We start from the raw sequence: 72,089 nt of genomic DNA on the forward strand, positions 1-72,089 counted from the left end.
TGATTTTTGTATCAAGGTCATCCACAAGGTTTGCTTCTTTTCCTTTTCCCTTTAGGGATTCTTGATACCGATTAACAGTATGCTGATTTGTTCGGCAGTTTTTAGACCAGTGGCCAATTTTACCACATCGGTAACAAGAATTTTCAACATTCTTTGAAGAGCCTTCTTCAACATTGTGATTTATGGGATTGTATGGCGTTTGAATTTTATAATTTTGTGGATTATTATTTCATTATCCACGATCGCGACCACCACGACCACGACCACGACCATTACCATAAGGGTGATTTCGAACATAGTTATGATTTTTATTATTGTTATGGCAATTTCCATGATGATGGTTTTGGCCAATATGACCACGACCTTGTCCACGTCCTCGTCCATATGCATTTCTTCTTTTATTATTATTATTGTTAATAGCATTAGCTTCAGGAAATGCTAGCGCACCGGTAGGACGAGATTCTTGATTTTTCATCAGTAATTCTTTATTCACTTCTGCAACTAAGAGATAAGTTTGAAGTTTAGAAAAAGTTTTGTAATTCTGCAATCTTAAATTTTCTTGCACAGTTATGTTTGCATAATGCACCTTATTTTCTAAATTCAAACGTGACTACGTCAAAAGTAAGACGAATCTTAAATTCCTCATTTCACTCTTTTGTATAACTACACTCGTACGCTCCACTTAATCGAATCGTTTTATCTACATTATTCAATGATGATAAAACTCTAATTTTTAACTCATATTCGTCATGAAAACATTTTTAAGGTTAACCATGACCACCTCACTCAAATTTCGGGACGAAATTTCTTTAACGGGTAGGTACTGTCACAACTCAGAAATTTTCGACCAAATTTAAACTTAATCTTTATATGATCTCGACACGATAAGCAAAGTCTGTAATGTTGAGTCCTAAAATTTTTGAACTGTTTAGATGGATTCATTTAACCTTTGACTGATTTCGACAATTCACGAACATATGTTGTAAGAAATATGTATATATAAATATAAAAAAATAAGTACATATAATGATTTGGAATTATAGAATGCAGTTTAATCATCTAAATTAAATAACTAAAATAATATAATTAAGTTATTACTAAAATGAATCTAAATATAAATATATATGATTTCGGTACATAATTATTATATGTACAATATATATGCATTAAAATGTATAAGAAATTAATACTCAATATAAGTTATTACATAATGCATATTATATAGTATAATCAATAAAATTTAATACCAATATATTAAATTTAATTATAAAAATAAGTTGTTATAAATATTACTTTCAATACTAATACTAATACTAGTGTTATTAATATTATTATTTATAAATATATAATCTATAGATATAATTTTGATACATATAAATGTTATAGTATTATTATTACTCATATTATTATTATCATTAATAATATTAATTTAATTAGTATTATTATTATTATCATTAATAATATTATTAATATCAATTTTTATAGTTATTATTATCATTATTAACATAATTACTAAAAATTATCATTACTTTTATCATTTTTATTATTAGTGGTATTATTTTGTGATCAGTATTATTAACATTATTATGATTAATTCTATTATTATTATTATTAGTATTTTTCTTTTATATATTAATGTATTATTATTATTAATATTAATTATTAATGTTAATCAGTTTTGCATCGATCTAGTCCTATTTTTTTTCCTTATCAATATTCGTTTTCTGACTGATAAAATCCAAATGGTTGAATCACTTTATCATTCTCAAACAAAAGTGGTTAGAGGTCCTTATCTACTTTTTTTTATATATTCTATTCACTAATTAAAATTAATGGCGACTATATCTGTTACATGTCCATCTCATGAACATTATCAAACAAAAAGTCGATCATTATATAATGCCTGTGCAGCTGAACGAATTAAAACAGATAAAAAAAAAAGGTCGAAGGTCTGTTTTTGAACCATTATTCCAAAACCTCGATTTCATATAAAATTTCAAAATGTAAAAATGAAGTCTTGTTAGAAATCGTCTGTTAAAACTACCTGTAAAGTTTCAGAATCCAATTCAGTGAATTGGATTCAAATTTTCGAGTCAAAGTTCAAAACCAAAAAGTCAAACTTTCGGTTTATCATGAAATTCGAAACGATTTAGAGGTTTCAAGATAAATTGAGGCCTGAGAAAGTTTCTAAGATTGATTTAAAACCTATTTTATGTAGAAATTCTTGTCTAAAACTCTTTAAAAATCAAAATCAATAATGGAGTTCATGGGTGTTCTTCACGACAGCTTTTTTTTTTCTGTTCCGAAATCCAAAGGTCCATTATAGATTGTTTTGGTCTCAATTTGAGAAATTTAAATCAAAACTTGATTACTTGTTTTGGGTGTTAAAACTCTGGTCGATGTTTAAATGGAGAAGAAGAAGAAGAAGAAACAGTGGAGACGGAATACATATTTTTAGTTAGGAGTTAAATCAGTAAAAATGAAATGGTTCAATTTTTGGTTATTGTTATTATTCTTAGTATATTTATTATTAGTATTATTATTTTTACCAATAAAAGTAGTAGTTACCTTTTTAGTATTATTATCAAAATTATAATTACAAGTAGGATTATTATTATTATTATTATTATTATTATTATTATTATTATTATTATTATTATTATTATTATTACTACTAATATTATTATCATTATAAGTATTAATCTTAAGTAGTGTAATTATTAATATTATCATTATTAATAAGATTACAATTATTATTAGTATAAGTGTTATTATCGATATCATTAAGGATTATTATTATTATTATCATGAAAATAATATAAGTTATCACTAATTTCATTAATATTAGTATTAGTATCACTTTTGTAACTAGTATTATTATTATTATTATTATTATTATTATTATTATTATTAAACAAAAATATCATTACTAACAATATCATTATTTTTATTAATATTATCATTTTTTTATATATAAAGTTATTATTATTATTAGTAAATCATTATTATTAAAACTATCATTAACAATAAAAGTAATATATTTACATTTATTATCATTAATAACATTATTATTATTATCATTAATAGAATCATTAACATTACTATCTTATTAATAATATTAAGTATTATAATCATTTTACCACTATTAATATTACTTTGGTATTACTATAACTACTATTATTAGTATACAAATGATATATTTAATACATATAACATAACAAAAATTTAATATATTTTTATATACAAAATGAATATAAGAAATATATATATATATATATATATATATATATATATATATATATATATATATATATATATATATATATATTATCAATATAAAAAAGGATATAATTAATAAATTTATAATTGTTCGATTACAATTATGTATATTAATAGATATACAAATTATATAGGTTCGTGAATCCGAGGTCAACCCTACTATTGTTCAATGTCGTCATATATATTTTTACTACAAAATACAGTATGGTGAGTTTCATTTGCCTTTTTACCCTTTATATTTTTGGGCTGAGAATACATGCGCTATTTTTATAACTGTTTTACGAAATAGACACAAGTAATTGAAACTACATTATATGGTTGAATGACCGAAGCCGAATATGCCCCTTTTGCTTGGTAACCTAAGAATTAGTAAACCGATCTACTAATTGATGCGAATCCTAAAGATAGATCTATTGGGCCTAACGAACCCCATCCAAAGTACCGGATGCTTTAGTACTTCGATGTTGTTTTATCATGTCCGAAGGATTTCCCGGAATGATAGGGGATATTCTTATATGCATCTTGTTAATGTCGGTAACCAGGTGTTCAATCCATATGAATGATATTTTTGTCTCTATGCATGGGACGTATATTTATGAGAAATGAAAATCTTGTGGTCTATTAAAATGATGGAAATGATTATTTATGTTAAACTAATGAGCTCACCAACCGTTTGGTTGACACTTGAAAGCATGTTTATTCTCAGGTACGAAAGAAGTCTTCCGCTGTGCATTTGCTCATTTTAAAGATATTACTTGGAGTCATTCATGACATATTTCAAAAGACATTGCATTCGAGTCGTTGAGTTCATCAAGATTATTATTAAGTCGATTATAGTTGGATATATTATAAAATGGTATGCATGCCGTCAACTTTCGATGTAATGAAAATTTGTCTTTTAAAAACAAATGTAATGTTTGTAAAATGTATCATATAGAGGTCAAGTACATCGCGATATAACCAAATGTAATGTATTCGTTCTGATGGATTAGGACGGGTCGTTAGAGTTAGATATAAACGCAGGTCATGTCCTTTTTTTATCTTCATTCTATTTTTTTTCTTCTTCTTCTATTTTACTCGTGACCTTCTCCTGTCCATCCTAGTCTCGATCATATTTTTTTTTCTTCGACATCAATCAATCATCTTATCTATGAGATTTAAATTCAGTCTACTTCCAATATTTGTATCAATTATCCAATTTATCTATTTCTTGTTTAATATTTTTTTTAGCGAATACCTCTGTATGTTACATTTTTCGGCCAAATTCAAAAACGAATCAATTAACAAAATCCAAGAATGCAGTCGTGTTAGAATTCAATTCCTAAAACTATCTGCAGAATTTCAATCCTCAATTCTTAGTATCGATTGCGAATTTTAGAGTCAAAGTTAAGATTCAATAAGTCAACTGTTTTGTTCATGGAGAAATTTGAATTCGTTTTAATGTTTCAAGTTCAATTTACGATTCCAATAGTTTCTAGAAGTGATTTGGAAAATATTTCATGAAGAAATCGATGTCTAAAAACATCTAAAAATCGAGTTTGATGTTTTTTTTTTTTTTTTTTGCGAACAGCAGGAGCATGCTGATTTTTTTTTTATATACTTTTTTTAATCAATGACAACCTTTCTAGTTCTTGTGTGATTACAAGTCTTAAACATACACCATTTAAAAGTAAATTTTTTTTGTTGTGTGCAATCAGCGACAACAGGAAGCTTGCTTCCTTTTAATTTTATTTTTTTTTCTTCTTTTAATCCTTTTAATCACATATATTTGTTTCTATGGTTGATAACTAAGTCCTAAATCCGATTTAAACAATTATTAGTAAGAGTAAAAGGGTGTTAGTCAACTTGAATTGATGTGGAGAAGAAGAAGAATAGGAATCAGGTTAAATACAAGTTATAAATATTTCGATGGAGTATTAATCAGAAAGACAGTTATGGCGTGTTGGTTTGGGTGTTTGATGGGCGTTTGGAGCATTTGTTTTTAGGAGGGTATATATCTTGTTCCCATTTCTATTATTATTATTATTATTATTATTATTATTATTATTATTATTATTATTATTATTATTATTATTATTATTATTATTACACTTATCATTATTGTTATTATCATTAGAATTACTAGTGTTATTATTCAATGTTATTATTATCATTATTATTAACTTGGTTATTATTAAAAGAATAAGCATTTTTTTAGAAAATTTTTAGAATTTTTAGTATTATTAATAAAGGAACTTCCATGAACACTATGACTACGATTATTATTATTATCATTATGAAAATAATATAAACTATTTCATTAATATAAGTACTTGTATCATTTCATAAATTATTAGTATCATTAACATAGGTATTATTATTAGTATTATCATTATTATTATTAATATCACAAAGTATCATTAATAAACTTACCAGTTAAACATTAATATTAGTAATACTGTATGATTACTGAAAATTTCTATTAAAACTATTAAAAATTACCATTATTATTAAAAGTACTATTTTTACTAAACTATCATATTTATCGTTATTAGTATTAATATATATATACAAGTTAATTACATAAAGTTATAATTATCCGATTACGAGTATACGTTTTAATATATATACAAATGATATAGGTTCGTGAATCCGAGGCCAACCCTGCATTGTTCAGTTGTTCAATGCTGTCATATGTATTTTTACTACAAAATACAGTAGAGTGAGTTTCATTTGCCTTTTTACCCTTTATATTTTTGGGCTGAGAATACATGCGCAATTTTTATAAATGTTTTACGAAATAGACACAAGTATTGAAACTACATTATATGGGTGAATGATCGAAGCCGAATATGCCCCTTTTGCTTGGTAACCTAAGAATTAGTAAACCGATCTACTAATTGACGCGAATCCTAAAGATAGATCTATTGGGCCTAACGAACCCCATCCAAAGTACCAGATGCTTTAGTACTTCGATGTTGTTTTATCATGTCCGAAGGATTTCCCGGAATGATAGGGGATATTCTTATATGCATCTTATTAATGTCGGTTACCAGGTGTTCACCATATGAATGATATTTTTGTCTCTATGCATGAGACGTATATTTATGAGAACTGGAAATGAAAATCTTGTGGTCTATTAAAATGATGGAAATGATTATTTATGTTAAACTAATGAACTCACCAACCTTTTGGTTGACACTTTAAAGCATGTTTATTCTCAGGTACGAAAGAAATCTTCCGCTGTGCAATTGCTCATATTAGAAATATTACTTGGAGTCATTCATGCCATATTTCAAAAGATGTTGCATTCGAGTCGTCGAATTCATCAAGATTATTACTAAGTCAATTATAGTTGGATATATTATGAATTGGTATGCATGTCGTCAACTTTCGATGTAAAGCAAAATTTGTCTTTTAAAAACGAATGCAATGTTTGTAAAATGTATCATATAGAGGTCAAGTACCTCGCGATGTAATCAACTATTGTGAATCGTTTGTAATCGATATGGACTACGTCCAGATGGATTAGGACGGGTTATTAAATAAACTATTAATAAAATATGTGCGAGAGATTTATTGGCATTTGAAAGTTATTGTATCCGCGACGCGTTTAATCTTGCCATGAACAATAGAATTTTGAGGATAACAGAATTCCATTCTTCGGTTCGTAAACCGTAGACAATCCTAGAGGGATTGTGAGTAATGTGGGGTTTAAGGATCTTAGAATTTAACTCTCCGGTCCGGCTACCGTGAATAACCCAGATCAATATGATGATATCGATGGGGTGGTTAAATGTTAAGTCCACCATCGATAACGCTCGTTGATCAATGGCCCCGTGAAGGTTGTAGGTTACCGTCGTAAGAGACTGACATGTTAACCTTAACCACAAATGAATGAATGATGACGATGGTTTCCGTAACTCGACTATCGATTCGATAGAGTATAATCTACGTGACATTGCGTCCTCCGTCGAATGATTGTAATCATGTGACGAACCGGGAAAACCCATATAGTTAATCATACGGTTAAAACCCAAAAACCAATCATGAAGATGATTGTAGGCAAGGAAGTAGGCGAGAAGCCATGCGAAGAAGAGGTGTATCATGCATAAGCTAATGATGTGGGTGATCAAGTCCAACTAGCTATATACTACGTCTCTTTAACGTCGTCGCATGCCAAATGTGGTGAGGCCATGGTTTTATGCGGAGCCACCATGGTCTTAAGCCATATGCAGAATGCACAAATGAAGTGCCGCCATAGGCTTACACAGAGCCGACATGGCGAAAAGCAAAGTGTGCAACACATATGCAACGTGTTGCGTGTTGTACGTCGCATGAAAATCCTGCGGCCATGGGCTTACGCGGAGCTCCTATGGCACAATGCAAAATGCATAAAAGTGTTTTCGGCTTTGGGTCGTCGCCAAAGGAAACAACTCATCCCTATCAGTTAAAGCCATATATCCAGGGGCGGATCTATATTGTTCCGATCGGTAGCACGTGCCACCAGTGAAATACCCGATCTAGTGGAAAAATTGTTAGAGTTTTATCTAGTGACACCAGTGAAAAGAGCATGGATCTACCGTGGTGCAACCAGGTCAGATGCCCCAGTGATCCAACATTTCTTGTGATGAATTTATATGTGTTTATATATTAATTATTTTCTTAAATTTTCATAGTTTGTGTACTTTAAAAGTTGCAGATGAAGAAAGGTAAGAGAAACTATTGAGGAAGATGAGATCTGATAATTGTGTCCCCACATGGTACCTTTTTTCCTAAATGTTTCATATATAACCCTCATATATACTGAAATCAACCAAATGACCCCTCAAATTTATTTAACTTACTATTTTAACCTTCAATTTTTTATTAAATAAAGTACATACGGTGATACGGACCAATACCTTTAACACATAGATGGTTCAAAGTTTATTTAACAATAGGGACACGTATTCTAAATATTTATTGTTAAGATTGTGTTTATCGATATCTACTTAACAAACATAAATAAAAGTTTAATTATACTAGTATTTACAAATGGGAGATGATTCTCACACACACTTTTTTGATCCTCACACACCTATTTTAACCTTTTACTCTTCTAATAATACTCAATCGGTGTGTGAGGATCAAAAAAGTATGTGTGAGAATCATCCCCCTTTAAAAATATAGGTTATCGTTTGCTCTTATATTTATAAGATTTATATTAATATTTCATAATTTTATATCTTTGATAGCTCAAAAATTTATCTACAAATAATTAAAGAAAACAAGTTAAAGTTGGTATTTTTAAGCTATTATTTATGTTATGCTCTTTTTAGTTCAAATTTTTAACAATTATTTTCGCTACAGCCGAAAAAAATCTAGATTCGCCTTGGACATCAAAGTTTATGGGGCATCATATTATGAATTCATTTAACTTAAGTTTATAACTGAAAATAAAATAAAATAAAAAAGAATCGAAGGTGTTTGTGTTTGTGATGGTGAAAATTGATACAGAGTATTTGGAGAAGAAGTGACGTACATCACTTGCTAATATTTTTTTTTCTCTTTTTTATAACTTTTTACTGTTCCAATTATAAATAATCAAATTTTAATTATAAATGTATAAAAGATACCAATCTTTTTGCAAGACCAATAAACTAAGCCCCTCAACTCTAATTTCTAGTTACGTCTATGGAAATAAGTCATCTAGTAGAAATTTTTTGAGTATTATCCAGTGACACCAGTGACTACAATTTCTAGATCCGCCACTGCATATATCCTGGTAGCCCCCATTTCAATACTACTAATTATTTAGTGGTGTTGAAGTCTAACACTAAGTTGACACCACCTTTAACGGTGATACATAAACACGTATGGAAACTTGTGCAGATGGAATTCCAACAAGGAAGAAACGTGCACGGCATCGCGTATAGAACTTTGTTCAAATGAGCACGCTAAAGGGTAGCTGAAAAGCACTGTGAAAAAGACTGCACATATCACTGCACAAATAATCGTTTAAAGAACCCTGCAAGTTGTGCAACATGTAAACCGCAGCAATGGGCTTATGCGGAGCAGCCATGGTGCAATGTGCAAGAAGTATGGACATAACTGCGGCCATGGGCTTACGTGGAACTGCCATGGCGCAACACAAAGTGAGCGCAACACATATGCATTGTGTTGCACACCGCGCATAAATTGTAGCCATGGGCTTACGCAAAGCCGCCATGGACTTAGACAAAGTGCGCGCAATACATAGGCGATATGTTGCTCATCGCACGTAAAATGCAGCCATGGGCTTACGCAGAGCCGCCATGGATTTAGGCACAGTGCGCGAAGTACGAATAAACTGAAATGCACAAATGAGTTGCGAGAAGTGGGGATAGTACTACTCGGGATTAACGCCCATAATGGCGTCCGAAGCGCAAAGGAACTACGAAAAGATATCGTGTATTGCTGAAGTGCGCTACAGAATATTTTACATATCTATGCCTTCACCGTAAAACAAGTAATGAACTGCGTCGGCCTTTCTGACAAACTAGTATACAATCAATGACGACACCACAGAGCATGAACCGGGAGCGACCCGGGGCTGTCCAGAGGCATAATTTTGGGAGATATTCCGAGAACACATATTGTGCAAACGGGCCCACCAACTATAGGTTATATGGCTGCAAATGAAACTTGAACACGTCTTTCCAATTGATAACGTAGTACCATGCTAGCCCCCATTTCAATACTACGAAAGTATTCTGTGGTGTTGAAATCCAACATTAAGTTGACACCACCTTTAGGAGCGATAAACGTGTAATCGAAAAGGAATTCGAATGCCATGATTTATCATTGTAAGGTAAAGGAAATGCACAAAGGATCGTGCAAAAACCGTGCAAAGCACACAGACTGCAGCCATGGCCTTACGTGAAGCCGCCATGGTGCAAAGAAAAAGTGCACGCAAAACATGCAAAGTGTTGCGCGACGCACAAAGAATCTTGCAACCATGACCTTACGCGGAGCCGCCATAGTGCAAAGGAAAAGTGCGCGCAACACATGCAAAGTGTTGCGAACCGCACAAAAAATCTTGCAACCATGACCTTACGCGGAGCCGCCATGGTGCAAATAAAAAGTGCGCGCAACACATGCGAAGTGTTGCGAACCGCACAAAAAATCTTGCAACCATGGCCTTACGCGGAGCCGCCATGGTGCAAAGGAAAAGTGCACGCAACACATGCAAAGTGTTGCGAACCGCACAAAAAATCTTGCAACCATGACCTTACGCGGAGCCGCCATGGTGCAAAGAAAAAGTGCGCGCAACACATGCGAAGTGTTGCGAACCGCACAAAAAAATCTTGCAACCATGGCCTTACGCGGAGCCGCCATGGTGCAAAGAAAAAGTGCGCGCAACACATGCGAAGTGTTGCGAACCGCTCAAAAAATCTTGCAACCATGGCCTTACGCGGAGCCGCCATGGTGCAAAGAAAAAGTGCGCACAACACATGCGAAGTGTTGCGAACCGCACAAAAAATCTTGCAACCATGGCCTTACGCGGAGCCGCCATGGTGCAAAGAAAAAGTGCGCGCAACACATGCGAAGTGTTGCGAACCGCACAAAAAATCTTGCAACCATGGACTTACGCGGAGCCGCCATAGTGCAAAGGAAAAGTGCGCGCAACACATGCGAAGTGTTGCGAACCGCACAAAAAATCTTGCAATCATGGCCTTGCGCGGAGCCGCCATGGTGCAAAGAAAAAGTGCGCGCAACACATGCAAAGTGTTGCGAACCGCACAAAAAATCTTGCAACCATGGACTTACGTGGAGCCGCCATGGTGCAAAGGAAAAGTGCGCGCAACACATGTGAAGTGTTGCGAACCGCACAAAAAATCTTGCAACCATGGCCTTACGCGGAGCCGCCATGGTGCAAAGAAAAAGTGCGCGCAACACATGCGAAGTGTTGCGAACCGCACAAAAAATCTTGCAACCATGGACTTACGCGGAGCAGCCATGATGCAACGTGCGCGCAACACATGCAAAGTGTTGCGCAACGCACTAAAATTCTTGCAATCATGGACTTATGCGAAGCCGCTATGGTGCAACGTGCGCGCAACACATGCAAAGTGTTGCGCAACGCACTAAAAATAAGATTACCAACCAATCATAGTTAATGTGCAAAATAGGTTCGCAAAGAGGTGCACAAATGACTGGGCGAATTACTGCGTAAATCTCCGTGCAAGATATACACATAAACCCGTGAGAATACACGCAAAGAACCACGTAAATGTGGATGAACACATAATAAGTGGGACGTATATTGTCCCTTGCGTAATTACCTCTGACTATGTCATAAAGGATAAACATAGTATCCAACTTATAATTTAATTAGTGAATATATTGCTCATCAAAACTAGTCCTCGTATCAATACTAATTATAAATGATAGAAAGAAGGCATGAGATTTTGATATATATTCACTATCTGTAAATAAAAAAGGGGTAGGTAACATATTGTGAGCACAAAACGGAGTATAAAATATGTGCAGATTCTACCTCATTCCTCCTATTATCAATTTATCAATTATTATTAATTATATATGATAAAATTGATCTCAATCTTGGTAAATATGTCGACCCATTAATTGATTATAAAATCAACTTAATAATTACAATCAATTAGTAAATCTGGGTAGCTATGCAAATCGTTAACTAATATAACGTGATATCCCAATATCTTTTGGCAGTTGTACGTAACAAAAATTGGCAATCAAATGACGTGAAACCCACTTGGTTTTTTATTACCTTCAGCGGTTAAAAAAAAATTCCGTCATCCCAATATAAACGTGTTCAATCCATTTATACATTACCCCATGACCCGGACCGCAAGAATATTGTGACGACAATTTCCAGATTAACTCAGCCGTTTGATAGATTTGTAAGCGAAAAAGTTGTCGGCGATCATCGAGGACCGGCAGCAATCGAGCGCAATCGCGTCGATTTCACCGATGACGTTTGAATAAAAAACTTTCATGGTGGTTATGAGGTCATGAGATCTGAAAAGATTCCTTTTTATTTATTTGATACTTGTATGATTTAAAAAACCCACGGCAGAAGTATTATCATCCTCTTAACTCATGTATACAAGATCTAGAGGTATTGTGATTAACTGATATAAACTTTGAACCACAAATTAGACTACACGTTAATACGTGTTAATCTCTAGATTATCAACGTAACGAAACAAAAGTAAACTTACAGCCGTTGGATTGATGGAAGAATGCAAGATATGTTCCGACTCTCAATGAAAGCACCACTTGATCAAGCATATTTCCGCCTAGGATAGAAACACGCTTGAGTGCAACAGAGGAGGGTTTTATTGGTTCAGCGGCGTTAACCTCCGGTCCGGATACCGTGATAACCCTAGCCGAGATGATGATCTCGGGAGGGTGGCTAAAGGCTGACCGCCGGCCGATAGCGGCGCCGATTGGCGGCGAAGGGGAAAAACCCTACGAGTAGTCGTAGGTAAAAACCCTAGTGAGAATGTGTCCCGATTAGGTGCCCTAATTGATTGGTGACCCCTCTATTTATAAGAGGGAATTAGGGTTTAGGAGGAAGACTTGACCGCGGTCCATGGACCAAGCCCAATTACTCTGCCCGATGGGCTCCGCACATCATCAATGGAAAATCATGTGTACTTTTAACAAATCAGATTAACGCAGCGGATAGTTAAAATAATAATCTTTTATTATTTCATAAAACATTTACAAGATTAAATATTCATATATTTAATGAAACATGCACACGATTAATTTATCACAATTAGATCCAGTTACACCTTAATAATTGTCACGAATATTAAAACAAAAAAGGAGTTAACGATATACCTTTCTTGTAGAAATTGATGAGACGGAGAGAAACTTACGATCAAAAGTATGACCGTCTCTTTGGATAGTCCACACTACACTTCAAACGACCGTCAATGGATGCTAGTCAAAACCCAAAATAACAAATTAATATAATCAAATTATATTAATAAGCAATAGATAAATATTACTCCGTATTGATTTCGTTTCATAAACAAAATGACATGTAGCTTTCTTGATCTTTGAGATGTAAGAAAAGGTTTTAATTTTTGTTTTTATTTTGTTACTCTGTACCAAAAACAAGAACCAATATATATATATATTTGAGGAGTACATGTAAAAACAACTCGTGAACCTTTTTCAATTAACCCGTGAATTCAAATTAGACGAAATATATATCATAAAGTCGTATTTCTCAAATACTTTAGGGGTATATTATGTAACTTATAATTAATAATTTCTATCATGTCGCTTTCATGTGAATAGTAAATTAATTAATTTCGATTCATTTACTATTTATTTTGCTACTTGAGTAATATATATATATATATATATATATATATATATATATATATATATATATATATATATATATATATATATATATATATATATTGACGTCTCGGTGTATATGTGTGTGACCCCAAAGGCTCAAATGAGGTTGGCCATATAGTTATATGTTGTACCTTGCACATTAATCCTACACGTTTTACCATTCAACCATTCCACTTTGGTCAAAAAAAAAGCTGCCGAAGCATTAGAGAAATATTGAGCCCAGCAATGCGGGCTGGCCCAATACTAGTTTAATATATTGAGAAAATAAAATTATATTATACATAGATTCAAGAAAACAAAAGAAGACAAAAAAATGGCACTATTCATTTGAAACTTTTTTGCAATTTTGTTACCATTACCTCCCGTTTTTACCTTATGTTAAATTTCACACCTTTTGACTAACTTTTTTAATTTTGCCCAACCCTCTAATTTTAAAGGATATATATTAAACACTGTAAAATAATAACATAAAGACATAAGTGGTTAGGTGGCTTGGTGGTCTTTGTTGTTTTCAAATGGGTGCATGTTCGATTCTTGCAAGGGGCCTTTTTTTTTTTTTCCTTCTTCCAGGCTAACGATTTTAGGCCCAGCGAAACGGGCCGACCCGAATACTTGTTAAAGTTAAATGAGGAAAAAAACTTTTCATTAATATAAAAACTTAAAATTATATATAAGAAGCCAAAAATTATTAAATTGCTTTTTCAGCCCATCATACCACAAGCCTACGAAACCCTTACTTGTTTAAACCAATTTCATCCAATCCTAGTACTGTAAATAAGCCGAGCTACTCGAGCTCGACTCGTTAAAAACTCGACTCGAGCCGAGCCTAGCTTAAATTTATTTTAAAACTCGTTTGATAAACGAGCCTAAGCTCGAGTTTTATATCTCAAACTCTAACAAGCTCGCGAGCTTAAACGAGCTTCTCATTTATATACACTAAAATAATATTTTTTGTAATAATAATATAAAATAATATATAAGTATATAACTATTACTATTTACTATTATATAATAAATAATAATAGTTAAAATTATACTATACTATTAATTATTAATTATGATTATGATATGAGTGGATAAAAGTACTTAAAAATATATTTAATAGAATAAAATCAAATAATATTAAAAAAAAACATCAAACGAGCCAAGCTCGATCTTACGATATTAGACTCGAGATATTAGACTCGAATCAAGCTGAGCTCGAGCCGAGCTCCATGAAATTTAAACGAGCCGGACTCGAGCCTAGCCGAGCTGGACTCGGCTCGAGCTCGGCTCGTTACAGCCCTAGGTTCAACCATCATCCCTCCCAAAAAAACATGCACCACCTCCCTAAAAAAACCCACAAATTTTTAGGTATTCATTCCGATTAACAGAATCATGATAGACTGATGGTTACAAACTTACAATTGACACGATGACCCATTTCTACTTAAAGATTGGTTTCCACTTTCCAAGCATGCAGCTCTTGTTGTGTAAATCTTCAACATTTAAGTTTGTTAGGAATTGATTTTGTTCTCATCCATATAAACATTACATCTACAAAATACAAATCTACAACAATACATAATATCACAAACACGAACGTGAGTTTTGAGGAAATGAGATGTGTAAACAACATTATTTGTCCTAAACTAAAGAGTTATTATCAACCTCATACACAAAATGTTTGGTTAGGCCACAATCACATTATCGGTTCCTCAGCCTATTTCTTTTTAACGGTAACACACACACATTCTTTTTGTTCATGTTCATAACTCCTTGATACTGCTCGGTCAGAAGCTTTTTGGTTTTTCTCGGCCTATTGAAGTTTTTAAAAGGCCGATAAACTAACATTTTAACAGTTTACGAACTCATAAGCTCGAGTTGATACTTGATAACCTCATAACCTATAACAAATCACAAATGAAACCATCAACAAGCATGAAAATACTATATAAACTTCAAGGATTCACATACATTACAAGCACTAAACACGTATAAAACACAAAATTAACCGAATCAATTACCTCAATTCTCATATTATATACAACCAAACACAAATTTCAAACCTCATTTCGAAGAAGCAGCCTTAATCGCTCGCTGAAGTTCACTTTCCACATCGTTCGAACCACCACCATTCTTAACTTCTCTCGTCCCATTCGCCTCACCGCCGTTCTTTTTTTTCATTCTCCACTGCTCAAACCCTTCCGTATTCTCAACCACCCGAGGCCCCACCGGGAGCCCCACCGCCTTCATCACTCCGCCACCATTGTTCTCGTTTCGACTTCTTAACGATTTCCATGATTTTATTTCCTTAATTTCGTCCAACGTTCGTCTCATTTCACGATTTTCCTTCTGTAAATCACTCAATTCTCTACTCATCCATAAATGCATTCCTTTCAACATCTCAAATTCATTTGCATCAACTACGTTATCGTGCTTTAAATTCGCATTCTCTTCGATCATTTCATCCATTCGTTCGACTTTTATTTTGTTCACTCTCAAATACGGTAACTTTTTTTCGTAATCGGATGGAATACACACACCCCATCGTAAATTCACCTTCACACGTTTAGTCACCGGTAATTCGGTATCGGCCGCCATCAAAATCCCTGACAAAATCGAGTCTTTTGTCGCTGATTCTACCGTCAATTCTTTCCAATTAATCGGACGATCCAACGGCACGAATCCGAAAGAGTTTTCGCTCCCAATATCGCCATTCCCACCATTGAGCTTCACGTTAGGGTTAGAAGAAACAGTTGAATTAATCGATTTACGAAGCGAAAACGATCCTAACCTCGGTTTGAAATGGATTGAGAAATTAGGGTTAGGGTTAGGGTTCTGAGGTGAAAACGAGAAATTAGCCGAGATTATTAAAGGGGAATTGTTGGGGGAGCCAGATAGACTTACGCCGGACTTGAGCGTGAGTGTGAGAGGTGCGGTAGCAGTTGCCGCGGCAGCGGCGGCGGTGGTGGCGGCGGTGGGAGTGGTGGTTGGGGTGTTGTAAGAGAGTTTGAGTGATGGGCCGGAAAGAAAGTGGGTGCGGAGGGATAGGGAGAGACTGTCGGATGTGGCGGCGGCTGCGGTGGCGGAGTGGTGGTGGTGGGTGGCGGAGAAGGCGGATAGAAAAGGGAGACCGAAAACGGTGATGGGGATTTTGGCTTTGAAATGGATCGGGTTTTGTTTTTGTTGTTGATCTTCGAGTTTCAGGGATACTTTCATGATGAACTTTTTGATTGATGAGAAGAAGCAGTGGACCGAAGAAGCAGTGGACCGAAGAGGTAATAAATTTTAGAGAAAGATAAGGGTAAAATTGTATGGTTTATAAAGTTTGGGTGAAAAAGGGAAAAATGTAAACTTTTTTATGAAATCAACGCTGAGAAATCATATTTTCTGAAATTACCCTTGTGGATTTTTTATATTTGCGATATAACCCTTGTTAGTTCTTTTTTTCTGAGAAATTGACTTCTTGAATTCTCTATTTACGGAAAATGTCCTCATCTTTGAAAATGTTACAATTTCATGCAATTTAACTTAGGTAAATACTATGGTTGTAAATTAGCTGAACTACTCGCGAGTTACTCTAGCTCGACTCGTTTAAAAATTTGAGCCGAGCTTAAACGAGCTCGATCCCGAACTTGAACTTATTTTGATGATCGTTTAATAAACGAGATCAAACTCGATCTTTATATCTCGAGCTCGAACGGGCTCGCGTGTCTAAACGAGCTTTTCATTTATATACACTAAAATATTATATTTTGTGATAATAAAATATACAAGGATATATAAATTAGTATTATATAAATTATAGTTAAAATAATAATATTAAATATGATTATAAATGAATATAAATTACATTACATAAAAAAATATTAAATAGAGTAAAATTAAATAATATAAAAAATTAATTTTATGTCATTAACGATTTGAACTCGAGCCGAACTCGAGCTTATGATATTAGGCAGAAACCGAGCCGAGCTCAATTCAAGTTATATGAAATTTAAATGATTCGAGCTTGAGCACGGCCCGTTATAGCCCCAACTAACACCCCAATTTCATTACCTCTGACGCCTCGTTAACAGCGTCAGAGGACGTCAATTTTGGCCACCTTGTCTGACGAGATGCATCTCACGCCTTGTTAGAATTGGTTTTACTCGAATAAAGCGTCCACTTATTTTCTCAAGAAATCCATTCATTTTTCAAGATCCACGTAATTAACATCTGTTAATTGCATTCATTTTTTCAAACACGTCCTTTTAAATTTTAAAATTTTCTAATAGTTGTAACTAACAACACAGCACATTAGAGTCGTGGTACAACACATTAAAGCCTTTATACGATCTTATAACGAGCTGGGCTCTAGCTTTTTAAATGATTCGCGGGCCGAGCTCGAGCTAAATATCCAAGGCTCGAAAAGAGCTGAGCTCAAGCTTTTCAAAAATCAAAAGAGCAGAGCTCGAGCTCGGCCCAACTCGTTTATGTTGGGATTTAACAAGTTTCATAATACTTAAAACCATTTATTAGTAAGCTTGCGGAAGCGTGTTAATATGAGTATGTTTAGCCGTTTAAGAACTTGTTAATCATTCAACCATTTAAATGTAAATCCCATGGATCAAGTTGTGAAATAATACTTGCTAATTAACAAGAAAGGATAGTGTCTATACCTCCTCAAAACAAGTTTGAGGGTTCTTCAAAATGAGCAGAAAGTTTGAAGGTGATGATGATGAAATGAGCTCCTAACTTGAACCTTCAAGTGTATAGAACCCTAAGCTCTTGTACTCCAACACCACCCTTAATCTTGGCAATACTTTGGAACCTTTAAACCTTTGTTAACTAAGCTAGAAAACCAGTTTCTTTGCTCACTGATTTCTGGACAGCAGCAACCCAAAGAAATGATGATGAATGTAGTTTCAAAAGCATGAAACCTCAAGAGATAATACCCCAAACTTATCACCAACACCCTAGCCTTTTGTTAGGAATTGAATGACACTTGAATTAAGCTTGCAAGAACAAATTTAGGACTTGGTCTTGAGTCCCAAAACCCACGTTTTTTTGGACAGCTGCAGTAGCTGAATTTTCAGCTCTTTTTCCTTCTTCACTTGATGTGTTTATGCATGTGTATTTTTACTACAAGTCTCTAGACCATGCTTATGGAAAATGGGAATTGTAATTGACCAAGAAAAGAATCTAAGCATGTGTACTAGAGTCCCCATGCCACTACATACATTTAAATAAAATGGTTTTTATAAAATTTGATTTTATAAAATTGAATTTTATAAAATACATTTTTATAAACTTACATTTTATTTATTATGTTTACATCATTTATAAAACCTATTTTATAAAATGTAACATAATTGATTTATTATTTACCTATAAATAATTAAATCCATATCATATAAATTATTCCATAATTTATATATATATACATCAAGTAATAATTTTAGAAAGCCATTTTCTTTAAAATTCAAGTGTCGCGTATTTAATCAATGATCCAATCGTTAAGATCAAATACGAATAAGGTGTTGGCAAGCTTGTTATTGGGTATGACCCGACTTGGATCAAAACATATCAGCCACGTTAATTTAATATGTCTCTCGGGCATATGAAATACCTTCAATCTCCCACTTGCACGAGAAACATAAGAAATTAATGCAAGTGATGGATACCACCTAACGACCGTCCATCACCCCCAATATGTTATGACTTTGTGCCATTCAACAACATCATCCCTTTCGAGTTCCCATCTCGAATATGAATAGGTGAATCTTTCATTATATCCTTTCGTCCTAGATGTCATGCTAAATCCAAGAGATACAGAGTGATCACTCTCTTTTAGATTTAACTTTATCAGGCCTTAAACATCTGACTCTCAACGAATAAGAGGGACAAATTCCATCTTGACTACATATGTCCTAAATACATACCTTGCATTATACCTGAGCTCTTCCTTATGAACTACCATATTTCAGAATAGCGAAGGAAAGAATCAAGGCATAATACCTGGTAAATATCCGAACCCAATACGTATCTCAGGTCAGAGGATACAATGATATTCGCCTTTACTCAAGATTACATGTGATCAACCACAAAGGCTCCATTTAGTAAATCTTGAGAGCGGGTCTTCCAATATTTGTATCCTACAAATATCTATGAACCTTGGTTGCAACCTTGCCCCACATTCATCCCGTGAATGTATACCAATCCAAGTTCATAATAGTCTAAACCTCACATTTGCTCCCACAAATGTGATCGACTACGGAATTCAGAATAATTACTTATTCATGGATAAAATATGCAAAATAGGAACATAACTCAAAATAAATTAATACCATAATTATATTAATGAGTTTGAACAATTTCGTTCCGTTACAATACTTAAAACAGATCATGACCAATCACTAGAATATCGAAGCCCTAGTGCACAAACATGTTCTAAATGTTTTGATCCATGTAAGAGCTTCGTGAGTGGATCCGCTATGTTAAGATCTGTGTGAACTTTGCGAATACATATCTTTCTCTTTTCAACTTCATCCCTTATGTAGTTGAATCTCCGCTCAATGTGACGGGTCTTTTGGTGAGCACGAGGTTCTTTGATTTGAGCAATCGCACCCTCGTTGTCACAAAAGATCTCAAGAGGGTCCTGAATGGAAGGGACTACTCCTAAGTCGTCGATGAATTTCTTCATCCATGCAGCTTCCTGAGCTGCCAATGATGCGGCGATGTACTCCGACTCTGTAGTGGATAAAGCAACAACATCCTGTTTTGAACTCTTCCAAGAGACCGCACCTCCATTTAACGTGAATACATAACCGGATTGTGATCGAGAATCATCTCGATCAGTTTGGAAACTCGCATCCACGTAACCTTTTACAGCGCGTTCCTCCTCACCAGACCCATATATTAGAAACATATCCTTAGTCCTCCTAAGGTATTTCAATATACTTTTAACAGCAATCCAATGACTGTTTCCTGGGTTATTCTGGTATCTGCTTGTCAGGCTAAGAGCGCATGACACATCCGGTCTAGTACATATCATTGCATACATGATTGACCCAATGGCAGACGCATATGGGACTTTCTTCATTCTCTCTTGTTCATCTTTCGTGGTGGGGCACTGAGATGAACTAAGGAGTGTTCCTCTTTGAATAGGTACCAAACCTTTCTTAGAGTTCTCCATCTTGAACCTTTTCAAGATCTTTTCAATGTATGCACTTTGATTCAAACCTATCAGCTTCTTGGATCTATCCCTGTAGATCCCAATCCCCAAAACGTATTGTGCTTCTCCAAGATCCTTAATGGAGAAGCATTTACTTAACCAAGTTTTAACTCCTTGCATTGCCGGAACATCATTTCCAAATAGTAATATATCATCCACATATAATACAAGGAACATGATAGTGCTCCCACTAGCTTTCTTGTATACACAAGCTTCATCACCATTTTTAATGAAGCCAAATTTCTTGGCCTCCTCATTAAAACGATGATTCCACATTCTCGATGCTTGTTTCAATCCGTAGATTGACTTCTTTAACTTGCATACCTTCTTAGGATATTTCGGATCAGCAAAACCTTCAGGCTGAACCATGTAGACATCTTCCTCAAGATGTCCGTTTAGGAAAGCGATCTTGACATCCATTTGCCATATTTCATAATCATAATGAGCAGCAATGGCAAGTAATATCCTAATAGACTTTAGCATTGCCACAGGCGAAAAAGTTTCATCATAGTCAACCCCTTGAGTTTGAGTGAAACCTTTTGCTACAAGTCTAGCTTTATATGTATCCAAGTTTCCATGTATGTCGGTTTTCATCTTGAAAAGCCATTTACAATCAACTAGACTTGAGCCAGTAGGTTGTTCAACAAGTTCCCAAACTTGGTTGTCATACATGGATTGCATCTCAGCGTTCATGGCTTCCTGCCATTTATCCTTATCAATCCTTGATAAAGCATCTTGGTAGTTTATTGGTTCATCCAAATCAACCACATAGCAACCATCCATGAGAAACCCATATCTCTCAGGAGGATTACTAATCCTACCAGATCTGCGAACGTCTTGTGTATTTTGATCATCCATTTGATCACTCTCAACATTTTCATGTTGAGTGCTAGTGTCAACCAATTGTGTATCATCTACTTGATCTTGAACCTCTTCAAGATCTATCTTCCTTTCACTATTTCCTTCCATTAGGAACTTAGTTTCAAGGAATTCGGCCTTTCGAGCAACAAATACATTTTGCTCGGATGGATCATAGAAATAATATCCCATATCATCCTTGGGATATCCTATGAAGATACACTTCGTGGATCGAGCATTCAACTTATTAGGGACGTAACGCTTAGGATAAGCTTCACATCCCCATACCTTTAAGTATGATAGAGATGGAGGTTTTCCAAACCACATCTCATGAGGAGTTCGTTCCATTTTCTTGGTTGGGGCCATATTTAAAATACGAGCCGCGGAGCATAGACAATAACCCCAAAATGATAGAGGTAACGAGCTTCTAGCCATCATAGATCGAACCATATCCATTAGGGTTCGGTTCCTCCTTTCGGAAACACCATTAAGCTGTGGTGTCCCTGGTGGAGTAAGTTGTGAGATAATCCCACAACTCCTAAGATGATCTTGGAAAGCATCGCTTAGGTATTCACCTCCTCTATCGGTACGAAGTACCTTGATTGTCTTGTTGAGTTGATTTTGTACTTCGTTTTGATACTCTTTGAATGCTTCAAAAGTTTCGTCCTTATGTCTTAACAAGTAGACATATCCGAAACGACTGAAGTCATCAATGAAAGTAACGAAGTATCTTTCACCATTCCTAGCTATGGGCTTAAAGGGTCTACATACATCCGAATGTATTAATCCCAATAAGTCCTTAGCCCTTTCGTAGGTCCCTTCGAAAGGTGCTTTAGTCAATTTGCCTTGTAAACAAGATTCACATACATCAAACGAGTCTAGGACATTTGATTTCAAAAGTCCATTCTTTTGAAGTGTATGCATTCGGTTCTTGTTTATGTGACCAAGGCGGCAATGCCATAAGTAGGAATCACTCAAATCCCTTTTGAGTTTCTTGGTGCTAGTATGGTATATAGAGCTCGATGATGTGTCATCATGAACCAATTCATAAATTCCATTTGAAGGCGAAGCCTTGAAATAGAATACATTATCTTTAGAAACATGAATATCATCATCAATAAAATTAACAACGTAACCACATTGTTTTAAGCGAGAAATAGAAATAATGTTTCTACACAAATCCGGAGCATACAAAACATTTTCTAAAATAAGTTCCAATCCGCTTGGAAGCTTCAAAATAAAATCTCCTTGAGCTTTAACATGCACCTTTGCACCATTGCCCATATAGAGACTTGATGTTCCCGCCTTATGATCACTTCTTTTGAACCCCTGCAAAGAATTGCAAATATGAGTTCCACATCCCGTGTCTAATACCCATGTATTAGAAGAAGTAATACTAAGCTCTATATATACCATATACATATTACCTGAGGTTTGCCCTGCATCCCTCTTGTCCTTCAACTCCTTAAGATAGACCGGACAGTTTCGTTTCCAATGACCCATCTCACCGCAACCGAAACATGGGTCTTCTTTGGGGTTTGCCTTCTCGGCTACCTTTTGCTTCTTAGCCTTGTTGATGGTTGGGGTAACCATCTTCCCTTTCCCTTTGCCTTGATGGGCGGGTCCTTTTCTCTTGGCCACCTTTGGCTTAGAGGTGTTACCTTTTGACCCACCTTGATCGATTGCTAACACGGGTAAAGCCCTTTTACCCATGCTAGTTTCCGCCGTTCTAAGCATACCGTGAAGCTCACCTATGCTCTTATCCATCCCATTCATATTGTAATTAATTACAAATTGATCAAACCTTTTTGATAGGGAGTTAAGGATAAGATCGGTGGCTAACTCATTTGATATGTTTAGGTTAAGACGGTTAGCACGATCGATAAGGCTTTTCATCTTAAGTACATAAGATGAAACCGATTGGGTATCGTCCATACGACAAGCATGTAGCGCCCGAACCGTTTCGAAACGCTCGACACGCGCTTGTTGGAGGAACATCTCCTTTAATTGCGTTATCATGTCGTATGCACTATGATGCTCGAAATCCTTTTGGAGTTCGGGTATCATAGTCCCAAGCATTAAGCATGAGACTTGAAGGGAGTCGTGGCAATACTTATCATAAGAGGCCATTGCTTCCACATCATTCTCATCCGGTTGATCGGGAATGGGGTCCTCAAGTACATACGCTTTATCCTCTTGTTTGAGGACAATCCGAAGATTGCGGAACCAATCCATAAAGTTGGTATGGTTAAGTTTGTCTTTCTCGAGGAGAGACCGTAATGATAGGTTGTTCATGTTAAGTGGTGCGTTTTGCATGTTGTTGTTGTTATTAGCGGCCATCTACAAAATTCAACAAAGTTCATTTTAAGTATCGATTTTAGATTTAATAAACAATACCCTTTTAATTTGATTGATATTTATTAAATTTTAGAATCCAACGGTAAACCAAATTTCGGTTAGGTGACCTTTATCCCGTTATTTGATTTAGCTAGGTAGTCATTATATGACAATTGCAATCCTTTTGCAACTTCTAAGTTATGGGATCATGCAATCCTTTTGCATGGCATATTATCCCATCAACGCCTATTTGTTCATCATGCTTCGGTGACCCTAAGTTCATGATTCCCAAATCAAGTCGTCCTATTTGTATAGACTTGTAAATTTAACATACAAGTGGTTAGGTGACCTTTATCCCACAAGCATGCGAAATTTACCTTAATCATATTAGTTTGCTCATAACGGTTAGGTGACCTTTATCCCATCATGAGTTCCCTAATACTTTTAAGTGTCACACAATAGGATGGCGTTAAACTTGTTTACCTTGTTTGTAAAAGGGATTTTAAGTTTTCGTTAATTCTAGTTTGAGAAAAACTTTTATGCCATACACCAACATGCATTTAGTGTATGGTACTTATGAAAAACCAATTTCATGTCTTGTAATTGAGCCAATTACTTGATATAAACCATTTTATATACGTTATCCTTTTCTTGTTCTTAATAACCATTTATTAAGGTTTTTGGTTGCAATTTTAATTCAACCATTTAAATAACCATTTTGCATGTACTTAGTACGTCTAATTTAACCAATTAAATTGTCGTTTTGTTTGTTGTTATCTTGTGATTTATTGTATCAACCAAACATACAAAACAATAATCATACAAACAACCACACATGCAAAATAAGTGTGTTCACAATCTAGCCATTTTGGTGGACATTTGTTTAGCCGAAAACAAATGTCACCGGGTAAGGGTTAATCATACAAAGTAGGAGATTTCAAATCTCCCACTTAATCTTGCATCCATATGCACCTTGTGTTCTTCAAGTCTTCATCATCTTGTATCTTCATTTTTACAAAATATGTATCCTAATACATTTTATCTAGAAAATGAAATTACAACCTATTCTATTTTACATACCAAATATAAAATGAATTACATAACCAAATGAAATAATTATTACAAACCAATTGAACAATTATTACATGCCATTGAATAATTATTATTACAAACCAAATGAATATAACAAATCAACCAAATATAGCATGCAATCAACACAAGGTCAAGGCATAGATTGTGAACTTCAACATGCAACCAAATATGAACCAAATGGAAGAGCCCAAACCCACTTTTGGACCCTAACCAATTCGGCATTAAACATAAACCCACCCAAATCCAACAATTTTTGCATTCTTCTTTCATGCATGTACTTAGAATGCAAAGTTGATGGGTTTTAAAACAACAATTCGAAGCATATTTCAACAACTTCGGCTCTAGATACCATTGTTGGGATTTAACAAGTTTCATAATACTTAAAACCATTTATTAGTAAGCTTGCGGAAGCGTGTTAATATGAGTATGTTTAGCCGTTTAAGAACTTGTTAATCATTCAACCATTTAAATGTAAATCCCATGGATCAAGTTGTGAAATAATACTTGCTAATTAACAAGAAAGGATAGTGTTTATACCTCCTCAAAACAAGTTTGAGGGTTCTTCAAAATGAGCAGAAAGTTTGAAGGAGATGATGATGAAATGAGCTCCTAACTTGAACCTTCAAGTGTATAGAACCCTAAGCTCTTGTACTCCAACACCACCCTTAATCTTGGCAATACTTTGGAACCTTTAAACCTTTGTTAACTAAGCTAGAAAACCAGTTTCTTTGCTCACTGATTTCTGGACAGCAGCAACCCAAAGAAATGATGATGAATGTAGTTTCAAAAGCATGAAACCTCAAGAGATAATACCCCAAACTTATCACCAACACCCTAGCCTTTTGTTAGGAATTGAATGACACTTGAATTAAGCTTGCAAGAACAAATTTAGGACTTGGTCTTGAGTCCCAAAACCCACGTTTTTTTGGACAGCTGCAGTAGCTGAATTTTCAGCTCTTTTTCCTTCTTCACTTGATGTGTTTATGCATGTGTATTTTTACTACAAGTCTCTAGACCATGCTTATGGAAAATGGGAATTGTAATTGACCAAGAAAAGAATCTAAGCATGTGTACTAGAGTCCCCATGCCACTACATACATTTAAATAAAATGGTTTTTATAAAATTTGATTTTATAAAATTGAATTTTATAAAATACATTTTTATAAACTTACATTTTATTTATTATGTTTACATCATTTATAAAACCTATTTTATAAAATGTAACATAATTGATTTATTATTTACCTATAAATAATTAAATCCATATCATATAAATTATTCCATAATTTATATATATATACATCAAGTAATAATTTTAGAAAGCCATTTTCTTTAAAATTCAAGTGTCGCGTATTTAATCAATGATCCAATCGTTAAGATCAAATACGAATAAGGTGTTGGCAAGCTTGTTATTGGGTATGACCCGACTTGGATCAAAACATATCAGCCACGTTAATTTAATATGTCTCTCGGGCATATGAAATACCTTCAGTTTACAGCCCTAGTAAAGAAGTGTAAAAAGACTATCTAATCCAAAGTGAATAGTATCATATTAGGAATATACATCCACAATTTAACATAGTTGCTAAACTGAGATAAGATAAAGTATAATTAAGATTAATGATAGGATTAGAAATCAGTTTTAATTCGTGTTCTAGATGAATCTGTGATATATCAAAAGTATGTATCTATCGTATATGTATATATGTATGAACTGTAATATGATAAAGCTGATTAAGATGATAGAACACATATTATACACACAACATAGTGCCAAGATTCATTAGGTGAAGATGATTACAAGGATTTGGGGATTGGGAGAGAATTAGTGAGGTGTGTGAGAGAGTTGTTTACAAGTGAGGAAAGAGCTTAGAGTTTAAGCTATGTTAGGGGTATTTATACTAGGTCATTACAACAACAAATCATATCTATCATATTGAACCTAACAATTAAATATAGAATATATTAGATGCAGCTAACGGTAACCAACTTTACATGTTATATGTCTTAAAGTGAGAAATGTTTGAGTAAATTTTCTATAATCAAAAACTCTATACAGTCCACTAAAATGTGATTCACTTAAATGTAAACTGATATTTAGTTCCTCTTATTAGCTACCTTTTACTTTTTCCATACAAATATCATAAATGGATTATCAAATATCATATTCCACAGCTGTCATATAAAAAAAAATAGTTTGACAAAAATAAAAAAGGACCCAAGAATCTTGTCACTAATGTTGACGACGAATACGATCAAAAATCAATTTGACTAAAATAAATAAAGGCCACAAGAATCTTGTCAATAATGTTGACGACGAATATGATAACTTCATTGTTTGTCACACCCGATATTGAAGTTCTTGGACTCATATTTGTAACTCATTATCATGCACAGAGGGTCATATTGGTTTTAGTCACTTTGTTTTAGCTTGTGTTATATATTATGTACAATGTTGTAAACGACATTCGTTGCGACGCCCGTTGTGACGTTTTGGTGACTGGGCCGTCTCGACCCCGTCCCGTTGTCTAACAAGTCGGTCAACGTTCAAAAGTCGGGTCAAATGCGGGAAAAAAACGCTAGTCAAAAGTAAAAAATTCGATTAAAATCGGTCAAAAGTCGGTCAAATCGATAAAAATTGATGCAGTTTAGTGTTATTTTACTGTATTATATTAACGATAATAGCTATTATATGTACAAAATGGGCAACGAAAGTTATTTGGCTTTGAAATATGTGTGTGTGTGTGTGTATATATATATATATATATATATATATATATATATATATATATATATATATATATATATATATATATATATATAGTGGTAAGATCAAGAGGGAAGTAACCATTCGGGGGGAAGCGGGGGGAAGCAATTTTTTTTTTTTTCGTTTTTTGAAAAAACTTTGTTCACGAACATTATAGATGAGATGAAAATATGAACATTTAGTAGAGACACTTTGTGATAAATGTTTTTATTTTGGCGGGAAAACGCTCGAAGAAATAATATATAACAATTATCGTGTTTTTCGAGCGTATTTTGAGGTTTTAGCTATTGGAGTTTAGATATTAGGGTTTAGATATTAGGGTTTATAGGGTTTAGATATTAGGGTTTAGAAATTTAGGGTTTAGGGTTTAGATTTAGGATTTAGATTGAGTTTTTAACACGAACGGTTTAGAGTTTAGGGTTTAGGGTTTAGGGTTTGGTGTTTTGGGTTTATGGAATAAACCCAAAACACCAAACCCTAAACCCTAAACCCTAATCCATAAACCCAAAACACCAAACTCTAAACTCTAAATCGGGCTAAATTTTATTTCACAAAACATGAAGAAAAAAAACGTTCATATTCTTCACGAACAATATTATCTTGAATGTTATTTTTGTCGATCGTTTTCCCGCCTAAATAATAACATTCATCACGAAGTGTCTCTTCTAAATGTTCATATTTTCATGTGATCTTGATGTCGAAAAAAAAAAATTCAAAAAAAACGAAAATTTTTTTTTTGCTTCCCCCGATTGGTTACTTCCCCATTGATCCTGCCCCTATATATATATATATATATATATATATATATATATATATATATATATATATATATATATATATATATAAAGTCAACGTCAGTCAACGTCCGTCTCGACCCCGTCTCAACCCCATTTTGACGTTTTAAAGTCTCGACCGTCTCAACCCCGTTTCGCTTGGTTTTCAACCTTGATTATATATATAAAGTGCTATACTCCGTATTAGTTTAGCAAAAACACAATATCATCTAAGGAAATAGAGCTTACAATATGCATTATAAATTTGTTACAAAATACAAAAACCAACTCACAAATTGACAAAAACACATGTTAAACCAGTGTCCTGTTTTACAACATAATGAACCATTCAAATTAAGATCATGAACTCATGAACCTAAAACTTAAACCAACTAATTAAACTCGGTTCCTTAAACGACAGATCAGTCTCCCTTAGCTCCTAATCCTGATCAATTTCGACATCACAAATTAGGTGTAACCGAATATGTAACCGATCCCCAGGTGCATAGTCATTTCTGCCTTAACTTTCAATCTTTTCGACATCATAAAAAGCATGTACAGTTTCGCCATCAGCAACCCTATCCCGTTTCTTATTTATTTATATTTGGGATCCTAACGACCGTTTAAACTTCACCATTTTGTTACTCATTTACACTTCACTTTCGTCAGTATCGTTATCTTCATCATTCTTCCCCTCAAGTTTAATACTTTTGTACCATTTCGCGAACACAATATAAACCAACAGATCAACTGCAGTTAATCCAGCTAGCAAGAAGAAAAATCTGTCTAAATGTCCTCGGTTTAAATTTCCCGGAATCCAACCTGGCATTTTGTCTTCTGTTGAAATCTTCATAACGATCGTAACAATGAAACTACTAACGTAGTTTCCAAGCGAAATCGACGTCATACAAAGTGCACTTCCGAAGCTTTTTAATGCATCAGGTGCTTGTGCATTGAAAAACTCAAGTTGACCCACATACATAAAAACTTCTGAAGCACCAACGAACGCGTACTGAGGTACTTGCCAAAATATGCTTAACGAGCTCGAGGGGTCACAATTAACGCAATCTTGATTAGCGTATCTTAGTCTATAACATTCGACGATACCAGCTGAAACCATAGATAGTATTGCAATTATGAGCCCGATTCCCATTCTTTGAAGCTCGGTTAACCCTTTTGAGTCTTTTTTCTTGAACAATAGTACAAGTGGGCCAAGAACTCTTCGGTAAAGGAAAATGAATAGTGCGACACTTAAAATGTCGAAACTTGACATGCTTGATGCGGGGATTTGGAACCCGGAAATAGTACTTTTCATGGCTGCACCTTGTTCGACGAAAAGAGACGCCATTTGGGTGAATACGACTGAGTAGATTATGGTGCAGAGCCAAATGGGAAGCAATCTTAGAATGCATTTCACCTCTTCAACCTGTGAAACAGGGCATAAACTCCACGGGTTGTGGGTCCCCTGTTTCGGGTCGTTGAAATCTCTTGAAGTAATGAATGCTGCTTTGTCCAGAAACCTGCAAACACATACATAAATATCAGCAAAAAGTAGGGGTGCAACTAGAAGAGACATATACGACCAATTTACTTATGATTGAATCGATTTTAGTCGTTTTGTATGTCAAACGGCCACGTGATAACCCAGTTAGGCCGCATACATCTGAGTAAACATACTCCTCTTCCACGGGTAGTTGAATCAGGAAAACCTTACCTTTTACCCATTTATATTTAACACATTAAGCATTTGTACTTTTAAAAAAAAAAAAATGACAGAACATTGTTTAATAGTCAGCCCAAACCCGCCCGTTTTGATATGTATGCAGTTTCATCTGAACTTGTATTGACGTATCACCCATCCTGCCCAACCCATCCATCTTGCCACCTTTAAGTGACAGTCTAAGCTACTAAACTATATATATTTGAACCAACATGCTTCTGGGCTAGCAATATCAAAGGAGCTCATTAACCTTGAAGTTAAGTTCTAGTCCCATCGTGGACAAAAAAGATATGTGAGTTTGTTGTTTAAAAAAGATCCATATATATATATATATATATATATATATATATATATATATATATATATATATATATATATATATATATATATATATAACCAAACATTCTTCATAGATTCAGACATAGACAGTCATAATTAAATAAAATAAAAAACCATCATATTAGAATAATAGTTGTTTAGTATCATCATGCTTACTTGAATTCATGTGTATGGAGTATCTTTCTCCCAGTATTAAGAGAACTGTCTTTATCTTCTATAAACAAAGCCTCTTCACCTTGTGGCAACTTAACTCTCCACTTTTTCGATGCAGCCACAAACACTTGACAAAATCTGTTTACAGGGTTCCCACTTGGCTTAAAATGCCTGTACCTGATGGTCCCACAAAGAAACAGGGCTAGTCCCGCAAATGCGGACCCAGTCGACAACCAAAAGCCGAGGGTCCACATCCCTTCATCCTCAAAGTAACTCAAGATCGTGTTGGAAAATAGTGATCCAAGGTTTAGAGCAAGATAAAAGTAGCTAAAAAAGGCTACTTTCGAGTGTGCCTCATTATTATCTTCCTCGTCGAATTGATCAGCTCCGAACGTTGCGATATTCGGTTGGTACCCACCGTATCCTAACGCAATCATGTATATCGAGATGTAAAACAACCCTATTTCCCAGTTTTTGTGGGTCGAACATGTTGTGGTGCGATCACCACAACCTTTTGGCGTGATTAAGAACATGCTCGAAGCCACTGATAATCCTCCTAAACCCTGCAGTCATAATTATATTACAATCTAGTGTCAGATAAATATCGGTTTTACAAGTTGATTTTCGGATCTGTTCAAGAAAAATAAATAAATATCATTAAGTTATAGTCTCCTGTTAATATTAGACTAGAATGTTAAAACTAGCACAATCCAATTGTATAGATATGCTCGATCCACTATGATTTAGTATTAAGGTTTCTTTGTATTTGTAATATACAATAATACAATGCACCCTAATAATGCAAATTAAGGTTTTCTATTGAATTGAATAATTAACTATATTAGAATAAAACGTTATGACTGACTCATCTATACAATTAGGTTAGACCGATCCTAATATTCTATTATAATTTATAATAGTTAAATAGTTAATTATTTAATAAATGGAACTAAAAAGTGGATGACAAAATGTTTGAGATGATGAACTTACCAAGACAAAGATGGCTTGAAAGATGGCACAAGTTTTGAATCTACCCCAATACGAGTCGCTTAGCAAAGCACCGACAAGTGAAAAAATATAGACAGTTCCGGTCCATTTGCTAACGTTGTTTGCAGCCTCAGCGTTACCTTGTTGTAGAACCCTTGTTAGATACAGAACTAGGTTGACTCCAACTCCAAAAAAGGCCAAAGTAACTAGTCCTTGATTCACTGTACATTAAAACAAAACAAGACATGTAAAGAGTTAAATACATCATACTACGTATATCTTTAAATATACATAAATCTTAAATAACGATTTGATCCCATTAATAATGACTATAACCACTCAAATTTAGCTAAATGCACAGATGGCTAATTTTGTTACTAAATTTTCTTGCTTACTTCATTGATTTTTTCAGTACATTATGCTACAACACATTAATTACTTTGCAATATTTTTTATTATATTTCACTACAACTAAGTTTATAGTTTTTGACATCTATTCAATGAGTTTTCACGTTTAAAAGTGTGAATTTAAGTTGGAGGCGTGAAAAAATATGACGTCAAAAATTCTGATGAGTGAAAAAATGTGACGTCAACATTTTAAGTGTTGGATTATTAACTTTTTGACACTTAATTTTAAATGTCATTGAGTTTTCTTTTTTTACGGTCTAAGTGTCAAAAGTTTTGTGACATATGTTAAAATCAAGTCAAAGTTATTTATATTTGTGTCAAAAGTAATGAATGCGAAAAAAAAAAACTGAAATTATCTTGTAATTTTTTTTTAGGTCCATTGATTAAGTTTTTTTTTGCCAGTACGTACACAGCCAACAATACATCTCCAAACCACGAATTCTTATCAACTAAAAGGACAATTATTATTAGTTCTTTCGCGTTGAAAATGAAATATAACAATACGTGATCATTTTTAGTTTGTTATAGAAATCACTATCCAGTTCTTGTTCTATGGCCTATATTGCATTCTTACAACCTGTTAGGTTAGCCACATAAACTATAGTCATTAATCAATATCTTAAACTATAGTCATTAATCAATATCTAATCTATTTTAGTGTTTAGAAACATACGTACGCACATACATTTTCATTCTTGACGCGACATCTTGTTGCATTGATACATTCTTTTATATAAATACAATATACAATGCAATGTTATTCATGTATCGTTATCAACGTAAGTGCTAGAATAACATATTACCGATCGAATTGGAACACGTCCTAATCGGTAATCAATCGTTATATGTGGCTATAACCATTTTGAAGAACACGACACACACAAGGGTTATTTTCGGCATTGTTATTTGGTACAAGCAAACTTCCAATTAAGTGTTTGATCGTTAGGTGTTTATGGTACGAATGTAGATAAATATGTGTTTGAAACACATTTATGATATTTGTGTGTGGTCTATACTTATCCAAAAATCTAGGGGATTGATATAAACCAACTCTATGTAATACGAGTATCATTTATAGAATTATTGGTGCAATGTAACATCGTTGAGATATCAATTCATTTACAATTAGGTATCATTCTACATTTTATTATTGATTGCAATTGCAATTTGCAATTTGCAATTATTCTATCTTTATGGTTAATCTTTAAAGCGTGATTTAGTTTGATATGAATTTATTATTATTATTATTATTATTATTATTATTATTATTATTATTATTATTATTATTATTATTATTATTATTATTATTTTTTTTTTTTTTTTTTTTTTTTTTTGAGGTAAGCAAGGAAACCCTCATATGAACGAGCACATCGGCTCCCCCATAAAAGATAAAACCTCGGGTAATCAAGCCTCCCGAGTGCGAAACCTGGTACCGAGTGAATTTATTAATGTTAAGTATGTTATATTAGTTGATTGAATTAAATATGAGTATATATAATTATTTAATTAATGTTTTTCAACAAAAGTCTTAAATTTATTTAATTATTATTTAAATGTATTATATTCTATTTTAATTTTAAATATAAATATAAAAACCAGCAAAATTTAAAACTACATGATCGGAAACGTTACACGTAGCACCGGATACGAGCTGACAAATTTCCTCATCGTACCGTACATTATACATATCTCTTATATCTATAATTCATTGAATGTTGAATCAATCTTTCAGTCCAATTATATGCGAACTCCAACTCCAACTATATATACATTTTGCCAATACGTGTTTTTTGACACAATTTATAAAACATACTCTGTATTTATAGAAGGAACTTTGAACTAACGGTTTAAGATAAGAACCATTCGATCTAGAAAGTTTTACGTGACGCAATGAAATATTAATATTTGTGATTAATTAGTTATGTACTATAACATTTGTGTGTTAGATTACGGAGTATAAGTTAAACGTTATGAAAAATGATATATATTAATTATTAATTATATTGATAATTTTATGAATATTAGTATTAGTATATTTACTAAGGACCAAGGAGTACCTGTTAATTATCCTTTTTATACTAATGGTAAGAGCTCTGTTTATGGAGGTTATCGATTGCTAATCATTATTTGTTTTGTTATAAATGATTTTTTTTTCATTTTAAAAAAATAGATGTTACTAATATTTTTTTTTTATATTTATTTATTTGTATTTAGATTAGATTGCATTACTAGCTCACTTGTTTAATCTAATAGTTAGATTTTTTATGTATATAAAATGATTTAACCACTTAATTCTCTTACACAAAAAGTTTTAAACAAGGAAATGAATCAATAGTATACTAAAGAGAGAAAAATAATCAAGAAATAAATTTATTTAATCTGATACGGAGTAGCTAGTTAGATTTTTTTATTGACGTATATTTAATCATTATACTTATATTTAACTATAATCATTATCATCATTATAATCAGTATACTTATATTTAACTATAATCATTATCATCATTATAATCAGTATACTTATTTTAACTATAATCATTATTCGTATCATTATAATCAGTATACTTATATTTAACTATAATCATTATCATCATTATAATCAGTATACTTATTTTAACTATAATCATTATTCGTATTTTATATACACTAGGTTTACCTAAAGTCTCCATGTACTGATTTTTACTCTGCCAACTTACTACTTCAAAATGTCAAATAATAATAATAATAATAATAATAATAATAATAATAATAATAATAATAATAATAATAATAATAATAATAATAATAATAATAATAATAATAATAATAATAATAATAATAATAATAATAATAATAATAATAATAATAATAATAATAATAATAATAATAATAATAATAATAATAATAATAATAATAATAATAATAATAATAATAATAATAATAATAATAATAATAATAATAATAATAATAATAATAATAATAATAATAATAATAATAATAATAATAATAATAATAATAATAATAATAATAATAATAATAATAATAATAATAATAATAATAATAATAATAATAATAATAATAATAATAATAATAATAATAATAATAATAATAATAATAATAATAATAATAATAATAATAATAATAATAATAATAATAATAAACAACAACCTAAATCAAACATCCGACTTCCAACAATTGTTGATCAAACTATGTTCGGATGTTCTAATCGTTACTTGAAAACCCGATTTATCCTTCATCAACCAACTCACATTCTAACGCAACAATATTCTTCATCAATGGGTTTCGTAATATATATATTCCTCACAAATGTCGTTTAATCCTTACGTTCCATAAATGGTGTATAAACCACGAGCTTACGTTAATAATCAATTCGAACCTCCTTTTCAACCAACTTAAAATTCAGCTATTGAAACACCTTCGTAATCACCATCCGAGAAGATCGAAGAAACACAAGCCGAACTCGAACCCCGAAACACACGAAAACGAATAACCTGAACCATCCGACCCGAAATGTAAAAAATTAAAAAAGGGTTAAAGTAGCAGGGACCGACAAGGAAAATAAGATCTTAGTCGAGTGTTGGTCTCGTGTTTCTCAAGATGTAGATGTCGAAAACTCTCAAATTAAAATCTCTTTTTCGAGCACAGTCTGAAAATAATACAACTCGTTTGTGCGCAATTCCCGTCGAGCGGATCAATTGACCGAAAATAGATTAAGATATCAAAACAATAACAACAACAACAACAATACCCAATCCAACACTTGTAGGGTATGGGGGAGGTGAGACGTAGACAATCCTTCCTCTACCCTAGGACAAAGAGAAATCATTTCACCACCCCGAGTGAAACACTCACAAGAGTAGAGAAAGTCTTCCCTCTATATGTTCAACGGATAAAGAGATTGCTTGCAACGGACCTCCGGCCCAAAAAAAAAAAATAATAAAAAAAAATAAAAAATTCTTAAAAAGTAAATGCCATCCCCATGAAAATGGTGGAGCAAATTTCCATGGGTTTTAAAATGTTGCCTGGGATTCGATTTAGGCTCTAAGCGACAGTCAAGTCGCCAATAAGTAGACGCTTGCTGATGGCTCCCGAAACAGAGCCGTATTAAAAATAAAAAAAATAAGAAAAAAAAACGTACCTTAGGGTGTTCTGCGGAGCACAGGGCGTATAAAGTAAAGCTGCACTAAATGAGCAATAAACATATATGTCCACATACAGATAAAATCACATCATAGCAAGCCAGTCTATTAAAAAAAAAAAAAAAAAAAAAAAACATACATAAAACCGTATCTACCAAAACCTACATAAACATACAAACGTACATTCATAGATATCCACCTACACGCATACATACGGGAAACCTACATACGCATACATAGATAGAAAACAAACAAACATACGAAAATACATACAACCACACATATAACTATACATACATATAAACATACAAGAAAGGCATTCAATCAACAACCAGAAAAGTATTCACCTTTAAAAATGTGTGACGCGTTCTCAAAGATTATCCTTAGTGTTAGATTTTAAAGGTATCGTGAGCAACACGTGATGTCAACCATAACCCGACCCGATAAATTTGGAAGATGACAACCCGACCCCGATTAACATAGACTCTATTCTAAGGGAACGTCGTCCGCTGGCTACTAGGTCGTGCCAAGAGTCAAAGGAGTTCAGGTTCATCGGATACGCTATCCCGTTATTCTTCAGAGGAAGCTCGAGCATCTGATACTGAACCCTCAAATGCTACAACATTCACTATGGAGAAGTTAGTGAATGTAGCCGAGACGCGTACAATGTTCAAGAGTTTAAAACTTCTAGTCCAACCAGTTTCATTCGACATAACTCTCGAACAATACAATTTGGTAATGAAGTTAAGGCGAAATTCAAAGTAATATGGTAACACGTTCACGGAGTATGTATGTTTAGTTTGTAGTTTTTACTTGTGATGTTTTTAATTTGTCCTTTTTTACTATGCCATTTTTTATTTGTAGCGTTTTAAATTACTTTGACATGACTATTGAGGTGCACTAACCTTGAGGTCATGAATATAAGTCATATAATGGATATTATGTATATATATTTATATAATATACTGTAATGTAATACGATAGTATAATAATTATAATAAAATAATTGAGATAGTCCATGTAATCGTACGAAGAAAAGTTGAAGTGACGCTAAAGAAAAGTATCATGACAGTGAATGGTCTTACGAATTATCAAATTGCGATTAAATCCAAGGTCTTCGCAACAAATTTAACAATTACTAAATTTTAACAAATATTCTATTCATAAAAATATGTTTAGTTAAATATTAGTATTACTTATTATCATCTTTATTTTTATCTTTTATCTTTGATAAACAAAGTATGGGACTAAAATAAATGAAAATGAAGAGAAAATATATGTAAATATTTTTTTGTTCAATACTTCAATTTATATTGGGACCTCGCGAATTGGAATGATATGATGACAACTTGAAACGTTGGTAACCATGCCACGTTGCCTAATCAGCTTGCGTCATGCAACCTGTTCAAGTATATCACGTGTCGGGCACGTCTCATTTTTGGCATGCTTTTCATCTAAACACATGCCCAACTATTTCCTCCTATATTTATTATTTACCCTTTTCAAAACTAAACTTTACCCATCAAATGTGAGTGAAAAATAAAAGTTACGTATAAAGTTTTACCGATCCAAAACTAAAACATACGAGTGCCTTTGATATTTCATTATTTTATTATTTATTTAATAAAATCTTAGCATACCATTAAGAACGAATATTTGAACATACAACGATAACAACAACAACAATAACAACAACAACAACAACCCAATACCACATAACTGGTGTATGGGGGAGGTGAGATGTAGACAATCCTTCCCTACCCGAGAATAAAGACAAGTCATTTCTCCACCTAAAGTGAAACACTTTCAAAAGTAGAGAAAGTCATCTCTATCTCTATTCGACGGATAAATAGATTGGTTCCGAGTGAATCTCCGGCCAATAAGTAGGAAATTTCTTTTAAAAAAAATAGTATAATAAAAATAAAATCAAAATTAAAAATAAAATTGAGGAGACGCCATGAAAATAGTAGAATCAAATTTTCATGAGGTTTAAATCCTGCGTGGAATTCAATTTAGGCTCTAAACGGCAGTCAATACGCCAATAAATCGACGTTTGCTGTTGACTCAAAAATAGAGCCGTAAATATTATTTGAACATCTCCTAATATTAATTATTTACTTATTTTTATTATAACTTTAATTTCAAAATTAAATTCTATGTATTGAATATTAGTGTCTTTTATTAAATTAAAAATTATATGTATGAGAGATTTTTCACGGATGATAATTTTTTTTTTTTTTTTTTTTTTTTTTTTTTTTTTTTTTTTTTTATCATATGTACTCAATCTAACTAAGTTACTCCGTATTTCTTAACTATTTTTTATTGTTTCTTCAAACATTCTGAAATATGCTACTAATAAGGTTTTAATCTTAACTTTTTGAAAGGTCATCAAAATTTCAATCACTAATACATCTTACCTTATCATGGTTTATAACATTATGAGATGAGATGAGATGTTTATTCTATTATATTTTGCCTTTTGAAAAAGAAAAAAAACTTTTCGTAAAAGATAAATAGCTAGACATAATATACAGAATCCATATGACTATGTCTGTTCTTTGAATGTATTTTAAATATACTCAAGTTTGTTATACGTATTTAGATGACAGTTTCTGACAGAAAAAGACATTTCTATTTTTAAGATATCTTCCAACACAACATGCATGTTGAACAACTGTTTGTCACACTTTATAATCCAAATTTTTTTATGTAAATAACACATACAATAAGTTTTCATTTAAATCTAGACGATATAAAATTTTGTGTACGTGCATATGTTTCAGACATAGATTCTTATTTATATCCCAATTATCATAAACTTGTCAGTTTTCTCATGCATAAACATCTATTGCTTACCATTATACTTAAACTATGATATTAGACAATTTAAACGATGTCGTGTGGTAGGAAGTATCCTAATCTGAAAGCTTTTCTTCAAGAAATATCACATCAATATTTTGACTCTTATGTATAGTAGGCCCATCACTCAATAAACTTTCACTTTCATGATATACCTTTATATATATACAGTATAAGTTTTTCATGCATCAAATATGTATACCCATAGTAATTTTGACTACTCCGCATTTGTTAGTTATCAGAAAAATAATACTCGTAACTAAATTTTTTTAATCTAAATTTATTTTTAGCAAAAGCTGTATTACATGAAGTAGTTCATATTCATATAATCATATTGCTCACAAAAGATTTCATGGTGGAACATACCTTTTCTTATTATTTATTAAAAACAAAACCATAGCTCTCAATATCGAAAAGGACTAAAGATCATCTTTCTTGTGGTCTTAAAACACATAACAACCAAGTTGTGTTATTTGTTGGAATACAGACTTTATCATTAAAAAGATGCATTTTCATGAGAAAAATATTGTATTTTATAGATATGTGAAAGAACACTAAATTTTGAAGATCAACATGTCTTAAAGTTATTTAAGTTATTAAAGACTCTTTAGTATGAAAATGGTGCATCGATATAATATTAAAATCATTGCATATTTGTAAAAATAGTTACCAAAGTCAATCGTTTTCAATAATCTCTGCAAGCACAATTCTTTGAAATTACTAGAATATGTCATTAATTATTAAAAATAAATCCACTTATTAAAAATTAATTAATATAAAGTGAATATATATATATATATATATATATATATATATATATATATATATATATATATATATATATATATATATATCCACAAACAGAGCTATCAATTCTTAGGATAAAATGATTTTCCATCATTCCATCTCTTCAAATGACTATTTAATAATAATAAATCTAGTGTATAATAATAATATACTTATACTTTAGAAATATATTAATATAATTCTAATTTCCACGGTGTTAATTTATCATATTTAATATTAATGTTACAACTATATATACGTAGATAAATAAGTTATCTTATCGGATATACAGTAAAAGATGCAGTATATTCTACGTATGAAGATAAGCAGACTATGATATCAAGTTTTTTGATGTTTTGTACTCATTTATTTAGTTTATTAAAGATTTTGTTTTCTAGCTAGCAAAATAATAATATTTTTAATAGAATAATAAATAAATAAATGGGTTAAAGTAGATACCGAGGATGATAGTTCCAGCTGTCCATCGACCAGTTTTAGCTTTGAGAGCTGGTCGGCCATGGAAATCAACACTTCCATCCAGTGTACTTAATCTCTCTTCTTCTTCTTCATCATTAATACACTTCACCTGCCATTTTTACATTTCCAATTATAAATTTATTTAATACAAAAATATCTCAAAGCGATTATTTAAAAATTTTTGAATATTAATTTATCTTCAAGAATCTTAGTTAAACTCATTATTTAAGGACGCAAACTCAAATGGTTTGGGTTCGAGTCAAGAACACTTGCTAAAATTAGTTTATTTAGATATTTTTACTTTACTAAAAGAAGTTAGATGCCACAATTGTATAACTTATATTTTAAAAAACGTAAAAAAAATGAGATGATTTGTCTAATTTATAGGAGTATAATATGAAAGAAGGCATTTTGTGTTTAATTTTTTTTTATATATAAAAAAAAACTAAAATAAAAATGTAAGTATTGTAATTACCATCTTTTACATAATAATTGAAGTTCAATTCTTTAGATTTCAAGAGACTTCTAGAAACATGAGTTTGGCAAATGTAACCTAAAATATGCATGTGATGGATGTGTTATCCGTTTTGAGTTTGTTACACGTGTTAGAATCTTATGACACTTGGTCAATGGTCTTCTAACGAACACCAAATCAGTCAAGTCCCCATTCGAGTTCCTAACCAATCTAAAATATCATTTATCATTTATTATATATTATAGAAAATATATATAGATATAGTAGATAGACGTAAAAAGAATACTCAAAATAGTGTTGGATAATGTTTTTTAGGGAGACGGTGATCTTATGGGTGCGAATAACACAATGTATAATTCGATTAGTAACCATGCTACAATTACCCTTTAAAATTACATAATATGATAATGTTGTGTGCAAAGAAGCAATTTTTGATCTCATGAAACTAAAAACATGCACAAAGGCCTTAAAAGACATCATCAGCTCTAAATGTTGACAACAATTAGTTTTCATGAAATTTTTTAGATTTAAAGTTTGTATGGAATGTATAGTAAATATAAAGTATGCAAGGTAAATATATATTGTGAGAAAAGTTAATAGATATAGAGATGAACCACCTTCTTTGATAGATTGAAAGACTCCATTTTTGTTGGTGAATTTAGAGAGAGAATTAAAAGAAGGATATGTGAAAATTGTATGAGACAAATTGCTAAAGAGGCTTGAGTGAAAGATGGACAAAACAAGAGTGGAATTGGGAGGTGGTCTTATAGGCCTTCTCTTACTAATATCAACGGTCCAGATCATCCCAAATGAAAATAATATAAATTTTTTATCAACCACATATATAAATATTTTCATTTAAGTAAGTTTTTTTTAGTATCTATTATAAATTTTTAAAAAGGGATATTTATAGTATTATTGTCGTATATAATGTTTAAAACCTTGAAACAAGTAACCTCAGTAGAGTTGTAGAATTTTGGTAAAACAAAATAAAACACTTTTTTTTTACATCAGTTTAGGATTATCCAGAGGGACTTAATCACTCACACGTTCATCTCTCACTCGATGACGAATCTTGAACATCATTCTCGGAAGCTGATAACACATTGCGTAAAATGTTACATTATTTGGATAACTATATAAAGCAAATGGTAAAAAAATTAATTTAGATAATTATGTTCAAATAAAAAATTCAGCTCCAACAATTGAATTTGCACCCATATGACTTTTAGAGCACAAATGTCCGTAGTCTATTTCGGTGTTCATTTCCATAATTGAAAATGAAAGTCGAAATTGACTGAGAGTGACATTGATGGAGGCGTCAACATTATTCATTTAAGTGTTGGTGTCCATGTTCATATTTTAATTTTAATTTTTAATACTTTTATTATTATTAATCATTATTTTTTACTCCATCCGTCCCATATTAAGTGTCCACTGTTGACTTTTTAAATTCTTTCTTTGTCAGCTTTGACCGTAAATATTTTTGTTTGTGATATATAATATTTGATAGAAATTATATGAATGAATTGAGTCTTAAATGTGTTTTCATTCCATATAACTTTCATCAAATATTATATAACACAAATAAAAGTATTTACAGTCAAAGTTGACAAAAGAATACTTTGGAAACTCAACAGTGGCGACTTAAGATGGGACAAAGAGAGTATTAATTTTGAAAATGAAAAAACTTTTTATTAATAAATATGTAAAAGCTTTTTTATTAATTAATCATGTAAATGATTAGCCCAATTTGTTTTTTTTTTTATATTTTTTGGCCCAAGAGCCCATATTACAAAACCTACTCATTCTTATTCATGTAGCTACAACCATCCAACCTGAAAAATAAAATAAATAATTAGAATTTAACAAAATTAACAAAAAGAAGAAAGTAACAGCTATAAATTAGCCGTTGAAGTTTTATTTCAAACTTTCAAAAATCAAACGGTTAAAAAAGCATCGTCGATGGCTCGACTTCGAAGACTGACAGCGAGATCGACGCCGGCCTGATGTCGGCCGACGGGCAATCCTGACGTCGGTTTAAAGGGGACAGTGGCAATCGACGAAGGGCACCAAGTGCTCTTACGTTACCTCCCACAAATCACTTAACAAACTTGGTTTTTGGCTTATATATTAAAAAGCTACATCTACATAACTTGAAACTTTGGGGCCAACACCCTCCTTTGCCTCCATAAAATTCGAAGTAATACTATATCTTCAGATTAAAAGTTAAAGACTCATAAAATGATCGGGTTTAATCACATCAAAGTAAAATATTTGTTCTTTTTAGATAAATGAAACATAACATTCTTCATTCCATCTCTTTTAATGTTTGTATTCAAGTGATTTGTCTTAGACCACTCTCAATGGAGTGAGTGTCTTTGATCTGTGAATATATTGCCAATATGAAGCCACCATTGGAAGTGTATTGTCAAACCATTGCCAATATGAATTTGTTATTCATTTCGTGAATTTCAAGCATTTTTCATCACATATGCTTTGCAAAATTTTGTTGTACGATTTGCATTAAAAGTTATACTATGTATTTATTAATTAATATAGTGAAGTGTGATGGTTGGGTGTGAAATATGATGAGTTAGTGATAGGAAAAAAAATGGTGATGTGACGCTGATGTAACAATGTGTTAATTTGAAAAATGCTTTCGCGGTTGGGAACGCTCTTATCAAGTGATCAAAGAAATCATGAAAAGAATACCACACCTTAAATATAAATTTGGTTAGTGTTATAATATATAAATATAAATATATATATAAATGGATAGTCAATTATTGATACACAAAAGTAATATTATTGTATTACCTAAACTTGTGATATTTTTGCTATAAATAGCCATGAATGCAAGCATTAAACTTGCACCATTTCTCACACTTACAAAATGTTTCTTTCTTTCTCTCCATTATCATCTTTGTTCTTACACTTCATTATTAGTATTCTTAATCAAGAATCAAATCACTAAAGGTAGTTATAAGCCTACTGAATTATAACATCAAGAATCAAACCACTAAAGGTAGTTATAAGCCTACTGAATTATAACACGTTATCAGCACGATAATCTTAATACTAATTATGGTTGGCTCTGCCACCTAAATGATATATGGTCGGTTATACCACCTGAATAATATATGGTCGACACTGTCGTCTAATTATCATTTATGTTACTAACATTTATATTTCAATTATCTAACATTTATATGGCCGACACTGTCGCCTAATTATCATTTATGTTACTAACATTTATATTTCTATTATCTAACATTTATATGGCTGACACTGTCGCCTAATTATCATTTATGTTTACTAATATTTATATTTATGTTATATAACATTTATTAATGATTGCTTACATATGGTCGACACTATCACCTACTTATCATTTATGTTATATTAAATTTATGTTTAATGTTTATATACTTATGAATATAAAGTGACTATAATTTATCATGTTGTTTGTTTTAATAGAAAATGTCGAATCTGGAAAAGCTTAAATTTACTCCTTTAGAATCAACTGAAAACAACTACATGCCATGGGTTATAAAAGTAAAAATGCATCTTAAATCAATGGGCATTCTTGAAGCCATAAATGAAAACAACACTTGTTCTGAAAAAGAACAAGCAACGGCATGTTGCTTTATTCATCAACATATTGATGAATGCTTACAAAATAATTATGTGACTGTAGAAGATCCCCATATTTTATGGGAATGTCTCAAAAGCAGATTCAATAATCAAAGAGAAATTTTACTTCCAGCTGCTATGGAACAATGGAGAACATTAAGGTTCCAAGACTTTAAGAAAGTAAATGAATATAGCTCAGCTCTGTATAATACATGTTCACAACTTAAATTCCGTGGACATGAAATAAGTGATGCAGACATGATGGAGAAAACTTTCTCCACAATGAATGCTGCAAACATCACAGTGCAAAGAAATTTGAGAATGCTAAAGTTCAAAACATATCCTGAACTTAATTCATATCTCTTAGTTGCAGAGCAAAATGATGAGCTATTAATGAAAAATCAGCAATCCCGTCCTACTGGTACACTTGCAATCCCTGAAGCAAATACTGCAAATAATTATAAACAGGGACAAGGACGCGGGCAAGGTCGTGGTTATAATAACCATCACCATCATCATGCCAAAAGCCATAACTATGGTTGAAACCATCCTTATGGTAATGGTAATGGGCGAGGACGTGGTCGTGGTCGTGGCCGTGGTGGTCAAAGAAATAATAATCCACGAAAATATAAATATCAACCACAAAACAAACCCACTAAACAAGATGTTGAAGAAAATTCTTCTAAAAATTCTGAAGAATCTTGCTACAGATGTGGTAGAATGGGTCACTGGACTAATACTTGCCGAACATCTAAACATCTTGTTAAGATGTATCAGGATTCGCTGAAAGATAAAGAAAAGGAAGTAAACTTTGTGGATAACGTCGATCCAACAGTCACTGAGAAACCATCTGATTTATATGAAGATTTCTTGAATGTTTAAGTTGTGTGTCTTTCGAAAAATAAACGATTTAATATCGTCTGTCTTTGTCATTATGTTTGCTAAATGTTTCAGTACTATCTATTTGCGTGTAAAATTTTGTGTAATATTAATGTACTCACTATTTATTTCTTATATATGAAGTTCAATATGAATTTTGCTAGAATACAACATCAATCAAGTGGTGGAGATCTCTGTATAGCAGACAGTAGAACTACACACACTATACTTAAATCCGAGAAATATTTTATTGATCTAAAACCAACGGAAGGAACTATACATACAATATCAGGACCTGCTAACTTGATAAAAGGGATAGGAAAGGCAAATTTCATACTACCAAATGGTACAAAATTTTTAATAAATGATGCCTTATTTTCTCCCAAGTCAAGCAGAAATTTATTGAGTTTCTCCGACATATACCTTAACGGGTATGATTATCAGTCAGTGACAACAGAAAATGAGAAATATTTAAGTATCACTGACAAGAGTCATGTGGTTGAAAAACTGCCAAGACTTAGTTCTGGATTACATTATACACATATAAATGTACCAGAAATACATATGGTAGTTAACGAAAAATATATTGATCCTGGTGTATTCAGTTTATGGCATAACAGATTAGGCCATCCTGGATCAACAATGATGAAAAGGATTATTGAATGTACTCATGGACATCCACTAAAGGATAGAAAAATCCATCATGATACAATGGTTCCATGTACATCTTGCTCTCTTGGAAAATTGATAACTAGACCCTCACCACTTAAGGTTGAGAAAGAATCACCAATGTTTCTTGAAAGAATTCAAGGTGATATATGTGGACCAATTCATCCACCTTGTGGACCATTTAGATATTTCATGGTTCTAATAGACGCATCTAGCAGATGGTCTCATGTTTGTCTGTTATCAAGCCGTAATGTGGCATTTGCAAAATTTCTTGCCCAAATTATTAAATTGAGAGCTCATTTTCCTGATTACACCATTAAAAGGGTGAGACTTGATAATGCTGGTGAATTTACATCTCAAGCATTTAATGACTATTGCATGTCTATAGGAATTGTTGTTGAACATTCTGTTGCTCATGTGCATACACAAAATGGTTTAGCCGAGTCATTGATTAAACGTTTACATTTAATCGCTAGACCATTGATAATGAGAACAAAACTCCCTGTATCTATATGGAGTCATGCAATTTTACATGCTGCTGCATTGATTCGCATCAGACCAAGTGCAAGTCATAAATATTCCCCCCTACAACTTGCTTTTGGTCAAGAGCCAAATATTTTCCATCTTAGAACATTTGGTTGTGCAGTGTATGTTCCAATTGCGACACCACAACGTACAAAAATGGGTCCTCAAAGGAGGTTGGGAATATATGTTGGATATGAAACATTTTCAATATTAAGGTATATTGAACCTATGACAGGTGACGTTTTTACAGCACGTTTTGCTGATTGTCATTTTAATGAAACATTGTTCCCTAGATTGGGGGAGAAATGAAAAATAAAGAAAATGATGTTTCATGGTGTGAACCTCAATTAAAGTATCTTGATCCTCGCACAAAAGAATGCTAGACAGAAGTTCAAAAGATAATGCATATACAAGAACTTGCAAATCAATTGCCTGATGCATTTACAGATACAAAAACGGTGACAAAATCATATATACCAGCAGTAAATACTCCAGCTCGAATTGAAATTCCAAAAGCTGGCAATAACGTCACTCATGAATCTTTGCCACGTCAGAAACGTGGAAGACCAATTGGTTCAAAGGATAAAAATCCTCGAAAAAGAAAATCAGCTGATAATGAAGTAAAAGAAAGTGTTCAAGAAGAACCACAAATCAGTACTCCTACTGCAGAGGAGATTGATGATGTCAATACAGAAATTGCAATCAATTATGCATATTCAAAAATATTATGGAACCGAAATGAAATGAAAAATCTTGATGAGAAATTTTCATTTAATGTTGCATATGACATCATGAATAATGATGATGATCCAGAACCAACATCTATGGTTGAATGTCAAAATAGACATGATTGGGCTCAATGGAAAGAAGCAATACGAGCTGAATTAGAATCACTCAATAAAAGAAAAGTTTTCGGATCCATCATTCTCACTCCTAAAGATGTGAAACCAGTAGGATACAGATGGATTTTTGTCCGAAAAAGAAATGAGAAAAATGAAGTTACAAGGTATAAAGCTAGACTTGTAGCTCAAGGTTTTTCTCAAAGATCGGGAATTGATTATGAAGAAACTTATTCCCCTGTTATGGATGCAATTACTTTTAAGTACTTAATCAGCCTGGCAGTTTCTAAAAATTTAGAAATGCATCTCATGGATGTTGTGACTGCTTACCTATATGGATCACTTGATAGTGATATATATATGAAGATACCTGAAGGATTTAAGGTACCAGAAGCATCAAATGCAAAACCCAAAGAAATGTATTCGATTAAATTACAAAGATCTTTATATGGGTTAAAACAATCGGGACGTATGTGGTATAACCGATTAAGTGATTACTTGATAAGCAAAGGGTATACAAATAACCTTACTTGCCCTTGTGTTTTCATTAAGAAAACAACATCCGGATGTGTGATCATAGCTGTTTATGTTGATGATCTTAACATCATAGGTACAAATAAAGAGATCTATGAAGCCATTCAACTTCTAAAGAAAGAATTTGAAATGAAAGATCTCGGAAAAACCAAGTATTGCCTTGGTTTACAAATTGAGCATATGCCTAATGGTTTACTTGTACATCAAACAACATATACCGAAAATATTTTGAAACGTTTCAATATGGACAAGGCAAAACCATTAAGTACTCCTATGGTTGTTAGATCACTCAATGTTGAAACTGATCCATTTCGTCCATGTGAAGATCATGAAGATATTCTTGGACCAGAAGTACCATATCTTAGTGCAATTGGAGCTCTTATGTATCTTACAAATTGTACAAGACCTGACATTTCTTTTGCAGTTAATTTGTTGGCAAGGTTTAGCTCTGCTCCTACCAAAAGACACTGGAATGGGATCAAACACATATTTCGATACCTTCGAGGAACTACTGATTTAGGATTATTTTATTCTAACGAATCAAAACAAGATTTGGTTGGTTATGCTGATGCAGGTTATTTATCTGATCCACATAAAGCTAAATCTCAAACTGGATATGTATTCCTAAATGGAGGTACTGCAATATCATGGCGTTCTCAAAAACAAACACTTGTTGCTACATCATCAAATCATGCCGAAGTGATTGCATTACATGAAGCTACTCGAGAATGTTTTTGGTTGAGATCAATGACACAAATCATTACTGATTCTTGTGGACTAGAACGCGATAAAAGTCCAACAATTATCTATGAAGATAACGCAGCTTGCATAGCACAGATGAAAGAAGGGTATATCAAAAGTGACCGAACCAAACACATACCTCCTAGATTCTTCTCATACACTCAAAATCTCATTAAGGACAACGAGATTGAAATGAGATATGTTCAATCCAGCAAAAATTCTGCTGATCTTTTCACGCAAGCACTTTCAACTGCTATTTTCAGAACACACGTTCATAACATTGGCATGAAACATGTTCAAAAGATGTAACAACTGAAGCGATGTCTACTTGAGGGGGAGTCAACTCCATGCTGCACTCTTTTTTCCTTAGCTAAAGTTTTTTTTCCCACTGGGTTTTCTTTAGCAAGGTTTTTAACGAGGCAGTAACTTACAGTTGATCTTCAACAAATAAAATTGCTATCCAAGGGGGAGTGTTATAATATATAAATATAAATATATATATAAATGGATAGTCAATTATTGATACACAAAAGTAATATTATTGTATTACCTAAACTTGTGATATTTTTGCTATAAATAGCCATGAATGCAAGCATTAAACTTGCACCATTTCTCACACTTACAAAGTATTTCTTTCTTTCTCTCCATTATCATCTTTGTTCTTACACTTCATTATTAGTATTCTTAATCAAGAATCAAATCACTAAAGGTAGTTATAAGCCTACTGAATTATAACATCAAGAATCAAACCACTAAAGGTAGTTATAAGCCTACTGAATTATAACAGTTATATATGATTTCATGTTGTTTCTGCTTTATAATTTGCAATAATTACAAACAAAAAAAATACTTCAATCTAAGTAACATGATTGGATACTACTATACATAACGTCTTATGTTAACTGCTTTTATTTAATTTAATTTTTTTTTTTGGCAAAAAACTTTAACTTTATAAAAATTGAGCTTCATCAAAAAGATGAAAACCCGCAACAAATATACAAAATGAGGCATCGAGGCCCGCACAAGACTAAACAACCACTATAAGTACCTAACATGCTAACATTAAAGAACTAGAAACCAAAAAACTTCATAAACCTACAACGTTAATCTTTTATAGAACCTTTTTTTAACCTTAAACCCCTTCCTCACTATAAGTTTCGGAAGCGACTTCGAATTAAGCAGTTTACCTTCCACTCTAATACATCCTTCAAGATCTTTCACCACCTCCTCAAAAAAACTAGTAGCCAAACCCGATGTCTTACCTTCATCTGGGCCCAACAACCCAAGCCCAGTCCCATCAAGACTCCTCAAAACCACACCTGCATCCCGACCCATCTCCGGTGCCTGTCTATTTTGACCCGAATCGACCTGAGGACAACCATCATCCTCCACCACCAGGTTGCAAACCGGATGAACATCAGAAACACCATTCACCTATAGAAAATCAGGAACACGATCCAAACCACACACCCCATTATCCATTTTGTAATTCTCCGAAACCACATCATCATCCCCTAAACTAAAACAACGAGGCCTTTTGCGAATGCGAAAACCATGAGAATCTAAATCCGCCTGAACCTTGTCTACAGAAAACGTAACCGAGGGAGACCGATCCAAACCAAACCTGCACAATCAATAGATTTACCCCCATGCTCTTGCCACCCGTATGAGGACCCGTATTCACCCGAGTAGAACTCTCAACTTCAAAATTTCCAAACATAAAATTGCCATCACATCGAGCAAAGTGCTCGGACTGAACCACAGGACTCGGCGGCACATCCGTTTCAACCAATACAGCCGTGTCAACATGTCGACCAACACCACCCAAAACAGAGGATCCGAAACAGACTCCCGTAGCTCATGGAAGGTCACTCGAATGTACATCCTTCAAAACAGAAGCGTTTAATTCCTGCACAAAGTCACAAGAAAAAGAAAGAATCTATATTCTCTCCACAACCGATGTGTCGGAGAGATCGTTAACCCAAATATGTCCTTTAGCAAGTGAATCCAAGATTAACGCCACCAGGACAAGCTCATGAAGATGTTTAACACAAGTAGTTTCAATAAAGCAAACGAAGATCCAATGCTTGATAAATCAGACGAGGGTTGAGCCACCTTCACCACCGTACCCACACTGCTAGCAACTTTCTTAATATTCTCATCGGAAACATACTTGACCCGAAAACCTCGTAATTCAACCCAAACGAACCTAAAAAACTCGTTAGCCTTCGGAGAGAAAGAAACCACCATCTCGAAACCGGACCCCGAACCCATCGTAAGAACCTTGGAATACGACACCAAATCGACACATTTGACAACCCCAGCAAACGTGCCCATCTTTCTGAAAGTCGAAATACGAATGATAACTCCTAAATTATACAGTTTTTAATAACATTTTGAGGAGTTATCTTAGCATTTTAAAGTCATTTTAATCCTAAAACACACTAAAATGGGTAAAATGGGAAAAAGGTATTTTAATGATATTTATCAAAGTTATGTATCAAACAGGATCAAAAACAAGAAAAATTGCAGATAAGGCTGTGAAGCCGCCGGCATGGAGTCAAAGAAGCCGCCGGCCTGGGATTGAATACGCCAGAATGTAACGACCCTAGATTTTCCAAAGTTTATTTATTAATAATTATTATTATTAATACTTGTGATTATACGAATGTACGTTATTACATTTACATGTTTCCATGATTGCCCGTACTTGACTTCAAATGCCCGAAACGTCTCTGTGACACACGAAACTTTCACGAATAATATTTTTAGAATATTATTTACATTCATGATTAGTTTTATTAATCATTTTATTTAACTAAGGTTATTAGTTAATTACATGGGCTTTTATTGGATTACTTGTTAATTACTTACAAACTTGGGCTTTATTTTTGTACATGGACTTAAAGAGCCCACCCTACTTCTTAGTTGGACTAGTTAGCCCATGTCTTACACTTGTAAGTATTATTTAGATGGAAACTAGCTAGTTTTGTTCAAATGATAATCTAGTTACCATAATCCCCATGCATGCACCTCTTGTAACCACCTTTTAAGCTTTAACACATGAAGAACTAGTAGACAATTGCCTCCCTCTTTTTTTTCTGCTGCAGCCGTGGCCTAGAATGGTGCACAAGAGGATTCAAATCTTTTTTTTCTCATTACTTCTCATTTGTTTACTCTCTCATTTACAACACACACTTTACTTGCAAAAATCCTCTCAACTTTTCTCTCATATTCTCTCCTTTCTTGTAAGTATTATGAACTTCTTTTTCTCCCTTTTCCTTTGGCCAAAACCGTAAACCAACACCCCTATATCATCATCATCATCATCATCATCATCATCTTTGTTCTTTGATGTTGTATAATTACTTGATACTTGTTAGTTGTTGTTGTTACTTAGTTACATGAACTTTGTTGTTATTATTTTCTTTACTAGTTACAAGAATCAAACTCTTTAGTTTCATTCTTCATTTTATCTTGTAATTACAAGAACACACAAGAACTAAACTTACTAGTTTATGTTCTACATATGTTGTTTCAAAGATTGTAAGTTCATGGTTGTAAATCATTCTTGAAGTTCATGAAGTAAACTTTAAAGTTTACTTTCTAAAGATCAAGACTTAGGCTTGAATCTTTAAAGTATGCAACCCATGAACTTATTTACTTGTTTACTTAGTTTATTTCTTCATATTATGCACTTTAATTTCATGTTTGTTGGTTGTTATTGGTTAAGTGTTACTAGTTAACTTTGATCTCATTAATCTTGAACTAAAAGTTAACTTTGAAAGTTCAAGAACATGTAAGTAAGATTTCTATAATTATAACTTGGTACACTTATGTTAGATCTAGACTTTTGAGTCTTGGATCTTCAAGATCAAACTAAGAACTATGTTCTACAACTCAAGATCTTGATTTCATAAGTTTATTTTCAAGTTTGTAACTTATTATTAGTTTTAAAGTTCATGTATGTGTTAGATCTAAGACTTTGATGTAACTTTGGTTCATCAAACTTCATACAACTCTTAAGTGAGTTGTGTTACATGTCTTAGACCTACACTTGTGTCATAATAGTCAAAACTTGGTTAATATTACTTTTACATTTCATGTATGTGTTGAATCTAAGACTTTGATGTAACTTTGGTTCATCAAAACACTTGCAACCCTTAAGTGAGTTGTGCTTCATGTCTTAGACTTACACTTGGGTTATGATGGTAAAACCTTGGTGAAAATGATGCAAACACATCAACAAGTTGTACACTTGAAGCTATATGCATCAAGGATGAGAACCATGATAAGCATCGAGCACCAAGAACCACTGAAACCTACTGACCCTACCGTTCTACTGTTTTTGTGTCTGACCCGTACTACCTGGGCTACTGTAATTATGATTTTCAGATAGCTATGTTCTAGTAGATAACTTTTCATATAGGACTCGTCTTAATCCGAGTTACGGTTTAGGATTTATGGCCCTCCGATCGTCACTATGTCCATTTAACGTTGTGCTGAAAATTCTGACCTACTCGCACTTAGACCGTCGCCACGGTCAAACGAAGATGAGTTTGCTTCTGTAATTTTTACCACACTTAAAGGACTCATAGACAGAGCCATGGCCACTGGTATCATCTTATTTCAGTAGGTATAGACGCCGTGGTGACTGACCGAACTCAGCCTTTATTTTAAACTCTTTTCATGAACGAAACTTACTTTACACCTTTTGTTTAATGATGAATGATGACGACCTTTAAGACCAAATTTACATACTTTTAAACCTATTCTGACGATTTAATGACTTAGTACTATTTGACTTAGGTCGAGGACCCGTTTGGACAACCTTCATTACTTGCTTACTTTCCGAGTCATACTTTACCGCTACTTTATCATTGTGAGTTATAGCATTCCCTTTTTACTTTAACTTATTTTGGGAACTGAGAATACATGCGGATTTTATGTTTTACATACTAGGCACGAGTACTTAAACTTTATATATGTGTGGGTTATATAACGGCAGAAACATTCCCTTTAGCTCGGTAACGTTTAGTCATTGGTTTTTGAACCGGTGAACGCGAATCTTAGATATGGATCCATAGGGTTTGACATCCCCACTCGGGCTAGTAGCGCTAGTACTTAACGAGTGCTTAATACTTCGTAAACATACGCACTTGCCAAGTGTACTTTCAGGGGGTATAAACGTTAAGTTAGTTACCAAGTGCCCACGGTTAACATATACTTTATCATACTGTTTTGAAACGCTCTTTGTAGCACTGAAATCTCGTGGCCTACCTTACTTACTGTTATACTTAAACTATAGCTCACCAACCTTTGTGTAGACGTTTTTAAGCATGTTTTTCTCAGGTGCTTAAGGTTGCTTCCGCTGTCTACTAGTCTTGCCGTAGACACCCGCTGCTCTAGTGTTATCACCGCATGACCTGTTTATCTTGCATTCAAACTTTAATACTTTTGAACTATGTTTTGTAACGACCTAAGGGTCACATACATTTATTCATGCTTGCTATTCATAGAAGCATACTGTTGGTATAAAACAATTGATGTCGGTTATGACGTCATCTTTTATTGTGAATGCAACTTCTTTTATTACAGCATACAGTACTTAACCTTGTAATGATCCTGTTATTGATGATTCATACATGATGGTTTTGTACGGGGCATCACATTTGGTATCAGAGCATTGGTTGTAGGGAATTAGGTTGCATTAGTGAGTCTAAGACCGACCCGATTAGGATTCACTAATAGGACTAATCTACAACTTGCTAGTTTACTTGTTTCCACTGACTTACTGCATGCTGCTGCTTACTTTTACTGCTATATGCCATATGCTACTACATGATTTCACTACTGTATGATATTACTTGCTTTTGATTGCATGCTACCTCTGTACGATTCGTTATTATTGCCATGCTACTTATTGTTATACATGATTTAAACTGTTGGCCTAATACATGCTTGCTTTATGACTTACTGACATGGAAAAATTTATTTTTCCTTGTTCAGATGTCGGATATTCCACCTGCTATCGTTTTGGGCAGTTCAGACTCGTCAGCCACCCCACCTGCTGCTGCTGCCGACACACCGATCCCGCTACCCACGAGTGACCCCGGCACTTCATCTTCCGGGACTAGCAGCCAGGCGCCTGCCCTAGTGGATACTTCTAGCGGAGCCCAGGACCCTTCGGAGATTCCAGCTCCATCTGCCCCCGGACCTTCAGGATCACAGCCCCGCTCCGGCGAGATTGTGATTCCCGCGGAGTTCGGGGAAGGTCCTTTCCGTATACGGTATCGCCATTGGTGCCGACGCGCCCCTGATGGACGTCTCATTCCGATCGGACCCGCTCGTTACCAACAGATGATGGCCGCTCAAGGACGGCCAGTTCAGCCACCTGTACAGTCACCACATGATTCGGACGACCCGTCATCCACTGATGCTTCATCCGACGACACCTCCTCAGATGACTCCGAAGAGGAGGACCCCGATGCACCTGTTCAGCCACCCTCCACCCCGCCGAAGAAGCGGTATCGCTTCGACGGTACCATCATTCTGGGGATCAACGGAGGACGAGCCTTCACTGACGCGTTTGGTCGACGTCGTAGGATTACTGCTAGTAAGCGGCTTGTGCCGTACCCTGCCGACCCACAAGTGCGTAAGACACCCCATTACGTACTGACTATTTCTGGAGCCGGAACGTCTGCACCCCGTTTCGTGCGGTCTGCACCACCGGTACCACCGGCACCACCGGCACCACCCGCACTACCTGCACCGCCTGCCCCACCATCTCCCTCTAACGAGGAACTGCGGAGGGAGGTGGGAATCCTCCGAGCTCGGGTTACTGAGCTCGAGGAGCAGTTGGCTCAGGTTTTAGACATCCTTCACCCACCTTCACCGTAGGGCTTTTGTATTTAGATTTCATTATGTAATCTAGTTGTAGTTTTATGTTTCACTTATGTATTATACGAACTTATTCAGATGTATGAAACTTATTATTATTAATGAATGGAACCTTGCGTTATTTAATTCTTGCACAACATTCTATTTACATTACTGTACGATGATTATGTGGTATTTACACCTAGATGCATTATTTAATAACATGTGATGTTTTGATTCCATGTTGGTTACTATATACTGTATTATTACTATTTGAATGCTGGATTTTGACTTGAGTCAAAATTTTTGTTTAGAACACCATGGCTAACGGTCGATCCACACCTACTGCTGCTCAAATTGAAGAGATGATCCAAGAACGTGTAGCCGCAGCCATTGCTGAAATGCAACCCCAAGCTCCACCGCCACCGCCACCACCACCGGTTATTCAACCCGTTCGAAATGGGTGTACTTACAAGGAATTCCAGAGCTGTAAACCACATAACTTCAGTGGAACCGAGGGACCGGTTGGTCTCACCAGATGGTTCGAGAAACTTGAATCAGTATTCCGAGTTAGCAACTATTCGGAGGACAACAAAACCAAATTTGCTTCTTGCACGCTGTCTGACGGCACGCTCACGTGGTGGAACACAATGGCACAGGCACAAGGCACTGATGAGGCGTATGCCACGCCATGGGAAGAATTTAAGTGTGCCATGATTGAGGAGTATTGTTCGAGAACCGAAATCCAAAAGATGGAAATGGAATTCATGCAGTTAAAGGCCGTTGGGAACGACCTTGAAGGTTACAATAGGAGATTTTTGGAGTTAGCCCTAATGTGTCTGACAATGTTCACCCCAGAATTCAAGCGAATGGAGAGATACTTCTGGGGACTCCCTAAGTCCATCAAGGGAAACGTCACCTCATCCAAACCACCAAATGTTCCCGAAGCGATGCGCATGGCGCATACTTTAATGAATCAAATAGCCATCGACGAACCGGAGAAAACTAAGACTGAAGCCGGTACTAGTGAGAAGCGCAAATGGGATAACCACAATAACAACAACAACAGGGGAAGGAACTATGATCAAAACTCGGCGAAATGACATGAGAGTTTCAGAGGAAACAACAACGGTGGAAACCTCAACCCCAACAACAATACCAACTCCAACCCGAACTACAAGGGAACCTTACCACAATGCAAGAGGTGTTACAAACACCACACTGGGTATTGCAATGTTGTTTGCGAAAAATTCCAACGGACTGGGCATATCAGGAAAGACTGCAAGGTCACCACTTTGAATGGGAAGCCCAACACCAATGGATCGAAAAAGTGCTACGAATGCGGACAGACGGATCATTTCAGAAATGCGTGCCCAAACAAGAGAAAAGATGGCGGACCACCGCGCGCTAGAGCTTTCAATGTTAATGCAAGGGACGCACGCGAAAACCCCGACTTGGTGACATGTATATTAAAAATCAACAATCTTTTAGCTTCTGTCTTGTTTGATACTGGTGCGGATAGAAGTTATGTATGTAGACATTTTTGCGATAAGATTAATTGGTTATTAGTCCCGTTAAAAGAGAGTATGCTTGTCGAGGTCGCCAATGGAAAACTTGAGAAAGTTAACCATATTAGTCGAGGAGCTATTATCAACATAGCTGGTGCAGATTTCGAAATTGATTTGATACCCATCAAATTGGGAAGTTTTGACGTGATCGTCGGTATGGATTGGTTGAGTAAGATAAGGGCCGATATTATCTGTGGAGATAAAGCACTTCGTATACCACAAGGAGATGGCGAGCCACTGGTTATCTATGGAGAAAGATGTACCTCGAAGTTGAACCTCATTAGTTGCGTGAAAGCGCAAAAGATTATGAAGAAGGGACGTCTTGCTGTCCTAGCGCATGTGAAAACAGTAGAAACTGAGGTGAAAAGCGTGAACGACGTTCGAATTGTGAACGAATTTTCCGATGTCTTCCCTGAGGAATTGCCTGGATTACCGCCGCCGAGAGCCGTAGAGTTTCAGATCGACTTAGTGCCAGGAGCTGCACCTGTAGCTCGCGCACCTTATAGACTTGCACCTGCCGAGATGCAAGAATTACAAAGTTAACTACAAGAACTACTTGATCGAGGATTTATCCAACCAAGTTTCTAGCCTTGGGGCGCACCCGTGCTGTTTGTGAAGAAGAAGGATGGATCCTTTCGTATGTGTATCGACTACCGTGAGCTCAACAAAATGACTATCAAGAATCGGTATCCTCTTCCACGAATTGATGATCTTTTTGATCAACTACAAGGATCGAGCGTTTACTCAAAGATCGATTTAAGATCCGGTTATCACCAGTTGAGGGTGAAGGAAAGTGACGTGATGAAAACTGCATTCAGGACTCGTTATGGTCATTATGAGTTTCTCGTGATGCCATTCGGTTTAACAAATGCACCTGCCGTGTTCATGGACCTCATGAATCGTGTCTGCAAGCCGTACTTGGATAAGTTTGTTATCGTCTTCATAGATGATATCCTCATCTACTCTAAGAGCGAAGAAGAGCATGAGCAACACCTTCGACTAGTACTTGAACTCCTGAGACAAGAGCAACTTTACGCCAAATTCTCCAAGTGTGAATTTTGGTTGAAGGAAGTACAATTTATGGGTCATGTTGTGAGCGACCAGGGTATCAAAGTTAATCCCGCCAAGATTGAAGCTATCAGCAAGTGGGAGACCCCCACTACTCCGACTCATATTCGCCAATTCCTAGGTCTCGCCGGTTACTACCGAAGGTTCATTGAAGGATTTTCTCTGATTGCGCGTCCTTTGACCGCGCTGACTCACAAGGGCAAGAAGTTCATTTGGGAACCCGCACATGAATCAGCATTTCAAACTTTGAAGAAGAAGTTAACCACCACACCTATCCTATCACTTCCTGAGGGCAGTGACGACTTTATTGTTTATTGTGATGCATCGAAGAGTGGTTTTGGTTGTGTACTGATGCAACGATCAAAAGTTATTGCCTATGCCTCTCGCCAACTGAAGATTCACGAACGGAACTACACTACTCACGATCTCAAACTTGGAGCCGTTGTCTTTGCACTCAAATTGTGGAGACAATATTTGTATGGAACTAAGAGTACTATCTTCACCGATCACAAGAGTCTCCAGCACATCTTCGATCAGAAACAACTGAATATGAGACAGTGTCGATGGATCGAGACGCTCAACGACTACGATTGTGAACTTCGTTATCATCCTGGAAAGGCCAATGTTGTAGCTGACGCTTTAAGCCGAAAGGAGAGGACGTCACCTCTTCGTGTTAGGGCTCTGAACATCACCATTCATTTGAACCTCAATAGCCAGATCAGAGTAGCCCAAGATGAGGCTCTCAAAGAGGAGAATATATCTCACGAACATTTGAACATACTTGTCTCTCGATTCGAGGTTAGGGAGTCTGGACTCCGATGTTATGCCGGAAGAATTTGGGTACCTCTTTATGGAGATCTACGGAACCTTATACTTGATGAAGCACACAAATCGAGATATTCAATTCATCCCGGCGCGGGCAAAATGTACCACGACCTTAAAGAACAGTATTGGTGGCCGAATCTTAAGAAAGACGTTGCAACTTATGTTGGGGAGTGTTTGACTTGATCGAAAGTTAAAGCCGAGCATCAGAGACCTTCTGGGTTACTTCAACAGTCGGAAATCCCACAATGGAAGCGGGAAAGGATCACAATGGATTTCATTACTTAGCTACCAAAGACGGTGGGTGGATACGATACTATTTGGGTTATTGTTGACCGCCTTACCAAATCTGCACACTTCCTAGCGATGAAGGAGACGGATACAATGGAGAGACTTGCTCAACTATACATCAAGGAGGTTGTATCTCGTCATGGTGTACCGTTATCGATCATCTCCGATCGCGATCCCCGTTTTGCTTCTAGATTTTGGCGTTCCTTACAAGAAGCCATGGGAACCCGTTTCGACATGAGTACTGCTTATCATCTACAGACTGACGGGCAAAGTGAACGAACGATTCAGACATTGGAAGACATGTTGCGTGCATGTGTCATTGATTTCGAAAAGGCCTGGGAAAGGCATTTGCCACTATCCGAATTCTCGTACAACAACAGTTATCACTCGAGCATTAATGCCACACCTTTTGAAGCATTGTATGGCCGCAAGTGCCGATCTCCTATTTGTTGGGCCGAAGTAGGCGAAAAGCAAATCACCGGACCCGAGGTAGTCCATGAAACGACAGAGAAGATTGCTCAGATTCAAGCGAGACTTAAGACTGCCCGTGATCGCCAAAAGAGTTATGCCGATCTTAAACGTAAAGACTTTGAATTCAACGTTGGTGATCGTGTAATGTTGAAGGTTGCACCTTGGAAAGGTGTAATCCGTTTTGAAAAACGTGGAAAGTTAAACCCACGATACATTGGTCCTTTTGAAATCTTGGAACGTGTTGGACCCGTTGCTTACCGTTTGGATCTACCAGCACAATTGAGCTCAGTTCATCCTACCTTCCACGTGTCAAACATGAAGAAGTGTCTTGCTACACCCGAACTTATCATACCACTTGAGGAACTTACGATTGACGACAAACTCCACTTCGTGGAAGAGCCTGTTGAAATTATGGACCGTGAGGTTAAAACTTTGAAACACAACAAGATTTCGATCGTCCGAGTACAATGGAATGCCAAACGAGGACCTGAGTTTACTTGGGAACGAGAGGATCAAATGATGCGGAAGTATCCTCACCTTTTCCCGACTCCTCCATCTACCTCAGCTTAAATTTCAGGACGAAATTTTCTTTAACAGGTGGGTAATGTAACGACCCTGGATTTTCCAACGTTTATTTATTAATAATTATTATTATTTATACTTGTGATTATACGAATGTACGTTATTACATTTACATGTTGCCATGATTGCCCGTACTTGACTTTAAATGCCCGAAACGTCTCTGTGACACACGAAACTTTCACGAATAATATTTTTAGAATATTATTTACATTCATGATTAGTTTTATTAATTATTTTATTTAACTAAGGTTATTAGTTAATTACATGGGCTTTTATTGGATTACTTGTTAATTACTTACAAACTTGGGCTTTATTTTTGTACATGGACTTAAAGAGCCCACCCTACTTCTTAGTTGGACTAGTTAGCCCATGTCTTACACTTGTAAGTATTATTTAGATGGAAACTAGCTAGTTTTGTTCAAATGAGAATCTAGTTAACATAATCCCCATGCATGCACCTCTTGTAACCACCTTTTAAGCTTTAACACATGAAGAACTAGTAGACAATTGCCTCCCTCTTTTTTTTTCTGATGCAGCCGTGGCCTAGAATGGTACACAAGAGGATTCAAATCTTTTTTTTCTCATTACTTCTCATTTGTTTACTCTCTCATTTACAACACACACTTTACTTGCAAAAATCCTCTCAACTTTTCTCTCATATTCTCTCCTTTCTTGTAAGTATTATGAACTTCTTTTTCTCCCTTTTCCTTTGGCCAAAACCGTAAACCAACACCCCTATATCATCATCATCTTTGTTCTTTGATGTTGTATAATTACTTGATACTTGTTAGTTGTTGTTGTTACTTAGTTACATGAACTTTGTTGTTATTATTTTCTTTACTAGTTACAAGAATCAAACTCTTTAGTTTCATTCTTCATTTTATCTTGTAATTACAAGAACACACAAGAACTAAACTTACTAGTTTATGTTCTACATATGTTGTTTCAAAGATTGTAAGTTCATGGTTGTAAATCATACTTGAAGTTCATGAAGTAAACTTTAAAGTTTACTTTCTAAAGATCAAGACTTAGGCTTGAATCTTTAAAGTATGCAACCCATGAACTTATTTACTTGTTTACTTAGTTTATTTCTTCATATTATGCTCTTTAATTTCATGTTTGTTGGTTATTATTGGTCAAGTGTTACTAGTTAACTTTGATCTCATTAATCTTGAACTAAAAGTTAACTTTGAAAGTTCAAGAACATGTAAGTAAGCTTTCTATAATTATAACTTGGTACACTTATGTTAGATCTAGACTTTTGAGTCTTGGATCTTCAAGATCAAACTAAGAACTATGTTCTACAACTCAAGATCTTGATTTCATAAGTTTATTTTCAAGTTTGTAACTTATTATTAGTTTTAAAGTTCATGTATGTGTTAGATCTAAGACTTTGATGTAACTTTGGTTCATCAAACTTCATACAACTCTTAAGTGAGTTGTGTTACATGTCTTAGACCTACACTTGTGTCATAATAGTCAAAACTTGGTTAATATTACTTTTACATTTCATGTATGTGTTGAATCTAAGACTTTGATGTAACTTTAGTTCATCAAAACACTTGCAACCCTTAAGTGAGTTGTGCTTAATGTCTTAGACTTACACTTGGGTTATGATGGTCAAACCTTGGTGAAAATGATGCAAACACATCAACGAGTTGTACACTTGAAGCTATATGCATCAAGGATGAGAACCATGATAAGCATCGGGCACCAAGAACCACCGGAACCTACTGACCCTACTGTTCTACTGTTTTTGTGTCTGACCTGTACGACCTGGGCTACTGTAATTATGATTTTCAGATATCTCTATTCGAGTAGATAACTTTTCATATAGGACTCGTCTTAATCCGAGTTACGGTTTAGGATTTATGGCCCTCCGATCGTCACTATGTCCATTTAACGTTGTGCTGAAAATTCTGACCTACTCGCACTTAGACCGTCGCCACGGTCAAACAAAGATGAGTTTGCTTCTGTAATTTTTACCACACTTAAAGGACTCATAGATGGATCCATGGCCACTGGTCTCATTTTATTTCAGTAGGTATAGAGGCCGTGGTGACTGACCGAACTCAGCCTTTGTTTTAAACTCTTTTCATGAACGAAACTTACTTTACACCTTTTGTTTAATGATGAATGATGATGACCTTTAAGACCAAATTTACATACTTTTAAACCTATTCGGAAGATTTACTGACTTAGTACTATTTGACTTAGGTCGAGGACCCGTTTGGACAACCTTCATTACTTGCTTACGTTCCGAGTCATACTTTACCGCTACTTTATCATTATGAGTTATAGCATTCCCTTTTTACTTTAACTTATTTTGGGAACTGAGAATACATGCGGATTTTATGTTTTACATACTAGGAACGAGTACTTAAACTTTATATATGTGTGGGTTATATAACGACAGAAACATTCGCTTTAGCTCGGTAACGTTTAGTCATTGGTTTTTGAACCGGTGAACGCGAATCTTAGATATGGATCCATAGGGTTTGACATCCCCACTCGGGATAGTAGCGCTAGCATTTAATGAGTGTTTAATACTTCGTAAACATACGCACTTGCCAAGTGTACTTTCAGGGGGTATAAACGTTAAGTTAGTTACCAAGTGCCCACGGTTAACATATACTTTATCATACTGTTTTGAAACACTCTTTGTAGCACTGAAATCTCGTGGCCTACCTTACTTACTGTTATAATTAAACTATAGCTCACCAACCTTTGTGTTGACGTTTTTAAGCATGTTTTTCTCAGGTGCTTAAGGTTGCTTCCGCTGTGTACTAGTCTTGCCGTAGACACCCGCTGCTTTAGTGTTATCACCGCATGAACTGTTTATCTTGCATTTAAACTTTAATACTTTTGAACTATGTTTTGTAACGACCTAAGGGTCACATACATTTATTCATGCTTGCTATTCGTAGAAGCATACTGTTGGTGTAAAACAATTGACGTCGGTTATGACGTCATCTTTTATCGTGAATGCAACTTCTTTTATTACAGCATATAGTACTTAACCTTGTAATGATCCTGTTGTTGATGATTCATACATGATGGTTTTGTACGGGGCATCACACAGAATGTTCTAGAATTGCTGTAAAATTGAAAGAACTTATTAATCAAGTAAAAAGCAGATGAAATCGCCGGCTTCATCCTAAAGCCGTCGGCCTAGCGAACACGGTTTCTCGATTTGTCGACCAAGTTCAAGTAAAATTGGAAACAAAATCAGAAAGATTTGCTGGATCACTGAAGCCTCCGACCTGCTACAAATCCGCCGGCTTACTTATGACGGTTACACATTTTGTGCTTGCAGATTAAGTTAAACTTGCAGAAGGAGTCACCGACCAAAGGCAAGCCGCCGGCTTCCCAATGAAGCCGCCGTCTTAGCCACCGTTTCTGAATATTATAAATAGAGGGCTCCAGTCTCAGTTTTAGGAGTGCAATTGCGTACAACTCAATACAAATTAGTTTAGTTCGTTTTTCTGTTAGGGTTTTCTCTAAAACCCTTAGATTAGATTTACTTTTCATTGTAATCAAGAATCATTCAAGTTTTAATTCAAAGTTTCTTACATCTACCTTTTTAAGGTATGATTCTATATTTACTTTATTGTTTAATCTATTTTATTTACTTTAATCGTTTCTGTTTCTCTTCTGCTATGAACTAAATGTTCATAGTGGTTACATAGACGAAAACTGAACTTCATCTGGGAATCAGATGAAGCCGCCGGCCTCACCTTCCAAGCTGCCGGCTTGGTGGGAACAAAGTCGCCGGCTTCGTGTGCTTTATCCGTACAGTTTCTGGTTCTTTTCCAGATCTGTATGGTTGAGTTTCTGTAATAATATTTGAATTGTTTTGAATATGTTTTGCTTAAATATACTTGTTTGCCATGATTAATGAGTAAATAACATGAATTTAGGATTGATTAGTACTTGATCTGATGATCTATTATTCGATTCATGCTACTTGTTTAGATCTAGTCCATCAAACTTGTCAAATTGAATTGCATGCAACTAGGTTAAACAGCACAATGGTGATAAACCTATTTAATTGGAATTACGCTTATATAATAGAATTTGATATTGTTAGCCTTAATCGAAGAACCTTTGTTTGGATTTGTTTAATTAATGATTGCATGAGAACTTAGTAGTAATTGACTTTCAGCTAGTAACTTGAGTTGATCTACTTGGTGTTTAATAGCTTATATGATTTGTCAGTCTATTTGCATGTTAATCCTCATCACAAGATTGATTTGTATCATGTAATTGAATTAAATATGAAAAATTAAGATGTTAGTCATGCACATCACGTGTCTACCATATGCTTTAAGTCCTACTTATTGAATGATATGCAACACTTAGCTTAACCTATTAAGGGATAATAGTTGGTCTATGATTATTATTGTGCTTTGTGTTAATATAAGTTATGAAACTTGTCTAATATGATTCTCGTATGAGTTATTCGTTCATGTAATTGCTTTTATTTTTATCTATTTATTTTGAATCTTCAATTCCTTATGTTATTTTATTGCTTTGTTTATCTTTAAAACATCTCTTTCCTAAGAGATAAGAATCTATCACATAAAAGACATAAAAATTTATCTTTAATTCTTTAATAAGAATTAAATTATTTAAAAAAAATAACTCTTATCCTGTAACATCCCAATTATTTAAGGTATTATTCTATATAATTTAATTATTATGTATTTGGATGATATGGTTTAATGTAAATTAAATGGTTAATAGTTAATGTTTGTTAGTTAAGTTGGAAGGGACTAGAGATGAAAAGTTAGAATTAAGGACCTCCCTCATTATAGTTTTGGTGGGGAGTGTAGAAAGTGCAATTTGAGCAAAGTTGAGTTAATAAAGAGAAACAAATGCAAAATTTTATTAGTGGCAAAATAAAAATACAGAAACTAGTGTGTGTTGTGTGTATGTGTCGATACAAGCAAGGAGAGGAAGAAGGATTCATCAATTGAAGAATTGTGTTCATGCAATTGAAATTTTGTGAAATCTAAGGCACTCTAATCACTCTAACAAGCTTTAAATCTTCAATTTCTCTTCTTTGTGCACAATTAGGGTTCTTGAACCCCTAGAGACAAGGTATGAATGTTTATGTCTAAGTATCACTAATATTGGGTGTTTGTGATGAATCTCTAACTTAAAGGTTGTTGTTTGTTGAAATTGTGCACACTTAAATGGTTTATAATGAATTTGTAGTGATTTTGGAAGTAAGTTCATGTATGAACTTGCATTGTGAATGTATGATATGAATGTGGTGAAATTGGTGATGTTCTAGCTTAGAATCAAGTTATGCACACTAGGTGTTTGATGAAATGTCTCAATGAAATGTTTATGTGTTTTAGTTGGAATTTATGAAGAAGAAAGTTTGTACATGAATTGTTGTTATTGTTGTAAGTAATGGAATTTGAATAATTGATGATTTAGGGCTGCTAGTAATAGAAATGGGTTTATGCACATTTGATGTTTAATGGAATATTTGAAAGAATTGCATGTTATGATTATAAGAGATGAACTAGAGAATTGTGTGATTAAGAAAATGATGTTGGCATGATAATGTGGTTATATTGGAAAAGATGAGATTAAAATGCTATGTATGTAAGTGTTTATGTGTATATTGAAGTAAATAGGGGGTTAAGTCAATGTATAAGTGTATGAATGTGTTGAAAGTTTGTGAAAGTTGTAATTTTGTTGAGTTATGATATTGATGAGATTAGCTCATGTATAGGTGCTAATCAAAGCAAGGGAGTTTCAAGTGACCAAGGGACTTCATTAAATCAAGGTGAGTTTATAGGGGGTAAAATGGGCTGGTCAAGAGTGACTTAGTATTCTCGGATTGCATCCGTGCAAGAGAGTAACGACTAAGTGCACTAGTTGAGTAGCTTAGATAGAATTATTAGGTTCACCTAATAATTGTGTCTATGGTTAATGTGTAGCTTAGGCAAGATTATTACTTTGCAAGTAATCTTGTCTATGGTATGATTTAGCTTAGACACTTTAAGTGTCCATGTATGTTTATGAGAATGAAATGAGACTAAGGAAGCTTAGGCATTTGTGTATGCCTATGGTTGTGGTTAGCTTAGACATAATTACTAGGGTTGGCCTAGTAAGTTATGTCTATGGTAAGTGATTAGTCGGATCCGAAAGTAAGTAAGCAACCGTTTGGTTGAAGGACAAAGTAATGTTATGATTATGCCCAATGTATTATGCTATATTATTCGCCTATAACTCACTAAGTGTAAAAGCTTACTCCCGTGTTGTTTTATGTTTTTAGGAACTAAAAGTCATCGTGAAGGTAAGGAACTCGTTCGAAGGTAGCGGGGCATTGGCATTAGAGTAAGTGGTAATGTAAGTCTCTATTTTGAATCAAGCTCTTTTGGTATCGCTAATCAACGCCAAGCCTTTTGTAATTGATGATTATGTTTCTTTTAAGTGTTCGGGACAAAATGTTATACTTGAATGTGTAAACACGTTGCTTTTGGTTGAAAGACTTCCGCAATGTTTATTGATGCTAGAAACTGTTTTAATTAAGTTTAAATATGTGTTATGATGTTTTAAAGTGTTTTGAGTTGATGAATTGGTCAAATTGTGGTTTTGTACTTAGGTTGCAGACTCAGTCCCAGCTCACGTTATATGTCGCGCCGCGACAGTCTGTGATAGAAAGGCAGCTAAGCATGGGACAAATTCCCTTTATAGGTCGCGCCGCGACAATGGAAGCCGCGCCGCGGCAAATGCCTTGACCTGGGCAGGCACCCTTTTCTTTAAAAAAAAAAAAAAATTTCTATCGTTTAAATGGCGTTAAAAGTTGGTATCAGAGCTATGGTTTAAGGGACTTGGATAACCCACTGTAGGGATTATCTAGGCTTAAACCATTGTTGTTAAAGGATAAGCTGTTTAGGACTTGCATGAATATTAAGGTTGAATGATTGTGTCATGCTCCCTAGGATGAAGTTGTTGACGAGACCTATAGTGTAGTGTTTAGGTTGTGGATGACTTGAACGAAGAGTCTAATACTTATTAGCCATGGGTCATGATAGACTAAGTGCGTAATAAGATGGGGTAATGACGACCGGCCATTGCCATTACTTCATTTTAGTATGCATGAACGTCTACTATGGTCATGGTGAAATGAGTTAGGAATTCCTTCGGTTTTCTTAGTTATGGCTAAGTGATGATGCAGGTATTTGAACTAATGAGTTGGATGTTTTGTTTCAGAATGGCTATTGTATCCCCAAACAGAGGTAATGATGAGGACGATGAGTACGTCCACACCCCGTCAATGGAGTCTATTGAAGGCTCACAAAATGAATCCGATGAGGTTACTATGGCAAATGATATCTCGGGACAAATAGGGCAAGCTTTGATACGATACACCCCAACCCTTTTAGAGAAGATTAAGACATTGATTAATGATCAATTAGATGAAAAGTTAAAGACTCTTATGACCAATAATCCTACTTTAAGAGGAGAAGGGGGAAGTGGGGTAAGACAGGAAGAAGTAGAAGCACCGAGAAAGAAAGATGAGCGCTTTGAGTATAAGAATTTTGCTAATTGTCATCCACCGGAGTTTCATGGTAAGGTTGACCCGATTGTTAGTCAAAGGTGGATTGATGAGATTGAGGAAACTTTTATGTTGTGTGAATGTCCCGAGCATTTAAAAGTAATTTACGCGGCTCATCAAATGAAAGGAAGTGGTTATGAATGGTGGAATTTCATAGTTAAGTCACATGGGCGATATGTGGCAACAAGTTTTTCGTGGGAAAAGTTTCGTGAAATGTTTATGAATCAATTTGCTCCACCCGCCGAAGTTAGTAGGTTGAAATCCGAATTTATGAATATCGAACATGGAAGTAAATCGGTGACCGAGTTTAATGTCGAGTTTAATGATAAGTCCTGGTTTTGCCCGGACTTTGTTTCAAGTCCCAAGTTGATGATGGATCACTATCATGAGAAGTTAAACCCCGAAATAAGTGAGTTTATTGATAAGAGCACATATAAGACTTTAGCCGAAATGATGAATAGGGCTCTTGTGAGGGAACATGAACTTAGGAAGAAAGCGGCGTTTAAGCGAAAGTTAGATCAAGACTCAAAGTCAATGCAAAGTATGAGCCCGAAGAAGGGTAAGTTTAATTTTGAATCTCCTCACAAATCAAAAGGGGGTTTCATGACGGGGAAGAGTAGTGGTAAAGAGGTGAAGACGTGTAATAGGTGTGGTAAGAATCATGCGGGTGAGTGTAAAGCGGGTACCACCGATTGTTATTCATGTGGGAAGCCGGGTCATAGAGCCGCCGAGTGTCCTAAGAAGGGAAAACAATGTTACTATTGTTTTGAAAAGGTCATTTTCAAGCCGAGTGTCCGGAGTATAAGAAAGACTTGGCAAGTGGTAGTGTTAAGAAAGAGGTTAAAACGGAACCAAAGACTAGTGATAGACGACCAAGAGCCCGAGCTCATCAGATTACCGCACTCGAAGCGAAGGAGTCCCAAAATGTGGTGTCAGGTACCTTTATTGTAAACTCTTTACCTGCGCATGTTTTGTTTGATTCCGGTGCTACGCGGTCGTTTGTTTCTTATTCTTTTTGTAAACATTTTAACATGACCCCAAGTATGTTAGAGCATCCTTTAGAGGTTGAGATAGTGGATAATAAAACCGTTATGGTGTATAGTATCATTAAGGGATGTGAAATTATTTTAGATGATGAAAAGTTTTCATAGATTTGATACCCATGCATATGGGAGAATTTCAAGTAATTGTGGGTATGGATTGGTTAAATGACAATGAAGGGATAATTTTGTGTCGTAAGAAAATTGTGTGGTTCAATCACCAAGTGGGAAAGTTATATGGATTTATGGGGAACAGGCTAGCCGTGCTATTCCTATATGCACGTATGCTAGAGCTAAAAGATTTTTGCCTCATGGGTGTTGTGCGTTTTTGGCATATGTGGTTGATAATTCGAAGAAGGTTGTTGAAATAAGTGATGTACCGATAGTTAATGAGTTTCCGGATGTGTTTCCGAATGAATTGCCTGGTGTACCTCCCGAACGAGAGGTAGAGTTTAGAATAGATTTAATTCCCGGAGCTACGCCAATTGCCAAAGCACCTTATCGATTAGCCCCGTCGGAAATGAGAGAAATGATGACTCAACTACAAGATTTGATAGATAAAGGTTTTATACGTCCTAGTAGTTCACCTTGGGGAGCTCCGATTTTGTTTGTGAAAAAGAAGGATGGGACAATGAGAATGTGTATAGATTATCGTGAATTGAATAAGGTCACTATTAAGAATAAATATCCATTGTCGAGGATAGATGATTTGTTTGATCAATTACAAGGTGCATGTTTCTTTTCAAAGATAGATCTAAGGTCGGGTTATCATCAATTAAGGGTGAGGGAAGAAGATATTCCTAAAATGGCTTTTCGTACGAGGTATGGTCATTATGAATTCGTGGTTATGCCTTTTGGGTTAACAAATGCTCCGGCCGCGTTTATGGACTTGATGAATAGGGTTTGTCGTCCGATGCTCGATAGGTTTGTGATTGTATTTATTGATGATATTTTGGTGTATTCTAAAGGGGAAGAGGAGCATGCGGTGCATTTACGACAAGTATTAGAGACTTTAAGAAGAGAAAGGTTGTTTGCTAAGTTCTCTAAATGCGAGTTTTGGCTTCGTGAAGTTCAATTTTTGGGACATGTCATTAATAAGAAGGGTATTTGTGTCGATCCGACAAAGATTGAGGCGATAATGAGATGGGAACCACCCACGAATCCCACCGAAGTTAGGAGTTTTCTAGGTCTAGCGGGGTATTATCAATGGTTTATACAAGATTTTTCTAGGATAGCCACCCCACTCACAAAGTTGACCCGTAAAGATGTGCCATGGAGATGGGAAGAAAAGCTAGAACAAGCGTTTCAAATCCTTAAGGAGAAACTTGTTCAAGCTCCTATACTAGTTTTACCGGAAGAGAATGAGAATATGACGGTTTATTGCGATGCTAAGAAAGGTTTAGGGTGTGTGTTAATGCAAAACAGGAAAGTCATAGCTTATGCGTCCCGACAATTGAAGGAACATGAAAAACGTTATCCCACCCATGATTTAGAATTAACGGCCGTGGTTTTTGCTTTAAAATTTTGGCGTCATTTTCTTTATGGTGTTAAGTTCTCTATTTATAGCGATCATAAGAACTTAAAGTATTTATTCGATCAAAGAGATTTAAATGATAGGCAAAGGAGAGGGCTCGACTTGGTGAAAGATTATGATTGTGAAATTTTGTATCACCCTGGGAAGGCTAATGTGGTGGCGGATGCTCTTAGTAGGAAGTCAAGTCATCAACCGATTAAGATAACGAGTTTGGCTATGGTAATATCACCTCAAATATTTGATAGTATCCGAGTTGCACAAAGCGAAGCATTATTCCCCGAAAACGTGAGAAAAGAAAGGATCAAGGGGCAAGTTAAGGATTTTGTAATAGATTCTCGTGGTCTAAGGCTTAGATATGGGAGAATTTGGGTACTTTTACAAAGTGATGTTAGAAGTGAGCTCCTTGACTTAGCTCACAAATCTAAGTATTCGATTCACCAGGTGCTACGAAAATGTATAGAGATCTAAGGAAAGACTATTGGTGGCCGGGAATGAAGCGGGATATAGTAAAATATGTTCATAAATGTCTTACTTGTCTTCAAGTGAAAATCGATCATCAAATGCCTTACGGTAAGTTGCAACCATTAGAAGTACCGGTTTGGAAATGGGAACATATTACAATGGATTTAGTGACTAAGTTGCCTAAGACCCCTCGACAACACGACGCCATTTGGGTTATTGTTGATAGATTAACTAAGAGTGCGTTATTTTTGGCAATAAGGGAAGCTTCATCGTTGGAAGCAATGTCTAAATTGTATATGAAAGAGGTGGTTGCAAGACATGGAGTACCGGTTTCCATTGTTTCGGACCGTGACACTCGATTTACCTCACGATAATGGAGAAAGTTTAAAGAAGAGATGGGCACTAATTTGCATGTGAGTACCGCGTTTCACCCACAAACGGATGGTCAAAGTGACGAACTATACAAACTCTTGAGGATATGTTAAGGGCGTACGTCATTGATTTTGGTGGTAGTTGGGATACTCACCTACCTTTAGTTGAATTTTCGTACAATAATAGTTATCATTCTACAATCGGAATGGCGCCTTATGAGATGTTGTATGGAAGGAGGTGTAGAATCCCAATATGTTGGGGTGAAGTGGGTCAAAGGGAATTAGGAAGCACAGAAGTAGTACAACAAACCACCGAAATGATCGATCAAATTCGTGAAAGAATGAAGGCGGCACAAGATCGACAAAAGTCTTATGTGGATAAAAGAAGGAAGCCGATAGAATTTCAAGTGGGTGATAAGGTAATGCTAAAAGTTTCCCCATGGAAAGGTATTATTCGTTTTAGAAAAAGGGGAAAATTGGGTCCAAGGTTTGTGGGACCATTTGAGATAGTGGCAAAAGTCGGGAAGGTAGCCTATCGTTTGGCTTTGCCCGATGAATTGTGTAAAATTCACGACACGTTTCA

At 34.6% G+C, this 72,089-nt stretch overlaps 2 protein-coding genes across 3 annotated transcripts; both read right to left on the reverse strand.

The window, feature by feature from the left end:
* Positions 1-15,147: 15,147 nt before the first annotated feature.
* LOC139846889 (uncharacterized) lies at positions 15,148-16,928 on the reverse strand. 2 transcript variants are annotated; one of them, XM_071836436.1, is made up of 2 exons: positions 15,693-16,928; positions 15,148-15,530 (listed from the first exon to the last, which is right to left on the reverse strand). In XM_071836436.1, the coding sequence occupies exon 1, from the start codon at positions 16,843-16,845 to the stop codon at positions 15,694-15,696; it is 1,152 nt and encodes a 383-aa protein (XP_071692537.1). In that variant the 5' UTR covers positions 16,846-16,928; the 3' UTR covers positions 15,148-15,530; position 15,693. The 2 variants fall into 2 exon arrangements, with proteins under 2 accessions (XP_071692537.1, XP_071692536.1); XM_071836435.1 differs by having other exon boundaries at positions 15,651-16,928.
* Positions 16,929-28,878: 11,950 nt separating this feature from the next.
* LOC139846624 (protein NRT1/ PTR FAMILY 7.3) lies at positions 28,879-41,741 on the reverse strand. The gene is made up of 5 exons (XM_071836098.1): positions 41,631-41,741; positions 40,521-40,647; positions 31,873-32,090; positions 30,886-31,445; positions 28,879-30,190 (listed from the first exon to the last, which is right to left on the reverse strand). The coding sequence occupies exons 1-5, from the start codon at positions 41,655-41,657 to the stop codon at positions 29,320-29,322; spliced, it is 1,803 nt and encodes a 600-aa protein (XP_071692199.1). The 5' UTR covers positions 41,658-41,741; the 3' UTR covers positions 28,879-29,319.
* Positions 41,742-72,089: the final 30,348 nt, after the last annotated feature.

Source organism: Rutidosis leptorrhynchoides, chromosome 5, assembly GCF_046630445.1.
Source record: "Rutidosis leptorrhynchoides isolate AG116_Rl617_1_P2 chromosome 5, CSIRO_AGI_Rlap_v1, whole genome shotgun sequence".
Classification (NCBI taxonomy): domain Eukaryota; kingdom Viridiplantae; phylum Streptophyta; class Magnoliopsida; order Asterales; family Asteraceae; genus Rutidosis; species Rutidosis leptorrhynchoides.

Bases quoted from the DNA above. Each gene is read 5' to 3' on its own strand.
- LOC139846624 (XM_071836098.1), bottom strand. From the start codon at position 41,657: ATGGAGTCTTTCAATCTATCAAAGAAG. The intron at 31,446-31,872 runs GTAAGTTCATCA...TTATGACTGCAG, and splicing joins TTCAAGCCATCTTTGTCTTG to GGTTTAGGAGGATTATCAGT. The intron at 30,191-30,885 runs GTAAGCATGATG...ATGTGTTTGCAG, and splicing joins CTCCATACACATGAATTCAA to GTTTCTGGACAAAGCAGCAT.
- LOC139846889 (XM_071836436.1), bottom strand. From the start codon at position 16,845: ATGAAAGTATCCCTGAAACTCGAAGATCAACAACAAAAACAAAACCCG.